The 72,089-nt window shown below is 27.4% G+C and overlaps 2 protein-coding genes across 12 annotated transcripts; both read left to right on the forward strand.

Annotated features, from left to right (window-relative positions):
- The first annotated feature begins 15,844 nt into the window (after window positions 1-15,844).
- On the forward strand, window positions 15,845-38,217 carry lrr-1 (leucine-rich repeat 1). The gene is given in 7 exon segments (NM_001280927.1): window positions 15,845-15,952; window positions 17,530-17,589; window positions 17,763-18,026; window positions 28,183-28,255; window positions 28,360-28,464; window positions 33,147-33,185; window positions 38,045-38,217. Coding segments are annotated over 7 exon segments (822 nt in total).
- A 4,980-nt stretch (window positions 38,218-43,197) lies between these two features.
- On the forward strand, window positions 43,198-51,741 carry LOC136087752 (uncharacterized). Of its 11 annotated transcripts, none has more exons than XM_065811179.1 (13): window positions 43,198-45,485; window positions 45,610-45,687; window positions 45,827-46,025; window positions 46,129-46,817; window positions 47,674-48,616; window positions 48,715-49,007; window positions 49,093-49,302; window positions 49,426-49,669; window positions 49,827-49,928; window positions 50,063-50,232; window positions 50,631-50,789; window positions 51,075-51,267; window positions 51,523-51,741. In XM_065811179.1, the coding sequence occupies exons 5-6, from the start codon at window positions 48,239-48,241 to the stop codon at window positions 48,895-48,897; spliced, it is 561 nt and encodes a 186-aa protein (XP_065667251.1). In that variant the 5' UTR covers window positions 43,198-45,485; window positions 45,610-45,687; window positions 45,827-46,025; window positions 46,129-46,817; window positions 47,674-48,238; the 3' UTR covers window positions 48,898-49,007; window positions 49,093-49,302; window positions 49,426-49,669; window positions 49,827-49,928; window positions 50,063-50,232; window positions 50,631-50,789; window positions 51,075-51,267; window positions 51,523-51,741. The 11 variants fall into 8 exon arrangements, with proteins under 11 accessions (XP_065667251.1, XP_065667256.1, XP_065667249.1 ...); XM_065811185.1 differs by having other exon boundaries at window positions 43,252-45,485; window positions 46,129-46,798; XM_065811177.1 differs by lacking the exon at window positions 51,075-51,267.
- Window positions 51,742-72,089: the final 20,348 nt, after the last annotated feature.

The raw sequence follows: 72,089 nt of genomic DNA on the forward strand, positions 1-72,089 counted from the left end.
TAAAGAAAAACATCCTGAAGCAAAATGTAGCTACAAACTTTTTCTAGGCTACTTTAAGGCCAACTTTACGTTAAGATTTGGCTGTCCCCAGATAGACTCTTGTTGCACCTGAGAGGAGCCTAATTTAAAATTACGAAGCCCTCATCTCAGTGATGCAGCAAAGAGAAATGCTGCTACTGAACTGATGCTGCACAAACGTTGATCGAAAAAGTTTTACAACAAACTCCAAAATGAAAGCAACCCGGAAACAAAACAAAACGAACCGCTTGTCTTAGCGATCGCATTTGACTACATGCAGAATATCCCTTTACCTATGATACCAGTCCAGGAAACTTTTTACCTCAGACAGCTATCTGTTAACCTCTTCTCTATTCACGATATGAAATGCGATAAAGATCATGTTTATGTGTACCATGAAGGCACAGCCAGAAAAAGCCCTGATGAGGTGTGCTCTTTTGTGTACAATTACCTAATGTCTGCTCCTCCACAGTTTACTGAAGTCCATGTCTACCCAGATAACCGTGGAGGCCAAAATAAAAACCATGCAATAAACAGAGTCTTTTTGGCTCTCACAGATACAGGCCGATTTGATCGAATTGAGCAGTACTACCCGATAAGAGGTCACTCGTACCTCCCTTCTGACCGGGACTTCGCGGTAATAAAGAGAAAACTGAAAACAGGGTGTACACTGTTCACCAGATAACTGAACTTATCATTACTTCTAGCACTACTGGTAGGTTTACTGTTAAAAAGTTGCAACAGAAGATATTGTAGATTTTCAAAAGTGGTGTTCAACATTCTACAAAAAATCTTGCATATCGGAAGAAACACGGGGAAAGAAAGTTCCTACTAGGGATAAGATAAGTTTTGGAACAAGTTCTCTAATGCACTTCACTTACGGGACTTCTCCAGGTGTAAATGCCTGTAGACCACTCATTGATGGGCTGATGGTCCAAACATAAAAGATGTCTCAAGTCGTCGATCGCATTGTCGAGTTTCAGCAAAATGTGTGCTACCCATTGGGTAATGTTCCGATAAAAAGAGTAAAACTGCAGGATATTAGGAATGCAATATGTTCCGGATGAGTTGAGTGGTTTTTATAATGAACTCATAAGCTGGTTAACAACCAACGAGGCGAATGACGGGAAGAGGAACACGATATCCAGTGAGGTGTCTGACAAAAGCTTTGTGATCGGTCCTTTTATACATTGTGTGATTTAATGTGTAATAGTTTGACCTTTGATTTTTAATAGTATTTTGCTCAAAAAATCAATAAACGTATAAAAGACAAGCTTTTTGTTAGTATCCTTAACACATGTAAACAAAAAGTCAGACAACTTTAACTATGTATAACACATATACATATATCACAAATTTTGATATATATTTTAACAACTCTAATGTCTAAAGATGTCAAAAAGCATCCAGATTTTTTTGAATTTATTAAAGTAATAATTTTGGATTTAATAAGTTTTTTCTCGTTCCCCGAAAAATTAGTTTTAATGACTTAGAACGTTTTTGTATACGTCGATTTATGTAATATTATTATGAATAAAAATTAAAGTATCATTTATATAAATACTAAATCACACATACATACACATTATTTCTGTATGTGAACACACACAGATATATAAACATTTATATATGTGTATGTGTGTATAAACATAAACACATACACATATATATACATATATTTGTATGTGTTTATGTTTATACACACATATGTGTGTATAAACCTAAACACATACATATATATATATATGTGTGTGTGTGTGTGTGTGTGTGTGTGTGTGTGTGTGTGTGTGTGTGTGTGTGTGTGTGTGTGTGTGTGTTTGTATATTTATATATATTTACACACACACACAAATATATATACACATATATATATATATATATATATACATATATATATATATATATATATATATATATATATATATATATATATATATATATATATATATATATATGTCTGTGTGCGTCAGTGTATCTAAATATTTTTGTTGCAAAACACTAATAAATTTTAAATCTTGTATGACAAATATGTCATATAATATGTGTATGTACATTCAATATTGTGTTGAATTAAGTTTGTTGAAAGTACTGTTATTTATCTTTAAATTTGTTTTTGTTTAGCATTTTATAGCAGTACTATCCCTTGTTCATACGAAATAAAATTGACATAAGACAGTATATAAATTATACTGAGTGCCAGTTTTCAAACTTTATGGTAACAATAAACATTACAAGATGAAAGCATTAGATGTTCATTGAGTGCAAGTTGCCACCTTGTATACTAAAGTTTAAAAGCTTAATCCGAAAACACATGGAAAATCTATAGTATATAAATATACAAAATTCACTTTTTTGACTGGTTTGTTATTGTTTTTTGTCAAATTGTAGGAGTTAAAGGTCTTATTGGTTGTAATCTAAGCAATTTTTACAGTTAAAAGGTACTTGAATTTACTAAAGAAAATAGTATCTTGTTATATAAATGGTAACTCTACCCATTTATTGCAACCTCTTGATGTTACATTGTATGGACCTCTTTAATAGTAATAGAGGAAAATACTTGATCAATCAAAAATCTCTTGTTTCAAAAAAAGCGTCGACAATTAAAAAAAATAAATCTCCTTTTTTCTTTCTTTACTTATGAACATTATATTTTTTTCAAATCAAAAAGTAATCAGCAACTTAGTAGCTTAGTGGTTTTGAAAGACATAAGGGATTTGCTCATTAGATATAAGTATAATCTTCAATCATTTGCCAGATGGTAGTTGTAATTTTAGTAAGCCAAGCAGTAATTAATGTACTTAACAATTGTTTTATGTTGATGTCAAGAAAAAAGCAGGCTCAAAGGAAAGAAAAAATAATTACATTACCCTTTTTGAAAGTTTTTTTTTTTGAGGATTTTTTTGCTAAATGTAAAGATGTTCCACTTGCATTGTCTATCAGTAAAGCTGATGTAAGTGAGACTTTTTTTATGCTACCCATTAAAACAAAATAAAATACTAAATGGGTGTTTGTTATGAAATAATACTATTTTATTTTAGCAAAAATAAATTAATGTGAAACTAGACTATTGTTTTCATTCAAAGTTACCCCATTTGTGGGGTAACTATGAATGACTGTTTAAATTAATATTATACAAAATCCTTTTGTTTAAATATTATTTTGAACTTGAATTATGTAAGAGTCAATCTTAGCCCCTACATTCATTTTGTTAAATTTCAAATATTGTCAATAGTGAAGGAAGAGCAAGTAAAAGTCTCAAAAACGTTCAAAGTTACGGTACGGCTTGCGGTACGACTTACGGTACGGCTTACGGTAACATCATTTGAGATTAATAGTAAATCTATTAAATGTTTACGATTATTATTTTTCGACATACGTAAAATTTGAACTGATGAATTTTCATATCCAATACATTGACACTGATATCTGTATTGTTTTTCTCAAGTTGTGTAATTTGGTTTAATGATACTGGAAATTCTATTTTTTCCCAATTTATTTTTTCAGCATTATTTTTAAGCTCCTTATTTACTCTTTCAGGATGATTATCTGTTGGATGCTCTTGCAATACACTACTTAAAACACTTCTTCATTTTTTCTATCTTCATTTTTAATATTAATTATTACCTTTTTAGTTGCTAAACTTTTATCAAGTGCAATGTATGATTTAGCTTTAATAGGATCATTTTAATTATATTTATATCCATCTTTTTAACAGAAACAAACCTCAAACCTGACCCTGACTGTTAATATGTTGATAAAATTTCTAGAATCCTTCTAGAAATTTTATCAACATATTAACAGTCAGTTTTCTCCTGTTTTAATATCAGTACGCTCCATTTCACAAAAGAGAACTATATAAAACTTTGATTTTCTATTTGAATCTATTGTTCTAATTGCACTATTTTTGGCATAATTCATAAATGATAAAGCATCAAAATCTTCTATACCTTTAGCTGTAAATTGTTTGGTCACATTCTTAACAGATGATGGTACTAATATAAATTCTATTTGCTTTCTTTCTTCAACTTTATTTTAAGATTCCCTACTTTTTTTATCTTCCAATTTGTTGTATAAATTTTTCAATGTGTTAATTTTTTGATTAACTATATTCTTAATTGTATCAGGTACGTATGACGCAATCCAATCTGCGATAGAGCTAAGTTTACTTTTTTCAGTTGATTCTTTTTTTGCTGTCAATTTATTTATTGTATTTTTATTCGTTTCAGGAACATATGACATAAGCCAATTTGCAGTAGATTGCGTTAGTCTTTGTTCAATCGATGTGTTCCCAACTGGTGTAGATTGCGTTTGTGTGTGTTCAACAGGTGTGTGCACTAACGCTTCTAATAGTTAACTTTTTCGCATTCTATAATAATATCTAACTTTTCGCTCTTTTGCGATTTGTTGTAAATCTTTTACGGTTTTATTTTCCATTTTTTATATAGCAAGATTATTTTCTTTATTACCGATTTTCTTTAAATGATTTTTATTCAAAATAAAAAGTCTTGTTTTATTTTTTATTTTTATATAGTTATTCTGATTTATTTTTTATTTTCTTAGAATTTGATATTTCAATCTTAACACCATTATTAACTTTTCCTTTTTTTTTTTTTGACTTATTAAATTTTTCTTTGTGTATTTCATATTCATTTTATTTTATACAGAAAAAAAATTCAACTAATTTTCAAAAAAATTTTAATAAATAATACTCGTTTTATTTCCGTCTGATTGAAATTGTAACAATCTGATATTGCTTGAACAGCTGCATTAAATGTTGCTTTAATTTGTACATCTCTACTACTGATGATTTTAATCTTTCTGATTGTTTACTAACATCAAAAACAATATGTGGGTATAAATCTCTATAGCCAGAAGGAGTTATGTTGCTTTGTGTGATCAATTCATTCCATAAAATTTTTCACTAAATACAGATGCATCTCTGTAAGCTCTTGAGAATTGATGATTTGGAAATGATAAATTATAATCAACAGCATCTTTCCTCATTAAGCATAATGTACATATTTTTCAAGTCACAATGATCGAATATTGAAGGCGTGGCAATTGATCTCCATCTTTACTTGTTTGGAATCCAACAACAATGTACCTTGGTTTTTCAGGAGATCTCTTTACGCTCAATCTTCAAGAAAATGTAGTAGATTGTGGAACAGATATAGTATTATACTGCTACGTGCAAAAATTTACTGGAATTGTCAATTTTGATTCAATAGATTTATAAAGATTAATCCTTTCTATATCTGATGGAGTCACATGTGGTATAAAAAATGATATTTTATCAAGATTAACTTTTAACAAGTCTTAGTGTATGTTTAATCCATAAATAATTTTGTCGTAATCATCACAGAATCCAAAAATGTGCTTTAAAGTTATGCTAAAGGAAAATGTTCCTTTTGTAGTTGGTTTCTGAATTATGTATGGTTGTCTTAATGCAAACCCTATTATGGGGTAAACAGATTCTATCTGTTGACCAGCCTCGCACCCCTTCTTCATCTATAAGAATGACGCAGATGTATTTTTAATACATTGTTTTCATTTTAGGATGCTGAATGCTGGATTTTCTTGACTCAATGCATGAGTTTTGCTTGTGTCTTTTTTTCTTTAGTTGCGTAATCATAAAAAAAACTGTTTTTATGATTACGCAACTCATTCTATTATTTCCTAATGAGGGTACAGCTCTAAAACTCAGTTTTATGGTTCTGAGGCCGGCTGGTAGTCAGGTTTCCCGAACTCTGTGGTAGCTCTCAGAGAGGCTGATTCCATCAACAGCTGAAAAATATCAAAGTATGAACAGTGCCATATTGCGCATGGATGATATCCCTGTTTGTACTTTTGGTGTACATTGCGGAGGCCACATTTGGAGCCCTTTGTTACGGCTTAGGGTTTATTAGTAGTAATGAGGCAATTGATTGGGCTATTAAACAATGTTCTGAGTACTATTTATGCTTTAAGTCAAGTTCTTCAATCTAATTTAAAAGATGAATAAAGTACCGAAAACAATAAAACACAAAAAACAATCATCATCATGAAGTTCTCTAAACCTATCATTAAATAATATTCGTGGTCTTCTTGCAAAATTCACCAGACCTACCTGCTCTTTGTGAGACTAATTTGAGTTCAACTGTCTCATCTTGTGATCTTAGAGTTAATGGTTATCTTCCTTTAATTCGTAAAGACTCCAATAGTCACACTCTTGGCCTGGGTATTTACATTCGTAAGAATTCACCCATTTGTCGTGAAACTAGATTTGAATCCACAGACTATTCTTTAATGTGCTTTCGTTTAGCACCACTTTACTTCATTGCCTTTTTCTTTGTTCTATATCGCTCTCCTTCATCTCAAGGCTGCACTCTTTTTGATGTTATATCTGATCATATTGACTAATATAGTTGATGTGGCTCTGGCTCTAGTGTCAGTAATTCTGCAGGCATTAAAGCTCACAACTTTTTGCCTTTCTCAATCCCTAACTCAAATAGTCAACTTTCCAACTCGCTTTCCTGACAACCCGAATCATCTATCTTCTCTACTCGACTTATGCCTAGTTTCTGATCCTAGTCAGTGCTCAGTTTCTCCACATTCACCGCTAGGTGCTTCTGATCACAGTTTGATCTCTCTAAAACTAATATCTCATTCTTCTTTATCACTTCGTGGATTCAGGCTGGCATGGAATCTTTTGTTCCCTCTTGACGATTCCAGATCAAGCCTCACCTCACCGTTCTACCTGATATAGCCGTCAAACAAGTTGATCCATTGCTTGACATTCGTATTGTTTCAGCTTCTGTATCTAAAGTGATTTCTTGCCTAGACTCTTCTACAGCTTGTGGCCCAGACAACATACCTGTTATTGTCTTGCAGAAGTGTTCTCCGGAGCTATCGTCTATACTCTCAAAACTATTTAAAAAGTGCTTATTGGAGATTTGTTTTCCAGCCTGCTGAAAAGCGGCATCTGTTATCCCTATCTTCGAAAATTCTGCAAAGCGTTCTGATTTGTCTAACTACCGTCCCATTTGTCTTCATAATCGTTTGTAATCATAAGCAATGTTTTTGAGTTTTTAATTAATAAACACTTAATTTTTCATCTTGAATCTAATAACTTACTTTATGACCATCAATATGAATTTCGATCTTCTCGTTCAACAGCTGATTAGTCAATAGTAATAACCGATAGGTTTTATCGTGCATTAGATAAAGGCGGAGAGGTTAAGGCCATCGCTCTTGACATTCCAAAAGCTTTTGATAAAGTTTGGCATGCTGGTCTTCTCCATAAGCTTTCTTTTTATTGTGTATCTGGCAACATCTTTAAGATTATTGAATCCTTCCTTCCTTCCAATCGTAGTATAAAAGTTGTCCTCAATGGACAGCACTCTTCTTCTTATTCTGTAACTTCAGGGGTTCCTCAAGGTTCTATCCTTGGACCTATACTCTTTTTAATTTACATCAACCATCTTCCAGATATTCTCACATCTAAGGTGGCATTGTTTGCTGATGATACTACCATTTATTCTTGTTATGATAAGAAACCAACACTCTCTGATTGCTTGGAGGGGGCATTTGCGCTTGAAAAAGATCTCAGTTCTGCTACAGCATGAGGCTCACAGTGGCTGGTGAACTTCAATACAGATAAAACTCTTTTTTTTTTGAGCCAATTGTTATTACAATAATTTAGATCTTCCTATATTTATGAACGGTGATGTACTCGATAAGTCATCTACTCTTTATCTTCTAGGATTAACTCTTACTTCTAATCTTTCTTGGAAACCATATATCAAATCAGTAGGAAAATTAACATCTGCCAAGTTTGCATCTCTTTATCGAGCTTGACACTTTCTTACTTCGGATTCTATTCTCTATCTCTACAAATCTCAAATCTGGCCTTGTATGGAATACTGTTACCATATCTGGGGCGGAACTTCTAATGATGTCTTTTCTCTTTTAGACAAGTTGCAAAAACGCATTGTAAACATAGTTGGACCTGCTCTTGCAGCCAACCTCCAACCATTATCACATCGTCGTAATGTTGCTTCTCTTTCTCTTTTCTACAAATACTATAATGGGCACTGCTCTAAAGAGCTAGCGTCTCTTGTGCCATCTACTACAATTCATTCTTGTGTTACTCGTCATTCAATTAAGTGTCATCCTTTTTCTGTGACTGTTCCTAAGTGCTCCAAAAACGCTTATTCGTCTAGTTTTTTTCCTCGAACATAAGCTCTTTGAAATTCGCATTACGACGTTGTGATAATGGTTGGAGGTTGGCTGCATCTTGCTTTCCTGATTCACATAACTTGTAATCCTTTAAGTCGTCCGTCAATCGTTATCTTGCTCTACAGGCTTCGTCTTTTCTCTTCCAGTAATTTCCAGCTTTAGTTGGTGGTTGCTTGCAGCCTTGTTGGAAGCGAAGATGTTTAACATGTATATATATATATATATATATATATATATATATATATATATATATATATATATATATATATATATATATATATATATATATATATATATATATATATATATATATATATATATATATAATAGGGTGGAGTGAATTTTAGTTTTTTTTTACAATTCGTTTAGCCTGGGTGTGCAAAAGTTGTCTATTCATTTCAGAAATACTCTGGAAAAATATCAATGCTCTAGGAAATTATCTTGAGGTTCCTCAAGACCTCTAAAATTTTAATGGGTCCCTCATATTATGTAAAAAAAAGTTTTTCAAAAGTATGTCATGTTGGGTCTCAAAAGAAGCAAAATTTTATAAAAATTTCAAAAATAACAATTATTTTTAAAAAAAATTGTTATTTTATAGTTTATTGCAGAAAAAACGACCTTTTAAACTAAAAATGAAAAAAGTTTATTTTTTTTAATTATAATTTTAAAAAAATCTTAAATAATAATTTTTTTATAAAATAATTGTTATTTTTGAAATTTTTATCAAAAGTTCAGAAAAGTTATTTGATTATTTATATCATGGTAATAAAACAGGCAATCTTAACATTTTAACGCGGTGACTTATGAAGGAGTCGGGAGTCGGAGTCGGTTCATGATAAAGTTAAGGAGTCAGAGTCGGAGTCGGAACTGCGGTTTACCGACTCTACTGCTCTGGTATTTAGTGTGTTTAAATACCTTAATAACACGATAGAATAGAGTAAACATAAACTTCAAAATCTGATTGCATTTCTCTGTTTGACCTGAACAACACTGATGCGTAGACAGTTACACGTTGCAAGTTGTAAACGTTTTTTCATACTATTTTATTTATTCTATTTATACCTACTAAAAAATATTTTACAAAATATATTTTATCAACAATTAAAGCTTTTAATAAAAGTTTAAATGTCAAGTGGCAAATAAATATTTTATAACATTTACGCTTTAACACACTTTATAAAGTCTTTATTAAAAACATTTGTTATTTTTAATAAAATATTAAAAAATACATTTTGTTTAAATGGCTGCCAATTTTCTGAAAGTTAAAAAGTCACATCAAAAAGAAACATGAGAGATAATACTTATCTTTTACTTCATTTATAAAAAAAATTCCACAAATGGTCCCTAGTACGTTAGGTCCATATTTAGAGATTTAAAAGATAATTCATTATTTTCGAGATTTAAAAGAAAATTCATTATTAATTTTTTCTTGAAATTTAATGTGATCAAAATTTAATTTTTTTCCACTTAAATTGTTGTTTTTCCACTTAAATTGTGAAAAATATTCAATCAAGGAAATATCCAACGCTTGTAATATAACTCGAAATGCTGTTAGTCGTGTTATAAAAAACTCGAAATGCTGTTACTCGTGTTATAAAAAACTCGAAATGCTGTTAGTCGTGTTATAAAAAACTCGAAATGCTGTTAGTCGTGTTATAAAAAACTCGAAATGCTGTTAGTCGTGTTATAAAAAACTCGAAATGCTGTTAGTCGTGTTATAAAAAACTCGAAATGCTGTTAGTCGTGTTATAAAAAACTCGAAATGCTGTTAGTCGTGTTATAAAAAACTCGAAATGCTGTTAGTCGTGTTATAAAAAACTCGAAATGCTGTTAGTCGTGTTATAAAAAACTCGAAATGCTGTTAGTCGTGTTATAAAAAACTCGAAATGCTGTTAGTCGTGTTATAAAAAACTCGAAATGCTGTTAGTCGTGTTATAAAAAACTCGAAATGCTGTTAGTCGTGTTATAAAAAACTCGAAATGCTGTTAGTCGTGTTATAAAAAACTCGAAATGCTGTTAGTCGTGTTATAAAAAACTCGAAATGCTGTTAGTCGTGTTATAAAAAACTCGAAATGCTGTTAGTCGTGTTATAAAAAACTCCAAATGCTGTTAGTCGTGTTATAAAAAACTCGAAATGCTGTTAGTCGTGTTATAAAAAACTCGAAATGCTGTTAGTCGTGTTATAAAAAACTCGAAATGCTGTTAGTCGTGTTATAAAAAACTCGAAATGCTGTTAGTCGTGTTATAAAAAATAGTGATAATAATATACCCTTCACGTCATCTACAGTAAAATGAAAAGAGACGTATGGAATTAAAAGTTCTATGAATACAAACAATATTTAATTCCGTGGTCTGTAATAGGGTTGAGCTTTTACGGCTAAAACGGTAAATGCACAATAAGCATCGAAATGGTTTTAATAAATAACTTTAACTGTAACTTACACATTAATAGCTTTTTGGTTTTTACTGTTTCTGATATTTTCTTAAATTGAAAGTTTAACTTTAATTAGTGTTATACTGTTTAAGTTACAGACCAATGATGTTTATCATGCATTTACCGTTTTTACCGAAAAGCTTAAACCTAGTCTGTAGCAGTGCTGTTTATTAATAAGTTATTATAATAAATTTACTATATTATATTACACATATATAAAGATTAAAAGCAATGTTGGAAAGCAGTGTGAAAGTTATTTAAAGAATATTTAAAAGCTTTTTCTCTGTTGCCTGTTGTCGGTTATATTTAACGAAGTTTAATATTATTATGAAAGGACTACTTATAAGTGAATAAATAACTTATATATTCACTTATAAGTAATCCTTTATAATAATCTTAGTATATTATAAGGTTTAATTTACATATAAGAAAAACAAAATATAAAATAGAAACTTGAACTTTTCGTGCATTTTCGCTTTTAGGAGTTTTTTAGTCTTCTAAATATAATTATGTTAACATTATTATTAATGCTGTTATATTCCTAAAAATTGAACAGAGTATTATTGAATTAATGTTACACTGGTTATATATTTCATAATTTTATTAAATTAACTCATTAATTATACAAATAACAAATATAAATACTAAACTAACATAATGAAATTCAAGCTTGTTCCATATCCCATTGTTCCATATCCCCTTGCGCCACCCAAACACGGAAATCAGAAAAACAGAAATAAGGTACAAAAATCGCGCACTTTTATAAGCTGCTCGATAATAACTTTTGATGAAATTTAGTTAGTCGATTGAAAATATAAGTAAAAAACTGAGTAGGTTTGAAAATTATATAAGCATTCCTTCGACAATAATTTAACATGTGAACAAAAAACAAGTTTTTAATATAAATAAAGTCAATACATAACTTACCCACCATACATAAATGTTACAAAAAAATCAAGTTTCTTTTTTTTCTATTTTTCAAAAATAAAAGTTTAGCTTTCTAAAAAAAACACCACAAAAAAACGTTCGCCTGAATAATAATCGCTTTTATAAAATAAAAAACTTTTTTAAAAAATTTTTTTAAAAAAGTGTCACAGAATTTTAGCACAAAACACGGATTTCCGCGTACCTACCTCTGGTTAAACTAAATAAGTTTCTTCTGCCGTTGGAACAAACTATTAAAGGGCAAACTTAAAGATCAGAATCAAACAAGTTTGGTCAGATGTATTCTTGAATTTTTTCACGTACTGAAGGTTCTATAAGTGATAACGATTTTGATCTGATACCTTTATTTATCAAGCAAACTGCACAAGTACATAATTTGAAATCTGACGCCATGTTGGAAAGTGATAATAATATCTGGAAAGCAGCCGTAAATAGCCTATTTTGACTACCATAATGGCTGACTTTAATAAAACTTGAGGAAAAAGAAAGAAAAAGTTATGTTTTATTTTTGAAAATAAACATACTTAGTTCAGATTTTTCTGACTTCTTAAACGGTGTTTGCTAATGCATTTGATTAATTAAATGTAAAAAAATCAAAAGTGGGGAGAGTTTCAACCTGGCGGTCAATTTGGAGAACAATGGTTTATTCGAAACTAGTATTTGTTTTTTCAAGTGTCTCTAAATGCCCCGCTCTACCTTAACGAAATTTTTTAAAGTGCTAATCCTCAGCTAGACATCAGTAGTTATATCTATAGTAACATTCTTTTTCGTGTCTATTTTTAAATTGAAAACATTTTGATTGTACGTTAATGTTGTTGTTCTTTGTAAAGTATGACAATGGAGATTTCATTCATGAAAACTTTTTGGAGTAACCTAAACTTCCATAAATCAATGTCAATTTAGTTGATTTAAACAATTGTGACTATGTTTGTTTTAAAATTGAGTTTAAAGGCTATATAATGTCTGGTAATTCTCATTGATGTTTGATTTTTCGGCAACACAAACATTTTCAACAATCGGCATCAAATCTTTATTTTATAAATAAATAATTTTTTTCAATTAAATCAAGATTTTTATAAAATTAACTTTGATATAAACCATAGCAACAAATCGCCGTAAAACTTTTTTTTTTAATAGTCTATGAGTTAATTGCGTTTTACTATTTTTGCAAGAATATTTTTAATCAAGTTAAACGCTTAACATTTAGCCTTTCAGATTTTCATGACTGGAGAGATAATATTTTGCCTGACTTATGTATGTATGTATATATATATATATATATATATATATATATATATATATATATATATATATATATATATATATATATATATATATATATATATATATATATATATATATATATATATATATATATATATATATATATATAGATTTTGACTTTTAGATTTTGACTTTTAGATTTTGAGAGAAATATCCAATAGCGCGATTAGTGTCAAGTAGTTGACACTAAATTTTTAATTTAAAGTGAATATGATAAAATGATTAATAATTTTAGTTTATTTGATTAGTATTAAAATTTTTTTTTTGTTTGCAGGCTAAAAATTGTAATATAACAACAACAGCAAAAAAAGATATTTACGTAGTATGCTTTTATAAAAAAATTGTTTCTAGTGAATAATAATATTTTCACACTTTTTTTTTACCCCCGTTCGTTCAATTCTTTGTATTTTTTGACATTTTACTTTATAACTTCAGACAGATATCATTTAAGAGCTTGAAAGTTTAATAAAAAACTGAGAGGAGAATTATTAATATTCATGTTTGACTATTTATCAACATTTTGAAATCATTTAAAAATCTATTCAAAACTAAATTAGACGTTTTGAATACCTCAAAATAAACTTCGCAGCCAAAACATCAGTTTGTGATGTTGATAAATGAAATATTATTATTTTTATTTCTTAAATAATACTTTTTACTATAATAATGCTTTTGTCAAAAAGTTTTTTGAAAAAAAAAAAAAGGAGAGTAATAATCAACTAGCAAAAAGCGCCTCCACGCTCTTCAGAACAAATCTACTTGAAGCACGATATTAAACAACACATACTTGTAACGACGAGAAACCTGATCTTATTAAAATATTCGTGAAAACATTAATTTGTTTTAACTTAAATCAAAATCAACTCTTTATAACAGTAAATTATTGCGGGATTTTCATTTTCTATTAATATAAATAATTTAAAATGTTTATAAATTTCAACATAGTTTTATCTAATTCATTCAAACCACTTATCTATTTATTTTCTACTTTTTGAGGCTTTCCGATGTTGCGCAACACTTTGTTAAAATAAAATCGTTCAAAAGTTTATTATATTTAGGCGCGCGAAGAAAAATCAATAGTTCCTTTTTGAAATAAAACTTTCATTCAACTTTATAAAAATATCGAAACAATACTAAATGTAAACCTTTATAAATATATTGAATATTTATATATTAATAATTCGAACCAATATTTATTAAATAACGAAATGTTTATAAATTTTTATAATTTAATCAAGGCGTTTACTAGGAAACTTACTTTTTTTTTAAATCGTTATTTTTAATAACAACAAAAAATGTTTTTGTTTTTTTATGTTCTGAGTTACAAATTGTTTTAGCGTGAATGAATCGATGAACATGTGTTAATAACAACTATTTGTTCTAACGCAAATTGTGAATAAACGCGAAGCAGAATAAAGCATTTTTAACGTGCTTTTTGTTATCCGAACGTCTAATATTGCGTCTACGTTTTAAATTAGTCCTCTTTGTGTTAAAAACAAACAATATAAAAGAAATGCACATTCTCGTTATTTCGAATATAAATACTTTAACAGGTGTCAAGGTTTCACTTTTTAATTCAAACTTAAAACACGTGTTTTAAGTTTGAATTAAAAATTTTTTTAAAGACGACTTTTCTCTTAATAACATGAAAAAGCCAGTGTAAATAGAGTTTTTTTATTTATACCATGAAAGATTTACAATAATTTTAAGTATAGTATAATATAGGAATCTTCATTATTCGGCAGTCTTTTCTGCGGTAATTTCTAAACACAAGTTATTATTTTTAATACAAAATATTTTATAAAATATTTAAAATGTAACTCTAAATTTAAAATATCAAGGAAATTACCATCTTTTGTTGGCAACGGATTTTTTTCAACTGTTTCTGTTTTTTTCAGTTTACTTTTATCAAATGTTTCTACTTCTGCTACACTTGGTTTGTCTTCCATTTTTGTTCTTGAAAGCTTTAAATTAAAAAACTAATTTTTTATATAATTTAATTTACATTTATATAAAAATATTTACACGCGTAAAACGTGTGAAAGAAGACAATATACAGACATTTTAGGTAAACAAAACACAAAATGACGCTAATAAAGTTATTGCGGTTAAATATTATTGCTTAGTAAATGCATGACAATTAGTTGTAAATTGTGGTCACAACAAATCATTATTTTTTAAATTAGTTTATTTTTAAATACTCAAAAACCTGGACGAAGTTAATATAACTTAACAAACCACAGAAAAAGTTTAATTTAACATAAGCAAAAACGTTACAAATAAAAAAATAGACTAACCTTACACTAGTTCGTGATCTTAAATAGCGTCGGTAGCTGATATCGATGAACTTTAAGTTGGGTGGCAAGCAGTTTTATAACTCACAAATGAATTAACATTGTTTTCACGCACGGTTTGAGATGTTTGAGAAGAATATAAGCTTTGATCATGTTTAATAAAACAAATTGACACACGTTCTATAAAATTTTTAGAATAAACAGTTTTTATACATTTGACTCTGTGTGACCATGGTTTTAATAAATAAAATAACTTCTTACAAAAGATACTTTTCTGACCACCCTTTTGATTATGAGACAATAAACAAACCAGAATTATTGTTTTGTTATAACTAAAAATGAAATTTGAGATCAGAAATGTCTTTTTCGAATTTTTTTGATCATAAAGTTTCAAATTTAGTCGTACATTTAAAATTTATTTTGTAAAACCCAGTACTGTAAAAAATTGATACCTATAATTCAAATGAAAAATCATATTGTGATATTAAAATTAAGCTATTTACAAAAAAACTTTGTTATCTCTTATTTTTATTAACTTATTAAATTAACAATATTGACGCAGTGTAAACATTCTTTCCTCCCCTTAACTAGGCCTAAACTGAAAGTAGTCTAATAACGGACGCATCAAAGCGCATAATAAAAACGTATCAAAATGGCGGAAGAAAACAAATGGACTAAGGAAAAAATAAAATCTAAAATAATTGATAACGAGCTAGATTTAAGTCTTTGCAGTATTACCAGAATTCCTGTTAATCATTTGGTAAAAGTTTAAGATGTTGAGTAAATAAATACACGAGCTTGCAAAAATTCGTTTAACAACAACAAGATATTTGTTTTCCTTTAATAATCATTACAATAACAGATTTGAACCAATAATAGTAATAATAATAAAAATAATAACAATAATAATAACAATAATAATAATAATAACAATAATGATGATGATGACAACAGTAATAACAATAATAATAACAACAATAATAATAACAATAATAATAATAACAATAATAATAATAGCAGGATAACAAGATTGGCAGTAAAATAAGTTAACATTAGTTAACAGTAACATAATAATAAATTAAAATAATAAAATGTATTATCATATTATGTTATAATAATGAATAAAATACTTATAAAGATAATAATAATGATTGGTAAAGATAATGTTGTTCATATAGAACTCTGATAAAAAAAGTAAAAGCAATTGTTAAATTTAATGGTAATAATATTAAACATAGAAATAAAGCATACATAATCATGCAAACATGAAAAATCAGATTTTTTAGGTATTAATAAAGTAAAAGTGAAAAAACAGCAACAAAAAAGCAACAATAATTGTTATTATTGCAGTAATATTACTACGACTACAACAATATTTGTAGTAGTAGTTGTTATTACTGCAATTTTAACAATTTTTGCAGTAATAGCAACACGTATAAAATTTAAAAAATTTATGTAAAATCTTCTTTACATATTTTAATTTTTGTAATTATACATTTTTCATAGAGTTTTTGCACTACAAAGTCAATACTCTGCATTTCTCTTGTAAGAAACAAATGAAGGAAATCTTCGAATTATTTAAACTACAAAATAAAGCAATTAAAGCTATCCTTAAATATGATTTTATTGCACATGGTATTGATAGCATAATAAACTGAATTGTTTACAATTAAACTAGGTGTTATGATAAAAGTTCTTACAATTATTTATAATAATGTTAACTTAAAAAAAATAGTTATGCTTTAATATACGTGGTGTTTTATACTTTTATAAATATATACTTTATTATATAATTGTCACCAGAATATCAAGTGACTATCACATTCGGCAACAAAATAACTCACAAGGTCTATATTCTGCAAATATATTAAGTAATATAAGAGTTAGCCATCTTAGATCAAGAAATTTAAATTAAAAATTAAATGATGAAAAATGTAAAATAAATTTAACAAGTTAAATACTGGACATTATTATAATCTACCTAGAAACAATTATAAGTTATAATTATCATATGATTTTAAATAACATGTTGTTGCAATCTTATCATTAAAAAAAAAAAAAGTAACAAAAGTTAAGTAATGTAGTATTTTACAAAACCAGAATAGTTCTATAGTTAGTGCATAAAAATAAATAGCCATTTTTAAATATTAGATTAAAACAAGATTATTTTAAAATACAATAATGCAGAGATTTTAATGGTTTATTATAGTTTTCTTTCATAAAAAGAGACTTGCTTTTGTATTCTTTCTTATCTAAAAAATCATATCAGATGATTAAAAAATTTAAATAATTTTTTAATCATTTTGCAAAAGTTTTATAATTTATAATTGATTTTAGATATCATTTACTAAAGTGACAGTGTTAGATTTATCTTGCAATAAAATTAACATCATTCCTGTAAGTTCAGTTATTGTTTGATATTTTACACAAATGATTATATGATGATGATTTGACTGTTTTGTGTTACAATTAGGCAAAGATTTTCTGTTTTCTCATATTACACAATAGCTTAATATTTGTCAGAGTATGCTATAAAAACAATAATATAAATAAACACTTTATTTTATCAGGATAATTTTACAAGTCTTACACATTTGGTTCAACTTGATCTTAGTAAAAATAGTTTATCAGAACTTCCAGAGGATTTTGGAAAACTTTTTAAACTAAAAAAACTTGATCTGCTTAATAACAACATATCAAATTTACCACTAAGTTTTGGAAAATTAAAAAATTTAGTGTGGCTCGATTTAAAAGGGAATCCTATCCAGGAAATTCTACCTGAAGTTGTTGGTGATTGTTTAAAACCAGTGGAATGTCAAACTTGTGCTAAAAGTGTAAGTTTGTTTTACATAAAAGTTTTATATACAATATTAAATATTACATATACATAAAATATACATACCATAAATAAATATATATATATATATATATATATATATATATATATATATATATATATATATATATATATATATATATATATATATATATATATATATATATATATATATATATATTAGTAGAAAATCACTTAACAAAAATTTTTTCCATTTTTCAAAATGGAAAAAATTTTTGTTAAGTGATTTTCTACTAATATATAATTGCTCTGTTCTTTTAAGAACATTGAGCACTCTATTGTGTAGAATACTTTTTAAAGTTGTTTAAATATATATATATATATATATATATATATATATATATATATATATATATATATATATATATATATATATATATATATATATATATATATATATATATATATATATATATATATATATATATATATATATATATATATATATATATATATATATACAGTGGTAGCACAAAGTCATGACCACACTCATATTTTGATCTCTCTAATAGTGTACTAAGGCAATAATAACTAATTTTTGTAGCGATTTTTATTCGAAACCCTTTCTAAATATCTAGTTATCGATGTGGCGCGTTATTAGCAACCAAATATCATTATTTTTGTTATTATAATTACTGTAATTTTTGTTAATTACTGTTCTGTGTTGATTTGATCAGAAATTGTTGATATCAGTTTGGTAAGTTTAAGATTTTTCTAGCATTGTTTTAGTAGATATTTACTTGAAATTAATGTATTATCACTTGAATACATATTGTACGAAACGTGGAGCTAATATTAAGAATAAATTATTTAGATTTAATTATAATTAGCAGTGCTAATTAGGATTAATTAATCTTAATTAGCTATAATTAACAATTTTTTGGAACTTTTTAAGTTTTATTGTATTTCTAAACATTTGTTGTTGTTAAATAATGGTTGAAATCATGTTTTCTTTCATTAAACAAACATTTTATTATTTTTGTATTATAATTTTGCAGAACATTGTGTATGCCATGTATCAGAAGCTATCAACGGATCAACATCTGAAGATCATTGTTATGATTAAACAAGACATTTCTTACAGAGATATTGCTGAGCAAATGAAAATTGGACTGTCAACTGTTACCAGAACAGCCAGAAAAGAGAAAGACACCGGTACAGTGGCAGACTTAAAGTGTGTTGGACGAACTCGTAAAACTACCGCAAAGCAGGATCAGCTTTTGGTTCGGGCAAGTTTGTCCAATTGTTTCGCTACGGCTTCAGATCTTGCAAGTTACATGGGGAAAAATCATGAAGTTCATCTGGCAGCAAGGACAATTAAAAAACGCTTGCAACAAGCTGGTTTGAATGGGAGAATTGCTGCAAGAAAAGCATTCGCTAAGATGCACAAAACCTGGACTGTCGCACAATGGAATAAAGTATTATGGAGTGATGAAAGTACCTTAACTGTTTTCTATGGAGCTAAAAGAGCTTATGTAAGGAGAAAAGTTGGTGAACAATTTAGTCCTCTGTGTGTAGGTCCCACAGTAAAGCATGGAGGAGGCTCTCTTATGGTATGGGGTTGCATGTCAGGATCAGGTGTTGGTCATTTATATCGTTGTACGGGTATGGTAAACCAGGATAAATATTTGGAAATATTAAAAACACAAATGGAACCATCAGCAAACAAACTATTTGGTAAAAACAAACCATTTTTCTTTCAACAGGACAAAGCTCCTTGCCACAAAGCTAGGAATGTAATGGCATATCTCAAACATGCTTGTACCAATGCTATTGAATGGCTTTAACAAAGTCCTGACCTGCACCCATTGAAAATTTGTGGGCGGAGCTCTACAGAAAGGTACAGAAAACCAAACCCAGCAATCTGGATGATTTTTGGCTGCATTTGCAAACTGCATGGCTAGCAACCCCTGTTGACACCATCCAAAAGCTAGTACAGTCTATGCCAAGACGTGTACAGGCCGTGCTCGATGCGCATGGAGGGCATACAAAATACTAGTCTTTTAGTCAGAATTTCTAATGTTTTATTAGTGGCGCTTATTACTGACAATGCAGAGTCATTTTTATTTCAATGTGGTGCTGTTTTATTTTATATTGTGCCAAAAATGAATAAAATTCTCTTGTTTTTCAACTGTGGTCATGACTTTGTGCCACCGCTGTATATATATATATATATATATATATATATATATATATATATATATATATATATATATATATATATATATATATATATATATAAACATATATATGTATTTATAAATATATATATATATATATATATATATATATATTATATGTATATATATGTGTGTACATATATATATATATATATATATATATATATATATGTATATATATATGTATATATATAGTATATATATATATAAACATATATATGTATATATAAATATATATATATATATGTATATATATATATATATGTATATATATGTGTGTACATATATATATATATATATATATATATATATATATATATATATATATATATATTAATATATATATATGTATATATATGTGTGTACATATATATATATATATATGTACACACACATATATATATATGTATATATATATATAGTTATATATTTATGTATGTATGTAAATATATATATATATATATATATATAGTTAGTTAGTTCGTAGGAAACGCTGTAACTGGCAGAGCCAGTAAGTGTGTTATCAGGCACACTTTGACAGCCGAATTGATCGATTGCTGCTCATCCAGCAATCAATTGCTGCTTTAAAGCTGTTGACTGAAGGCGATTAAACAACTTCTTCTGGCAGAGAGTTCCATACATTCGCTACTCGATTAAAAAAGAAGTTTTCTCTGTGCTTATGTTTTGTCATTTCCTTGAAATATTTAAAGCAGTGACCTCTCGTATGATTATTAACTATTGGAAAACGATTGCATTTTTCTAATATGTCAATATTATTCATAATTTTATACATTTGTATTAGATCTCCTCTTTGTCTCCTTTCCACTAGAGTAGTTAGGTTTAAGTCTTTTTGTATAGGAAAGATTTCTGATTGATGATACTAGTTTAGTAGCTTTGTGCTGGATTTTTTCGATATAGTCACAATCAGATTTATAATATGGAGACCATACCGGAACTGCAAACTCTAGTAATGGGCGAATAAAAGTAACATAAAGCAAACGAAGTAATTTATAATCGAAACAGGCAAATGACTTTTTGATACGACCAAGCATTTGATTTGCTTTGTTAGAAGCATTCATCACTTGATTTTTCCATTTTAAATTTGCATTAAAAAGCACTCCAAGATCTCTTTCTGTATCTGACTCTTTCAGTTGAATACTGTTTAAATTATATAAATATTTTTTGTTATTATAACCATAATGCATAACTACACATTTTGGTATGTTAAATAAAAGAAGCCAAGTTTGAGACCATTTGTAGGCAATATCTAGATCATTTTGAAGATTAGTAGCGCATTGTTCTGAAGATAACTGAGAAAGCACTTTTGTATCATCGGCATATAGTTTGGTTACATTATGCAATTTTTTTGGAAGATCATTAATGTATAAAGCAAATAAAAGTGCTGCAATTACAGACCCTTGCGGTACACCACTAAAAATATTAACCCAGTCAGAAATGATTTCACCTTGAACAACTCTTTGTCTTCTGTTTTCTAAAAAGGCTTTGATCCATTTAAGTATCAGACCATCAAAGCCGTATGCTTTTAGTTTGGCTAACAGTCTTTTGTGTGGAACGGTGTCAAAGGCTTTAGCAAAATCTAACAAAATTACATCAACTGGAATACCAACATCTAAGCTTGATGAAATGTAGTCTATGCTTTCTAAAAGGTTGGTGGTACATGATTTGTTTCTAACGAAACCATGTTGCGCTTTTGCTAGTAGATTATTTTTATACAGGTACTCTTCCATTTTAGCTCTAATTATACTTTCCATAATTTTACATGGAATAGAAGTCAATGAAACTGGACGATAGTTGCTGGGAAGAGTCTTATCACCTTTTTTGAATAGAGGTGTTACATTCGCTGATTTAAATTGAACTGGAAGCTGGCTATTAGTTAAAGATGCCCTAATAATTAATGTTAGAGGAATAGCAAATGCTTCTGCACAGTTTTTTATTTGCTTTTTTATTCGAGATACATCAAGCACTGGAATGAATTGATTACATGATACATTTGAAAAGTGAATTAGATTGTCATACATTTCCTGAACAGATAAAGTTTCAAACATCATTACCCAATCAATATTTGTAATAAAGTCAGAAATTTTATTGGTGTTAGCCTTTTTGTAATTAAATTTTAAGTAACTGTGCGATAAGTTATTAACCATACTTTTAATAATAAAATCAAAAAAGATGACCATATATATATATATATATATATATATATATATATATATATATATATATATATATATATATATATATATATATATATATATATATAGTATATATATATATATATATATTTATATATATTATATATATGTATATATAAATATATATATATATATGTATATATATAAATATATATATATGTATACATAAATATATATATATATATATATATGTATATATATATATATATGTGTACATATATATATATATATATATATATATGTATATGTGAATATATATATATATATATATGTATATGTGAATATATATATATATATATATATGTATATGTGAATATATATATATATATGTATATATACATATGCATATATATACATATATGTATATATATATATGTATGTACACATATGTATATATATTTATATGTATATACGCATATGTATATATATACATATATATATATATATATATAAATATATATATATATATATACATACATATACATATACATCATATATATATATATATATATATACATGGTATGTATTAAAATATAATATATATGACCCCTTCTAAATGTGGGATTTTGTCCTGGCATCATATATATATATATATATATATATTTATATATATATATATATATATATATATATATATATATATATATATATATATGTATACATCATATATATATATGTATACATCATATATATATATATATGTATACATATATATACATGGTATGTATTAAAATATAATATATATGACCCCTTCTAAATGTGGGATTTTGTCCTGGCATCATATATATATGTATACATCATATATATGTATACATACATGTGTGTACATATATATATATATGTATACATATATATATATATATATATATATATATATATATATATATATATATATATATATATATATATATATTTATATATATAGTGTGTATTAAAATATAATATATATGACCCCTTCTAAATGTGGAACATTGTCCCGGCAAAATTATAAGATTTAGCAGGAGTTGATAGTGGGGACTAGGACAAAATTTATTTATTAAATACTGGCATATAATGTGGATATATATGGGTATAAACATATATGTTTGCTATTTATTAATATGCTGGCTTACAATATCCTTATAAATTTATACAAACTTTAGCAGGGAAGAGTTGCCACTATTGGAACACTAGTTCAGTTAAAAAATATTTAAAGATTAAATATTTTTTAACTGAAGACAATTCTAATATAATAACATTTTTGATTTAATTAATACAAACAGACAGTTCTTCTATAGTTTTAACCTTTGTTTTCTATAAATGATATATATTAATATAATGGTGCACATGCATTTTTCATATGATAACTTTTATAATCTCTTAAAATGTAGAAAATAAAAAGTTTTTTATTTTTCAAAGTATAGCCATGCAAATGTTCTAATTAAGGCACTTTTCCAATTTCATCATTCTCCTATTTATATGTTGTAGTATTTGCCAAGAGAGAAGATTATGATCATTGGATGTTTGGTGTCACTCTAACAATACAAGGAAAGAAGTCATGAGATTAGTTAACGAATAGAGATATAAAGAATAGTGTATTTGATGAGGTTCGTAAGAAAAGATTAAGGTAGTTTGGGTATGTTGAACAATAAGGATGCAGATGATTAAAGTATCAACATCTAGAGAGGTAGCAGCTTCAGAAAGAAGAGATATGAGTATGAAAACTTGGAGCGAGTGTGTTTACATATGGTATGAACAAACTTCGGTTTGAGAAAGTAGAGAAAATGTGATAATAGTTGATCTCTATAAAATTTTATTGTTACTTTTATCAAATTCTTGTCATTATATTATTCAAGATAATTGAGGGTCAAATCATTATATTTCAACCAATTTGAAGAAAACTTTGTGGGTCACCATCTCTGATTTTCCTGATTTATACATATTGTTATGTGCATTATACAGATAGGTTAAATTTGAAATTTCAGACTTCCAAGTACAACGGTTCAGAAATTATAGCCTTAGAAACATGACATAGTGCCTCCCCCCCTCGATTTACAAATGGTCAAAACAGACTACTTTAAAGCTGTATAACTTTTTTCTCACTGTCAACAAGTATTTCATTTCTTCTAGAACTATTTTCTGGATAGTTCTCTCTTTAAAAAAGTGGTTTTTATTACCTTGTGTTAAATTAGAAAAAAATTATGACCTCCTCAACTCAAAAAATCCTAAAATTGCTAAAATATGCCTAAATGAAACTAACTATAGCATAATTATATTCATCCATAAGTCTTTACAGACAAGTTTTCTGATTAGCTACTACTGTCTGCAATAAATGGGCAAAATATAGGCAGCTTGTTACAGTTTAGAACTTAAATATATCTAAAAGCAAAATGTCCACTCGCCTAAAAAGTCTAGTTTTCAGCCATTTTGAGATGCTTGTAAATTTTTCTAACACTTTATTTTGATCTAAGATTAACAGCATATAAGACCATTAGACCCAACTATCTGAAAATGGAAATATTATAAGCTTGTCAAACCCACACCAAAAATGCCAGCATTTTTAAATAACCCTATTTTTCAATTATTAACAGTTGAATGTGTTACTAGAAACCAGTGCCCCTCTAATTTGCCAACTGGCCTATGTGAAGGGTGCAACTAGTTATATGTCATTTCTTAATAAAAAGAAAGATATGGTTGGTTGTCCTCTGACTGATCTGGTCTTTATAGTAGATAGGGACACAAATAAAGGGGGCAGTAACTTTTTAGAGACCTCATTATGTTTCAAATGAAGGTCTTTAAGTTAATTTAGATATTTAGATACCTAATATCTAAATTAATTTCAAAATGAAACCATTATTTCTTTAAATATAATTTTATTATAGGTAATTAGTGGTCTGTATGTGGTTTTGACCCCCTCCCCACTCACTAAGGTGAGGATGAGGAGGGGGGGAAGGGATTTGGGGTGACACCAATCAAAGAGGGAAGGGGGCAACTAACTTACAAAGATACAAGCATTCATTTTCTAACATGAAACATACATAATTCATTTTCTAATGAATATACAGTTAAGGCGATTTGATCTTTATTACAATTTTTTCATGCTTTTGGTTGAAATGTAATTATTTGACCCTTGTGTAGTTTATTAGTCAAGTCATAAGCTATTTTTGTATATAATTATGCCCTCAAGAATTTTTGTTTCTGTATAAAAGTTGTAAGTAAAATTTAATAAGCAGAGTTAAAAATAAAAGTAAACAAAGTTGTTGTATTTACATAGGTGCAGGCTTGGACAGGAATGGCATGCAATGGAGTGCTATTGCTGACCATGCAAATGATTTTTTTTTTAACAACTTGACCACAACTGTTTAGATGTTTAGAAATGCGCTGAAAAAAGAAATGCTAAGTTAAACTTAAACTAAGAAGAAAATAAAAAAAAAAAACTAAAGAAAAAAGAAAACGATTCCTTACGAAAAAGTAAATATATGATACTGAAATAAAACTCAAAAAACTGAAACTTGAGGTGAAAATTTCTTTTTATTATGTCTTTAATTGCGTATGAAATAAATTACTTTAAAACTTTTCTTTTGAAGTGTTTTGTTAAAGTTACTCAAAACGCTTTTACAAATTACTTCATATGATTGTTTAATGAATGAACAAAATTTATTTAAATTGTTAAAAAGTGTTATATATTATTTTTAAGTTGTATAAAATTTGTTTTTTCTGAAGAGTTAAAAAAAAAAATTGTTTAAAAAAACAATGTATTCTAAAAAGTTTTAATCATTTCATGGTCTGGTTAGTAAGTCAGTATAAAAAAAAAAGTTTTTAAACAATTCTTTGTAAAAATAGAAACAAAAAAAATAAAGCAGTTAAATCATTTCATGGCAACAGGAAGATTTAGTTTAACTTATTCATATTTTAAGGTAACTTAAAAAAATAATCTTTTAAAAGATATTTAGAAAGTGAAAAAATAGTTTCAAAGCGTTTAAATTTATCATAAAAAACGTGCTTGCATAAAAAAAATTTTTTGTTACATTTGTTACAATGTTACATTTTTTGTTAATTTACACAAAATGCATTTATTTTAAGCAATTATTATAATTAATTTTTATTGTATTCAATGCCTTTGCATAAAATAAAAGTTTTAGAAAAGATCTTTGATTGAAAGTTATTCATAATGTAACAATTTTATTATTGTATTTAAATTGTTAAAACATAAAAACTGTCGTGGTCATGTTGTATAGAAAAAAAAATTGTGTGATGAGACACATCCTGTAGATGCTATATTTTATATTAGAGAAACAGCATAAAAGGGAAGGCTAAATCAATGATGATGATGATAATGATGATGATGATGATGATGATGATGATGATGATGATGATGATGATGATGATGATGATGATGATGATGATGATGATGATGATGATGATGATGATGATGATGATGATGACGATGATGATGATGATGATGATGATGATGATGATGATGATGATGATGATGATGATGATGATGATGATGATGGTGGTGGTGGTGATGCAGCCCCAGTCCCAAGCCCGGCCACGGCTATATTTTATCAAACCTGGTCCTGATCAAATTTCAACTCGCTTACTATCTGTATGTGTATTTGTCCTTTCCGCATATATATTTTATACACTTGTCTGTAAAACATAAAGTTTTACACACTTGTTTATAAAATATATAATAATACTATGAAACATTTAACATATATTTATTATTTAAATTTTGAACAAATTTGAAAATAAAAAAAAAACAGTATACTGTTTTTTTTTTCATTTTTAAATTTGTTCAAAATTAAAATAATATATATATGTTAAATGTTTCATAGTATTATTATGTATTTTATAAATAAGTGTGTAAAACTTTATGTTTTACCTAAAATATATACATACATTTTATACATTACCAGAATATCAGCATATATAAAATTTCCTCACCTCTACTGCAAATATGGAAGATATTTGCAGTAGAGGTAAGGAAATTTTATATATGCTGTCCTCCAAACTAATTTTTTTCACTGATATGGTAAAAAAAATAATACTTTTAAGACTTCAATACACAAAGGAAGCTTTGAAGCTTGAAATTTTTCAGCTTTACTACCAATCAGACAGGTTGAATGGGAGGCTCAGGTGGTTTTTATGTCCATAACAGCTTCCATCCGCATAAAATATTAGATTATTTAAAACTTCACAGTTCACTTAGTTTGAGATCAGCATAACATCAAAAGCTATACAAACATTCTAAGAAAAAAATAATATGAAACAAATCATACACATATATATATATATATATATATATATATATATATATATATATATATATATATATATATATATATATATATATATATATATATATATATAAAAGTAACCTCTCGTCCTTGGGGAGGTGAATAATTAAAAAAAAAAAATTAAAAAATATGTATATATTTATATAATTCTAATTTAAAATGGAAATTATGTCAATAAAATGCTTTTCTTTTTAAAACAAAACTTTTCATCTTTCAAATATTATTAAAAATAAAATAAATTTACTTTCATTGATATTTAACTTTTTTTCTCCACATAAATGCAGAATTGATGATAATCATAAATAATTTTTAATAGTTTAGACAAACAAAAAATTCAAATGACAATGGGTGGCAATTTGCAGTTAGTGATCATAAAAACTATACAGCACTATATTAAGAAATTTAACAAATGTTGCTTGTGTCAAATTTAAAACACAAGCAGTTGTTTTTTTTATCAGGTTGTAGAATACTACGAAAACCTACAGTTTAACAAAGAGCAAAATGATCTAAAAAAGAAGAGAAAGGAGGAAGGTATCCCTTATTAATTTTAATGCTGGTTAGCCTAATATTTGTTAAATTCAGGTTTCCAATGTTTAGTCTTTTAAATAAACAAAGGTTTTAGAATTATTTATTAGAGCGTTTAGCAAAGCAACTTAAAGAAGAAGCTAGCTTGCGTCAAAGGAAACGAGAGGAGAGAAAAAATAAGCAGGAAAAAGCTTTAAAAGAAGAAGATTTGACAGGTAAGAAGAATGCCAAAGCAAGACAAATTAGTTTTTAATGTTTGAATTTGTATAATAAATCAACAACAACAAGAAATATTGCTGAAAAACTAAAAGTTATTAGGATTTCAAAAATTCTTCAGTTTCGTTAATTAAAATAAAATAAAAATGACAGTGTTCATTTAATGTTCCCAGAATTCAGAATATTCTTTACTTTTATTTTATAAACATATAATATAAGTTAAATAATAAGTAAAAAACTAAACTTGCTCTGTAATATGAACTATAACTAAATTTTATCTAATTTATTGGTTAGTTTTTTAACATTTTTGAATCATCAAAGAATCTTGGTGATATCTGTACTTGATAGCTGGTAGTTGCCATCCACATTATTTCCTAAAATTTCCTAATTAGGCATAGGACATCACTTCTTGAATTGTCTTGTTTTTTTAAGTTTCCATTGCTTTATTAATAACTTTAATTCAGTCAACCAGTTTGACTGGTTACTTGCCTTTAACTTTTGGTATTTTAAAATTATCTCTACTAATCGATTCTTCCTACTCTGCTAATCCATTTTGTAAATGGTTTAACTAAATTACTTTTTGTCAGATTAAATGCTCGGTTTGTAAAGATTTTGTTGCATAGCTATAATAAAGTCTGAAGATGCTAGCAGAAAAGTATGCATAAAAATTAGAAAAGTTATAAAATGTTAAAAGATTAGAAAAAACTAAGAAGAAGAAACACTAAGCTAGAAACTAGAAAAAAACTAGAAACTAGAAAAAAGAAAATAGAAAAAAACTAAAAAAAAAAAAAATCTAAAGAAAAAGAAAACAATTCATTATAAAAAAGATGTTTCATAAACACTAAAATAAAACTCAAACTCGAAGCGAATATTACTTTTTGTTGTTTTTAATTGCTTTTGGAATTAGTTACTTTAAAACTTATCTTTTGACACGTTTTATTAAACGTATGCAAAATACTTTTACAAATTACTACTAATAATTGTTTAATAAATTAGCAAATTTTATTTAAATTATTAAAAAATATATAGAATACTTTTTAATTGTATAATCTTTTTTTTTTTCACTAAAAGCTGTAAACTTATTAATAACTTAAAGCAGCTTAAAGAAACTTTCAAGAGATTTTTAAAAAGACATGGAAAAATAATTTCAAACGTTTAAATTTATTATAAAAAATAAAAACCTACATAAAAAAAGTTTTAATAACATTTTTTGTTAATTTACACTTATTTTAACTAATCATAATAATAATTTTGTTCTTTTATTCCTTCGCATAAAATAAAAAACTTTAGAAAAAGATCAACAAAAGTAATTTATAAAGTAACAATTTTTTTGTTGCATTTAAATTGTTAAACATCAAAACAACCGTGGTCAAATTGTAGAGAGAAATATACTACAGGCATGGTTAATTAAATTGTGTGATTGCATGCCATTCATGCCCAAGTCTGATATACATATATTCAGTGTCTCAAAAAATTATCCGACCAAAGAATTTTTCAAATATTTTTCCTAAAAAAGTGCTATATTTTCGTAACTTTAGACTTTTTTAGTTAACTCAAGATAAATAATAATAAAAGAACATGTTTTTAAATAGATTTTATTTATTTTGGTGTAAAATATGAATCACAAAGTTTTGAATGTTGAAATAAAGGAACTTAAGTCGTTTTTTTGTCAAAAAAATATTCAACCAAACACATTTTTTGTTTCATAATAAATTATTAAATAACAAAACAATTTTTTAATACTTTGTAGAGCTTTTGCTTCTCATTTTCCTTATTTTGCTTGGGTTACATCTTCTAGACATCTAGGTGTTGATTAGACTAAAGATTTTGTTTCTTCTGGTTGAATCTTTCCCCAGGCTTCTTCAATTGCCATCTAAGGATCTCTTTTTTGGAAAATGATTGATCTCCGATATTTTGGTCCAAAGCTTCCCACAAATATTCAATGGGATTATGGTCCGGTAATTGCACAGGCCATTCCAAGACCTTGACATTATTTTCAGATTCCATTCAGCAGATCATTATCACGTTGAAATATGAAATCAGATTCTAGCTGAAGTTTTGAGTAGATGATATCAAACTTTGCTTTAATATGTTTGTGTATTGCACCTTATCCATTGTAGTATCAATAAATTGGAGTTTTCTGACTCCTTTTCAAGTCATTGAACCCCATACCATCACCTTACCGACACCATGCTTGATAGTTCCTCTCACGCAGCTTAATTTGTAGGCTTCTCCTAGCTTTTCTCCAACCTTTTTTGGTTTAGTCTATGATTTCAATTTGAATTTCGATTCATCACTCCACAAGATCTTTCTCCAGAAGCTTAACAGCATTTTTTAGAACTTTTCAGCAAACTCCAATCTTCTTTTCATGCGTTTCTTACTCAAATATGGTTTATAACACACAAGTTGTCCTTGAAATCCGTGGTCTCAGATACGATTTCTGATCGTCTGATGGGATAATTTGATTCCATAATCCTCTTCAGCTTTCTCAGTCAATTTTCTAGCAGAAATGAGGTGATTTTCATTGACTTCTATAATTAAGTTTCTTAATCAAAACTCTTGGAAGTCTTCTTTTTGCAACCCTGCCTGTCTATTGTTGCTCTTGTTCAGATCAAGTTATACTTTCTTATTATGGTGGATACTGTATTATGTGAAATTCCAGTCTTTTACCACACCTGGCAATAACTATTACCCTTATTGACTAGAAAGACAGTTAAATTTCTCTGAGCAATAGTCCAGTGATGTTTACCTTCAGCAATATTATTAAAAAAAACATAATTCGATTTTTTTTATGCAATTTCATTATTTGTATAAAAATTTGTTAAAAAATTTCACATAAAATTAATTAAACTTAACTAGATATTGTTTGGTCAGATAATTTTTTTACAAGCCTATTCAATACTAAATTTCTTTTAGGACAAATAATAAACCAACTGAAGCATGTGTGTGCATGTGTGACATGACCTAAAACTGTTCAAGGTCAGCATCAGTTCGATACAAAATTTAGAAACAGGGTTTGATAAATCGAAGAATGTAGGAAAGTCCAGCATAAAATTGACAGAAAAACAAAACATCCAATGTTTTAAAAACTTGGAAAAATGAATGCATCATTTTACCATTGTATTCGGAATTCAAATAAAACAATAAATCGGCCAATTTTATTACAATTCTTTTATTTAGAATCTAATAATGAAACGTTCGTGTTTTCATTTTCATTTTAATTATTTTTTTACTATTTAATTAAAAGGTTCATAATTAAACTTTAATTAAAACATTTGTTTTGTTTTTTTTATTTTTTTTTATTAGAGACTTGAATAAAAAATAACATGTTCTATATTCTTTTTAAAATAAAAATAACATGTTCTATATTCTGTTTTTATTATCTTATTATATTATATATTGAGCAACTTAATGTTAATACTCATTCGTGAGTGATTGACACGGTACTCATGGCAGCCATTACACCTGAGTTAATGAGAATAAGTTGCCACACTTTTTTTAATAAGACGATTTGCATGAAAGTGTATGCAAATAATTAACTTATATAAACTTTAAATTATGTTAAAACATGTATCAAGTTTACAGTTTACTTGAAAACCGCATTGCCACAACATCTCCTTAATTTTGATTTATAGAATGTATTTGGCATTTTTTGTTTATTAAATAGTGTTAAAACGTTTATTTTAAATATTACGCCTTTGTGGCCAAAGTTGGTAGTTTTAATAGTGAAAAAATTCTAAAAACATCAAAACACGGGTCATTTGTTTCACACATGTCCTGATAGAGACTCATGTTATTAATGTGTTCAGGTAATTAGTCCTTATAAGCTGCAGATGGTCTGAAAAAAATTATGGTCTGAAACTTAATAAAGAAAAAAATTAATAAGCCCGTCCTGCTACTCCAGAAGGTGCTGCTGTGGAGGCAAAAAAAAAAAAAACTTGCAAACTTTAAAATCTTATTTTAACAATTAAAATTCTTTTTTGCCATATTTATTTTTTTGCTATTAGTATATATGGCCAGATTTAAATAATTGAAAATGTATTGTGTTAAGGGATGGATTTGAACCCTTGCCACTAAACCACTGAATTATCAAAATTATGCATATAAGAGAAAAACAAACCATTTTATAAATCTCTTATAAGCTCCGTGTATGTGGAAAAAGTGTGTATGTTAATTTTTTTTCTTTTAAAGTAATTTTTTTTTAATGTTCTTCTAACATTGAGTAAAAAAAGGCTGGTGTGGAATAAATTACATAGACCCGTATTTTTACAGGTCTGGTCAGCTAGTTTAGAGTTTAAATAAAATGTTTGTTTTGCTGTTTTTATTTTAATTATTTTATTTGAATTTAAATAAAACATTCCTTTTGCTGTTTTTTATTTATTTGAAAAAGCAAATAAAATCAAGTTTTAAAGTTCTGAGGTTGGCAAAAAACTGCCAATCTCAGACGCAGTCAATTCGTCAGTTAGGTCAGCATTGCCAAATGCTGACCCTAATTCCTAAGGCTAAAAATATGACAAATTAACTTATATATATATATATATATATATATATATATATATATATATATATATATATATATATATATATATATATATATATATATATGTTAATATGTCTATTATATATGACAGTATGACATATTAACTTATACATATATGTTAACTTTTTTTTTTAATTTTAGTTATAAAACAAGTGGATAAAAAGATTGAAGATCCAAAAGGTAAACTTTGTATTTTGTTATGGAGCAATTGGCTAAAGATTTTGAAAATAACTATATTGTTAGTCAATTATGGGTTTGATGTGTCTAAAATCTTTATAGATGTCAACACCATAGTTTAGTACTTACACCATAGTTAAGTACTTTACACCATAGTTTAGTACTTACACCATAGTTTAGTACTTACACCTTAGTTTAGTACTTACACCATAATTTAGTATTTTACACCATAGTTTAGTACTTACACTATAGTTTAGTACTTACACCATAGTTTAGAACTTTACACCATAGTTTAGTTAAAAACAGAACTCCTTTTCTTTCATTAACATGATGAAGAAAAACTTCTTTATCCTTTTTTTTTATTATTTAACTATAAAACCTAAAATAACTTTCGTATGAAATATTTTAGGAGTATAAATTTTAATCAGAAAAGTAGAATGAATATCAAAGCTTCAAAATACTTTGTAAGCAAGAAGTGTTTGACTTTGGGGAGGTGAATAATATTATTTTAAAAAAAGGAGGAAGGGGGAATGGGGTTAAAAGATACAGAAATGAAATAATATAAGTCTTATTTAAATTATAAATAAATTTTTATATTTCCATATAAATATAATCCAGTCCATGGTTAAGAGCTTTGATGTACCAAAAGTTGCAAGGTTTTGATAAATTAGAGTAGCAGTTTTACTGTCCCGATCATTTTAATGGTATGGGTGTTAGTAACATAAAGACTAAATCTATCAACACACTTTTATAAAGTTTCTAAAGAACTGCATGGTTCTATCTGCTGAGCTGATGATTGGTCTAAAAAAATATTGGCAGCTCTAATAGTGTACCTATCACACAACTTCTACATTCAAAGCATGCACAGTGGGCCAGGTGGTGGATAAAACCTAAAAAATAAATATTTATTATATTCAAAACCATATAAAACATATTTGTAATACTCTCATTTAAAATTTTGAAAAATTGTTTTGAGTATAATTGTATCTTTTAAAACCACAAAAATCAGTTGCAGTTTCATTTATAATGAAATTTTTTTTTTCAAAAAAAAGTGTGAAAATTTTATTTTTTATGCATAGCTATAGTAAACAGTAACTTTTAAAATTTTATGAGCTTATGGGATTAGTATATATATTTAAACTATTTAACAGTAAAGCTTTACGAAAAAAATATAAAGTAAAGATCAGTCTTTATAATACATATATAATCTAGCTTTAAAATAACGAGGTGAATTTTTAACATTTAATACTATTATTTTGTCACATAATTTAGGGAACCTACAAGAACCTATATTAAATACTTGAACTAGTAAATGTATTATGTATACAACTTATATATGTATACAAATTTGAACTATACATATACGTATACATTGCCCCTAACTTCCCTTTTTGGGTTTCTTTAACATTTTAAAATAATGACTTTGTAACTTGTGTTATTTGCTTAAAATCAACTTTTGTTTCTCATAAACAAAAATACATGTTATTTTGTTTGTTATTCAATTCAATTCAAATTGCACTGTTTACCTAAGAGTTTTTATTTTTTTATTTTATTTTATTAGTAATAATATAAAAATTGGTGACATCTACGGACTTATACGACAAAATAAACTAGTTCCTAATGATCTACCATTCTTTTTGTCAAAATTAACTGTTCTAGTTTCTGCAGATATTAAACTAGAGGATTCTTAGTGAAAAACTTTATAAAATTATAATGTAAAAAGTTGATTGCTGCAAAACAATGATAATACTCATTTTGAAAGAAGTAATGAAAATTGGCTTGCTCAAGATTTTCAACACATCTACGGTACATTAAATGCTACACCATTAATTAATGAAGCTGGGAAACCATGGAAACCATGTTGCTCTTTTGAAAAAGCTTGAAGTAGAACAAAAAGCTTAATGATTTTTTTAATATTTTATTTAGCCATAAATTACTTCATGCAACAAAGTTGAAACTAAGAAGTGAGTTTAAGTACAAAACTGGCACAGAAATTTCTGAAATTTGAAATAAAAACCCCATTAAACCTGCTTAGATATATTTACCTGATGAAGCTTTACCTGATGAAGCTTTAGCATTAATTATTAATGGTGATATATCAAAATCAACACACCAACTTTTAAGAAATGGTGCTGAAAAAAACGGCTGTCACACATATCCTTTATATAATGGTATAAGATCTTAAAAAGCTAAATGCTATCTTAAAAGCTAAATAAGAACATTCAAATAGATGGCTATTCAATACAAATACCGCTAAAAGATCTTCTAAAACACTCTCTTAAAAAGCTATGTGGTGTACAAACTACTGTGCTGATCAAAATGCTAAGGAATTAACTATATTGACAAGACATTGATCACAATGCTAAGGAATTAACTATATATTCAAAGCTGGTTTTGATGGTGCTACAGGATATAGTGTTTACAAACAGGTAGGTTGTAAAATGAAAATAGTGACGAATGAAGAGTGTCCGTTAATTATTTGCATAGTACCTTTAGAACTCAGTAGGCTTTATATTAAAAAAAACGTTGTAATATTATTCATTCAGAATGTGTGGCCAATAGATTAAAGTATAAAAAAAATTCATTATTATATATAGAGATGATAAATAATCTACAGACTTATTCAAAACGCCGTGGACATATAAAAATATCAATATTAGACTTTCAAATTTATATATTTATTTATGTTTCTATATATTTATCTATATATTCAAATCTGTTATATAATAATATCGATAATAGAGTTTCAAATCTAGTGATAATTTTTCATTTTTTCTGAAGTGCGCGTTTTTATTTTTAAAGTTTGTTGCATCAATTTTTTTTAAGTTAATTTCACCAGATGAGTTTGTTATTCAGTTCCGCGATTTTAAGAAGTTATAGGATTTATAAGTTATAAATATGCTTTTTTAAAATTTTATAAAGTTTGTTAAATAATTTTTAGTATTAGCAACTACTTAACTAAAATTTATAATAAAAGTAAATATATCTTAATAAAAAGTGATTCTTAGGACCTATAAAAGGGTTTTAGTAAAAAAAAAAGATCAAAATAATTTTGTCCACTATATGTCTACTATCCTGCCCACTGTGCATGAAAGGAAAAAAATATCTAAGTGACGAAAAATTATGTTCATGTCTTAAATATTCCAAAGAAAATAAGTTTAGTTTAGAGTTAATTAAACTTATAAAAACAAAATCTTTATCAAAATATTAACAAAAAAAACCCTCATTTTTAACTTCATATTGTTTTTTCCAAAAGAAATTTCCGAATTGTTAACTTTTTATTAAAAAAAAAAAAGTTTTTCTCTGAAGTTAATATTAATAGTTATTGTTATAAAAATTAAATTTATTGCAGCTTTGGCTGAAATGTATATATATATATATATATATATATATATATATATATATATATATATATATATATATATATATATATATATATATATATATATATATATATATATATATTTATATATATATATATATATATATATATATATATATATATATATATATATATATATATATATATATATGTATATATATAAAATATATAAATATATATATATATATATAAAATTTTGAAATACGTATGAAAATTTTGTTTCTCGTTTTTTACTTTTCATGTTACAAGTCATGATTATCATGTGAAATGTAAATTTCACATATATGTCTTCTTTGGGGAAAAACTTTTCAAAGATTCTCGTATTTAAATTAAGAAAATATTTAAATTGTTTAAAATATGAGAACTTACAATCAAATTATATTTTCTTTTAATTATATAGACTACTTAGTTAATAATATAATACTAAAATATTATCCTTGGTGCATAATTATATATAATACTAAAATATTATTTTTGGTACATGATGGATATTAATTTACTACTAAATGGTGTGTGACAGATTTAAAAGATTTTTCCATTTTTGTTTATTATTGCTCTCATCCATGGCTGTCTTTACATAAAGTTTTAAATTTTTATATTTTTCAAAATGATGCCTAATTTTAGGCGTTAGCTCAAAAAGCGCCGGAAATACTAACTAAATTTTTTTGAAAATATATTTGACCAATTATTATTCAAATTATCCTATAAAACAGGGAATTGTGCACCTTAAAAGTTTCCATTACAGTCCGAAAAACATTTAACCTTCCAAACTTATTAAAAAAATTAAACTTTCTAGAAGTAAATATTACTTATGTTAATTTTATTACTTGTGTTATATTTATTAACTGTGTTATTTTTATTACTTCTTAAGTTATGCTATGTTAAGTTATTTGATAAGTTTTTTTATTTACGATAGAGAAAAGAAGAGAAATAAAACAACTTTATTTTAATAAAAAAAAATTTTAGTTTTATAATTAAAAAAAAAGAGGTTCAAAATATTACTAAAAAAAAAAGAAAAAGCTGAAAAATTACTCATTAAAAAAATTGCAGTTTATTTCATTTCAAATCTCTTTATAAACTAAACTTTTATTCTTGACAAAAAAAAATCTTTATTTTATAAAATTGGAAACAATAGGGAGGCTTAACAGATAGGTATAGAGTAAACAGTATGGAGAAAGCAAATAGATAAGAAAATAAAAAGCATGTACATAGCTAATTATAGAATTAAAGCAACCCTAAATTTTTTTGATTAGAGTTTTCGTTTCATATGTTTTAAAAATCGGATTGCTAACATAACAATGGTTAACTGGATTACACTAAGGTTATTTAGTCTCCAGTTGTTATTGCGTCCTTTAGTTTTAGTCATAAAATAAACGTGGTTTTTTTATTTATATTTTTTGCTCTAAACTCTTGAGGCTCTTGGCATCAGTTTTTTATTTAAATTTATTTTACTTTAAAAAAAAATATTTTTATTTTTCAGAACATAAGGAAAATATTTCATCAGCTCGGTCTCTATGGTTGATTAGCTTTATCACGTTCGCAGTTATCGCTTCACTATTTTTATTTAAAACAGACTTCTATAAAGTTCATGTCGTTCAGTACGTAAATCGCTGGTCGAAAGTATTGGTAGATTCTTCAAAGAACATTATTTAAATAATTTTAAATAGAATTTTCAGATATTTAAAATATTTGAGTTCTTTAGAAAATGAATTTTAAATTGAAGTTATTAAAGATATTTGTAGAAAATTTATGAATCTTGTCAATAAGATTATTTATTAAACGTCGTTTTTTTAATTAAAATTATAGTTTTAAAAGTGTTAAAATTATACCGTCTTCTTCGCGTTCGATATTTTGGCGGTTTTTAATAGCAAACATAAGTAAACTTACTAAAAGTTACTTACTAACTTTCTTACTAAACTGCTTACTACTTACTACGAATTACTATTAACTAAACTACGAGTTAATCTGAAAATAAATAGACCTATTTTTATTAACTCCTGGGAATTTAGTGATTTATATATTTTATTGACTTTTAAAACAGTGATTTTAATCCTATTACTTTTCCGTATAAAGTAAAATTTTATTTTATTATTATTGCTATAATAAATATAATATTCTTTATTCGTTTGTCTATATATACAGTGAAGCCGCCCCTACAGATGGTTTATTTTAGTATTTTAGTAATAGTTCTTAATCTATAAGGGAAAAAAAACGGAATTTAACTCCCTCATCTATTTTTTATTACTTCCTAATTTTGAAAAATAGAATTAGATGTGGCACAGAGGTTAGAGGTCTGCCTTTGAACCAAAAGGTTCAGCTCTGAACAGATAAGCGACAGGAAGGAGGCGTCAGAACTAAGGACACTAGGGGGCGAATAGACAGGGGTATTGTGTTCCCCCTCATCCCCCGTGTCGTCGAAAGGAACTTTTCTTTTTTTTTTTTTGATAGATATAGGGGACTTTTTTTTAGATATTTACAATTGTGCACCTCCACTTTGAAACCCGTGTTGTCGGCCCTGAGCGTATGGTCTTCGCAGAGCTCCTTAAAAACTAAAAAAAAAAGAAAAGAATAACCCGCGCAAAATGCTTAAAACGTTTATATAACTAGTAAGAGTGTATGGTGGAAAAAGAATTTAATTAATATATAACTTTGGTAACTTTCCAATAGTTTTTTAATTTGTTTTTGGAGATTTTTCCAATTCAGGAAGAAAAAAATTGTTTCGAAAAAATATAGATTAATAAATTGAAAAAATAAAAAATAATAAAAACAATGCGGCAAAACTTTATACGTTTACAAAAACGTAAAACTAAACTTATATTATGTTTCGTAAAAAAAGTACACAAACTCGTGAAAAGCGGATTAAATTATAACATTAATAAAGCTTTATTTACAAAACGAACTGAAAAATATACGCAAAGTATCTATCAATCATTGGTCATTGTTGATGTCACTACAAGGTTGATGTCACTAGAGCGCAGTTAAAAAAAAAACTTTGCAAACGCTAAAATACAATATTTCTAGGGGTTATATATACTCTCGTTATTCAAGTCACTTGACTTCAAGTTAAGTGACTTGAATAACGAGGGTATATATAACCCCAAGAAATATTGTATTTTAATATAAAGATATTTATAAGGATAAGTTTACATACTATAACAGATGTTTCAACTTAATTAAATTATATAAAAACCTATCTAAGATGTTAACTTTTAAAAATTTGCAAATATTAGTTTTAAACGATCCGATCGGAACAGGACTAATTACACCATCCATCATTGCCTCAAATGAATGATCATTGATCATCCTGTGATAAATACTGCGTATATTAGGCGGTGACGGATCCAGGAAGGAAGGGGGGATGGGGCTATGTATTTGTATTTATTCATTCTTATATGCGTTTTAAAAAAGCACTGTTTTTTCAAAACAAATGTTTTCTGGTAAACGAGGTTAAAAATATTTAAAACATAAGCGTTTTACTTTCGATGATGGTTTATTTAAGATACAAACTACCCTCTTTTTCCTACTTAATTAAGTATCAGTATCTTTGTTTAAGTATCTTTGTTTAATTTTATTATTAAATTTATTGGCTGATTAAATTATTATTTATCCAATTATTCACTTATCTAGATTTAAATTTAATTATTTACAATTATTATTAATACACAAATGTTTACCCTAAAGATGGAAAAGAAAAAGGCAATGTCAATTTAAAAACAAGGAAAAATCTTACAAAAGAGCACATTAAAATGCTTAAACATTTAGTACAAAGAAATGAATTTACAACAAGTATTTCCACTTCTCTTGATTTATCTAAGCTTATCTACTACGCTTTCAATTTAATATATTTTAAACCTTTAATTTTAAAAGTTTTTAAACCTTTTCAATTTGCAAATATATCTTTTCAAAGGGTATATTGTAACGGGGTCCGGCTATGTTTAAGGACACGTAAGAAAAAAGAGGGAGCAAAAAAAAACAAACTATTTGAGCAAATTCGGCATTACATGGTGCGTATTTTCAGCCAAAGTACGGCCCGCAAAAAAATTTGCCCCGGGGCCTGTCTTAGCTCTCTACAGCCCTGCCCATGCCCCATACTTTTGATCTACCATGGCCCCCCGTCACCCATGTGTAATTTTATTTGTAGAATAACTATTTATTTTTTGGAGTATTTATTTTTTATAAAAAAGTTAAATGTTGCTAACTGAGTCGGATTCTAACAGTGGGAAAAACAAGTGACGCATTTAAAAATAATTGCCTGAAGACGTTGGAATGTTTTAATTGAAGAAATTTCTCAAAAGCAGAGCCTTTACTAGGCTTCCGTTACGCCCCCTTAATCCGGTGAGAGAGGTGGGGGTTAAAGGCAGCAAAATTAGGGACTCTTTTTCAAATTTTAGAGGGCCCTTCATTAAATTTGAGGATTTTTTTTAGTAATAACTAATAATCGAAGGTTTTTAAAATTTTGGGGCCGTAATGACAGGTTTGAGGGAGTGCTGTTCCTCCTATGCTACGTCACTTATTAAAAGAAGAGGGATGTTTTGAAGGAAAAATTTCATTATATTTCTATGATAAAAAAGTTTTGACATAAAATAAATTTTTTTTTAAAACAATTCTATACTTTGTTATAGAAAGGAATATAAAATCAGAGATAGCAATCTAAGTTGTTCCACTTTTTGTTGTCAAGTTTCACGTTGCTAAAAAAACGCGCCTAAATTTTAAAATCGACCAATGAAAATTATAAAAGAGTTTAAGTTGCCATACCCCTAGTATCAATGTTTTCGTGTAATTGTAAATACTTTAGAAGTTCGTAGTGTGATGAAGTTAGTGGTTTGATGTAGGTTTGATCATCAAAGCTACATACATAAATATCAACTTCATCAAAGTTTGATGTAGTTGATACTTGATGTACTTTATTTAACTTATTTATATTTCCTTAACTTTTTGTCATATAACATTAAGTATTTGAATCCTGCATTTACTTTTCTTTTCCTGTATTTGTATTTTACCTAGCTATGTAAATTAAAATAGCTATGTAAGATTAAAGGCTGTTTCTTAAAAGTAACATTTTAAACATGTAAGTTATGAGAGTCTTAATGAAGTTAGTTAAAGTTGATTTTTAAGATCCATTAAAACTGAGTCACGGTTTTTGAAGAAATTAAAAATTTAAGACCAGAATTTTTCATTCGCGATCACTTAATTCGCCCCTTGAGTAGGGGAACCTGTTGTACCTTTGACCACTTTTGGTTTAAGGCGTTTTTTGCGTAGTTTATTAAGTAAATTTAAACCATTCAAACTATATAATATTCTCTCATATTTTGCCCAAAAATTATACTTAGGACTTTTTTTTCATTCGACCAAGAAGTATCTTTTTCCTGCGTTTTAAAAAAAGAAGTCAATTGTCAAAGGTACAACAACTTCTGGCATACCTTATATTAATAAAAAAACAAATCTAACTATTATGTAATCAATCCTAATTGTCTAAAAAAAAACTAGAAAAATCAATCCTTGCAATCTTGGGAAGACTTGTGTATAGAAGTTACAATACTCAGTATTACTAATAGTATTACTAACTTTTTAAAATAAAATCAACTTTTATGACTATTTAGAAAAAGTCACATATTTTCTTTAGTTTTTGTTGGTCAAAGGTACAAAATCCTAGTCTGGTCAAAGGTACACAAGATGGGTTTCTTTAACAATTATCGTCTTAATCCCCATTTACGTTCAGACATTATCATCCAAACTTTTCCATAACAATAAAAATGATGTTGGGTAATGTTTATAATGTCGTAGATGAATCAAACAACAATTTATCACATTTTTAAAATCAGAATAAGATAAACATAAATATTTACAGTTAGGAGGCAGAAGCCAATGGTTGCCGTCACCAGAAGAATTTTTGGAGGCAAAGCCATTTGGAGGCCGCCTCAATGGCTTCTGCCTCCTAACTGGCTGCAGCCGTCAAATTGGAGGCGGAATTACGTGCCTCCCGCCGGCGAATGTAATGAAAAATAATTGCTCGTTTGCTTTAAAGCAATTAAATATTAACAAGAAACTATTGTTAAATACACTCAAACCTCTTTTTGTGCGGTATATAGGCAGAGCCGTATTCAGCTTTTTTTGGTCTTTGAGATAGCTAACTTCCAGACATGGAGCAAACGCCAAACATTTATATGTTTATACTTATGTCAAATAAGGATGCTTTGCAAAAAATTGCGATGATTGGAGGCTGGGAACAAAAAAGCCCCCAAATTTTGTACCCCCCTGCCCCAAAACGTGAGAGCAACAAGTTGATGAAATATTTTTTGTACTGTTCTCAACTAGACTTATATTCATTCATAAATTATAAGTTTCATAGTACTATCTTTCAGCGTTCAAAAATAATGACCATATAAAACTTAAATAATGACCAAATAAAGTTTAAACCCCCTCAAATTGAGGGGGGTTTAAACTTTATATGGTCATAATTTTTGAAATCTAAATTATTTTACTATGAAATTTAAAATTTATTGATGAATATTAGTAAAAGACATTGTAAAAGTTATTAATAAAATATCTGCGAATGTTTATTAAAAACTTGCGACCACGCTGAATTTCGCTAGCAGTTTTGCCAAATTACAACAACCAAATAATTTATAATCTGACTCTAATAAAATTCATAAATTGACTCTATACTTTTAAAACGTTTAAAAATTTAAAACGTTTAATTTTTTAAAAAGTAGAATTGAAAATTGAGTTTATAAAGTTTTAAAATATTTAAATTAAGTTTATTAAATATTTTAATTGCTTCAGCGATGTTCTTGTTGTACTTTTAAACTATAAAATGTCTGGAAGCATTGTTTGTATATTTGCGCGTTCGAATAATTTTTTCTTATTTGTATGCGCTTATTTGTACATAAATTATAACCATTTATTTAGACTATTTATATTATAGTCATTTTTTTATTAAATTTGCATAAGGATGTATGTATCTAATTTACTTTTGTGTATTTTTTATGTAAATAAATTACTTAATTTTAAAAATAAAAGCTTCCCAACGAACTTACCCACAAGTAACCGGTTATTAATACCAATAATGGGCATTTGTGGTGTTGCACAATCCAATTTAGAATAAATGTTTTAAACACAAGTTTCTTAAACTACTATTGTTATTTATTCAAAATATGGTTGAATTCTAATTTCATAAAACTTGACATTTTTTTTTACTTAGTTATAATGATAATAAAGTGTAGTAAATTGTGCTTAGCTTAAATGGCATAATAATTAATAAATCAATAATAATATAATTGAAATAGCTGTCTTATTTATCGTAGATTAGTTGCTAATCTACGATAAATAAGATTTATTTAAAAATTAATACTTAGTAGTTTTTCTTTGTTTTTATTAAGTTACCTTGTTAATTACTAAATATATAAATCCCTTTTTTTTTATTTTTACAATAACTTGTTTTTGTGACATGGAGAAAATAATTAAAAAGGCAAAAGACTTTGAAGATCTTCTTGGTTCCCACAAGTGTAAACTACTTTCAATTGGTTTTGTGTACAATGTTTTTTTACAACAGAACAGAAATGCTACAGAAACAGCTAAATATTTAATTCAGCAATTTAATAAAAATGAGTGTTAAGTTTCATCATTAATACTATCAATTCTGAGAGTTAACGAAATAATCCAGTTTTTTAAAAGACACATACATTATAGCTGGGATGGGATAGCTGTTTTTTTAAGTGAAGACTTCAAGTTTCCACTAGCCAGGGCATCACTTCTACCTGTTCAGCCAAAGACACCTCTTTCTATGTCTCTATTAAAGACAAGGATTAACAGAGAATTTCATTCCTGTGAAAAAAGGAAACTTTATAATAAAGCCTTACTTGCTCAAAACAAAAAGCTTAAGACAGTGATCAAAACAGTAAAAAAAGAGAAAACAACAATCAAGACTTTTCAAGTTAAGAGAGTGAACCAACTCATTAAAAGAACCTCAAGCCGGATCTCGAAATATCAGTTGAAGGCCCAAAAATATGAAGCTGATGTTATATCTTTAACAAAATCTTTGAAAAAGTTGAACCCCAAATGCAAAAGTTTAGTTAAAGAAATTAAAAGTTGTAGGAAGAAGATCCTGACATTAGAATTTACTATTTTAGATTTAGAAAAAAAACTTAGAGCTCAAGACTTAGCATTGAAAGAAAATGATATTACCATAGACCAGCTAAACTGTGACATCAATCAAATTGAAAAGGGTTCAATTTTTACAAAAGAGAAGAAAAGTTTCAATGCCTCATTGCGTCTGGTTGTTTACCATTGTTTTGAAAGCAACGTGCCTGTAGATGCCATACCTAAAGTGATCATGTCATGTGCAAGTCTTGGTAACCTGAATTTGAAGCCTCAAGATCTCCCTAATCTTTCAACGATTGCGCAAATGTCCAGAGAAATGGGAGTAATTGCTCTGCTATAAGTGGCATAAATAATAATAAATGCTGATGTTGTGACATTAGCATTTGATGCAACAACAAATAAGGGCAGTCACATAAATCAAATTCATTTTGCTACTAAGCAACAAATCCTTACAGCCAGAATTACCAGGAGGCAAGACAGAGGACTATGTAAAACACATTACTGATACCATTGAGGATTTAGCCAACACATATGCAGCATATTATAAATTAGAGATTGCTGATGTAAGGAAAAAACTAATGGGCAAAATAATGTCAACGTTGACAGACAGACAGGGCCTCGGTTAACCATACAGCAGTTGTGAAGCTAAACAGCATACTTGAAAAGGAGCTGTTAGAGTTAAACTGTCATCTGCATCCACTTGATGGAATAGCCAGTGAGACCAGGAAAGCACTTGTAAAGCTGAATGATACAATACCCAGTACCACTTATGGGTCAGATTGCAGAGCTGCAAATCTTTTGTACAGCATTTCAAAGTTAAGGTCAATGTTTGAATTATGTATTTGACCCAAATAATGTAAACAAACTGCATATTGTTACTTTTTTTTTTATAAAATCAGAGTTTAATTGCTTGCTATATTTTAAGTCTGCATTATTGTATTTCAGATACAAGGCCAAAGGAGATCCGCATGGATTTAAATCCTTTCTCAAGCAAAGTAGATTATCTTGCAGTACTTTTCCAAGGTATGTTGGCAACCGATTGCACATACTGTTTTGTTCAGCTAGCATTGTATACAGCTACTGACAATTGGTATTCAACTATCTAGTCCATGCATTTGATTTTCCAATAGGAAATGCATAATTTGTTTTATTCTGTTTTTAGGCACAGACAAATACTAGTCAACTATCTGGAGAAGTACTGCAACAACACGACTTTACTGAGGACATCTCTTCTAAGAGATTTCAAGAATGAGAAGATAATGATCCATCTACAAGCCCTTGGACTCTGTGGCAAATTCTTAACTGGACCTTAGATGGCCCTTTTTTATGCAGAGGAAAAAAAAAGAAACCATTTTGAATTGGTATGCAATTTTTTTTATTCTTACAATGTAATTTAAACATTTAATGCATGTATTAATTTATGATTTAAAGAATAACTTCTAATAAAAAATAACTTATTTTTAGGCTGAGTATCTCAAGTCTGCAATTAAGGTTGTGGAAATACTTTGTGATGAGGCGGAATTTCTATTGTCGTCACAGTTAGATGCAATTGGTCGCCACTGATTTCTGATGAGACATTGGTTACATTACGCATTATTGAAGTGAAGTATTTGGAGCAATTGCTTTCTGTTTTAAAAATGATAGCTAATGCTACAGTGACAGTTTTAAAAAGGCAGCTGTCAAGGTACTTGACTGGTGAACTCTCTACACCGACCCAGTTCATGCAAGATAAGGCAGTTAGTGCCCCTGTTAATAATATTTGGGCTGAGAAAATCCTTGGCATGATAGACTTTTTTACTCGCAGGGCGCCCAATGCTTTAGATATTGTACATAATTCCATTTTCTCTTCGCTCTCAGAATACCAAAGAGTCAAAGTATTAGAAATGTTAAATGAGGATCCAGTTGAAATTGAAGGAGCTAGAGTTCAACATTTATGGAATGAGAAGGGAAATGAAGTAGCTTATAAGGGAAGAATAGTTATGAAGTTACCACCTGTTACTGGAAAAGTTGTTAGTTTTAGAATTGCATATTGGAAAGAGGATGAAGAAGAAGATGATGCAGAAGACTTTAAAATACCAGTAGATAGCCTCTTGGCTGACGTTGCTCTTGGTGATTTAGTTTTCTATTGATTCAGGTTCTACATTTAGTTACCGGTATTTAAATATTAGACAAATGTTTACAATAGTATTTTATTTTAGTTATGCATTTTAATTTTTTTGTTCTTTTGAACGTATCATTTTTTATGATTAATTGTGTTTAACTTTATGTTGTTGTCAATTTTACTCCATTTTAAAAGATTTTCAATATTATATTAATAATTAATATTTATATGAACCTCCTTTCAGCAGACTAGTAATTTGTACCTTAAACATGAAGTTTATGTAATGAGTCATATACCTTAGAAAAATTAGTCTTCTTTGCACTTAGTTTGTGAACTATTAATTTTTAAATTGCATCCTCGTCAAAATTCACCCCCACTCCACTTTATTTTTTGTATTTGATAAGATGAAAATAAGCTATTTGATCCATAAAATATGTAATAAATTAAAGATCTAATAATGATGAATCACTGTTTTAAATTTTATTACATTATCTCAGTTGGTTTTTTACTTATGCAGGTTTAGTGCCAGTAACGCAAAATATTGGTCACGGTTTTTCTTAATTTTCTAAAGCAGAAATTACCACTTTTACACGCAGAAAAAAAATCATAACTTCCGTCATAATTAACATAAACAGACAAATTAGGCGTCATTGGATAGCTCTTATTAAGCTCTATGTAACAGCATAAGTTTTGTAATTGTATTATTATATTGAATTTTTTATCAAAGTACCTATATATATATATATATATATATATATATATATATATATATATATATATATATATATATATATATATATATATATATATATAATATTGCTAGATATAAATTTGTAAAAAAGTGATTGAAAGAAAGATTTACTGATTTAAATTCTGGGCACATAAATATTTTATGTTTTTATTTTTAGATGGAAAAGCATAACAACAATTTGAATTAATTCTGCAGAATTTGTTCAAAATGGGTAGGAAGAAGGCAGTATATAATGAATGATATCCCTAAAATCAAAATAGAGAATATTTTTTTGATTAAAATTGCAGATATAGATAATGTTCATCCAAAAAAAATGTGTCATAAATGCTATTGTACAATTAATGCAAACAGCAGTAAAACAACAACATCACTTGCTATATTTGTGAACTGGTTGCCACATGAAAAAAGTTGTATAACATGTCAAATGGCTGAAGAAGTACAAAATGGGACAGTTAGTACACGTTTAATTAAAAAGAAGGCTAAAACACCAAAGAATAAATTACTTGTAAATTTAATAAGTGTTGGACAATAGCTATGTTTAATTCGATAAAAGAAAACTTATTTCCTATCCATAATATAGATATTAACATATTAGAGCTAAAAAATGATATAAATCTTTTCTTAGAGCTGTGTTTATGCTCTATATGTTATAAAATACCACAAACACCTGTTACATTGAAAAGATACGAGCACTTGTTCTGTTTTTTTGTCTTGCTAAAGAAATGAAATTAAGTTATATTGATGAAACTTTTTGCCCAAAATGTAAAGTAAAAATATATTACAATGATTTGTTGAATAGTAAGCAAACTGATGCTCTTTTCAAAATGTTAACACTAGTATGTGTTTTATGCAATACTAAATTCAATGCATTAAAAGAATATGAGTTCTATCTTGTTCATAAAAGTAAATGTGATAAAGAAAATACATCATTACAGTCATCACCTGCAACATCACCTAAAAGTATCAGTATTAGTGATGTATTTAAAATAAATAAAGATAATATTCCACTAGAACTAGAAGAAGCAGCGCTTCATATTATTACACTAAAAATGGAAAAATCTGGAAAGAATGTAGCTGAGTTTAAAAGTGGTGGTCCTAGAGTAAGCTTTTTATGTGTTAAGTAATAATCAGTAATAGTACTTGTAAATTTAAAATTAAATAATCTATAAAATAAATTATTGCACTTTGTACTTTTCAGCCGATAGTATTTACACAGACACCAAAAGCTTATGTCAAAAGCGACCAGGCATCAATATCTGCAATACGACTTTGCAATAACAATATTACAAATCATTTAGAAATTGTAGCAGACAATTTAGGTGATTCAGTTGTAAAGCAAACAAATAAATTAATAAAATCCTTTACACCAGAGACCAGATAATCCATATTAAAAAGTGCTAAGATTACCCACACTGAAATAAATGCAAGTGTAATGGTAGCTATGAAAACAGACATGGGTCTTCCATGGGAAAAACTTAAAATAATGTCCAGGTAAGTTGATAAATATGATAATTTTTATATTGAAATAACTTAGTATGTGCATTTTTTGTACTTTGTAGTTTGATTTTTTTTCCAGATGGCTTAAAACATTTGGTATAAACACTGCATCAAATGATTCACAAAGAATGGTTGCAGAAAGTTGGTCTGGAAATGACATAGTTGTTGAAAATGCACCTTTCACATTTCAAAAAGAAAAGAAAGGAAAGTTTGAAATTAAAGAAGCTCTTTGGGGTTATATAACTGATTTACGTAATCATATTTTGAGATATCTTGAAAATTTGGAAAGGTATGTTAATTACTTCAAGAAAATTTTATGTGTTATTAATCTTAGAAAAATACGTCAAATGTCAGTTTTTTGCTTAAAACAATTATTTTCGTTGTTTATCCACAGCTTTACATATTGTTTTAGTTGTAATGATCTGGTGCATCATAAGTTCATTCCAGATAAAGAAATTCAAATAAAAATAGGAGGAGATTATGGTGGGGGTAGTTTCAAGATGAGCTATCAGATTGTCAATACCCTAAACCCAAACAGTACCGAAAATACGATTGTTTTTTAACATGTTTGAAGCAAAGGACTACAGAGTAAATATTAAAGTAGCCATGACAAGATTTCAAAAACAAATAGAAGACCTCCAAATAATTAAATATAAGTATGTTCTGAAGTATCAATATATATATATATATATATATATACGTATATATATATATATTTATATATAAATATATATATATATATTAATATATATATATATATATATATATATATATATATATATATATATATATATATATTTACACATTTTATAGGGATTATAACAGAGTATTTATCTTTGGAGATTATGCCTTTCTTTGTGCGTTGTACGGCATCTCAGGAGCCTCAAGTATACTTATAAACTGATAATACCTCAGGTATACTGAATATATATATATATATATATATATATATATATATATATATATATATATATATATATATATATATTTATATATACTAATTTTGGTATTCATTTAATTATAATGTTGTTTGTTCTGTAATGCAACAGCAGACGAAATGATAATTTGCAGAAACTAAAGACCAGTAATTGATATCCGCACAATTGAAAGCCTTCAAATTGACTTTAAAAAATTCATGGAAAGTGGTAGTCTCAAGAAAAATGCTAAGTATACCAATAATGTTATAACAGAGCCAATCTTGAGAATACCTCTAGATCAGGTAAGTTTTTTATATTTTTTTAATTTTGATTTACAGTTGCTTTTAGCATATTTAATATATATATATATATATATATATATATATATATATATATATATATATATATATATATATATCTATATATATATATATGTATACATGGTGTTGACATTATGATGGCAGCATCATTAAAAAGCAAAAATGGTTTATCTGAACCTTATAATAACTTTGAAACAAAAAAAAATTTCTGTTTTGAAAAATTGTATCTCAGGTCTTGATGATCAAATTGAGTTAATTAGTGATGATTTTGCTACATCTATATTAACTAATCCAGATGAAGTAGAAAATATTATGTCAATTTTCATCTGTAAATATGACTTTTTTAAATTTTTTAAAGTAAAATTATGTTTATTTTATAGATACAAGAGTGTAATACTTTAGAAAAAGAATCTATTTTAAAGAAAAGTGAGGGACCATGTACTCAACAGATTGAGATTATTTTGCAACAACTTGAAGTTCAACGTCAGGCATATCACGGAAAAAGTTTCATAGGAAACCATGTACATAAAATGCTTAAAGTATGGTGCTATATTAATATATCTTTATAATTAAAGAGAGAGAGAGTAAGAGATATACATATACATATTTTTAATTTTCATAAATATTGTGCCTTTAGACTAGGTAAATAAAATAAGTGCCTAGTAAAAAAAAATAAGTGCCTTTAGACTAGCTAGGTGCCAGTCGTGGCTTCTAACTCAAGGGGGCTTGAAGGTTTTTTGGCGTCCCTGGAGTTTTATTAGGGGCCCAGTTACTAAAATTAAAAAAATTAACAAAATAAATATAGACCATGTTTTTTTTTTAAGAAAAAATGTTTACTACAGCTATGTAATTCTGTTCCAATCTGTGTTTAAAATAACGGCTTTGCTGGAACAAGTCTACATGAAAGATCAGTTGAAGTTGGAAACAAATATAAACAACTTTTTCATAAATTTGCTAATTGCTATAATGTCTTCTCTTCTAAAAGTTCAATAACAGCAGTTCAATTAACACAACTTGGTATGTTTTTTTAGACACGAGGGGATTAAATGGTTAATGAAAACTCTTTCCAACCCATCGATAAATAAATTAATCTTTAATTACTTTTATTATTGAAAAAATTATAATCCGTTTTTGCAATAAGTAGTTTAAAGGGTATTATGGAAGTGAAATTATAAGTAAATATATAAACGTGTTTATAGTATGTTTGAGAACAAAATAAAATTTATATTAAATTAAAAATTTGCTTTACTATTGCTTTCTATTTATCTTTAGATACACATATTACTGATTTAATGCAGTTTTATCACGCTAATTGGTCGGATGATTCAGTGCCACCGAAGTTACATATGTTGGAAGAACATGCTATTCCGTTTTTGAAAAAATGGGGTGCTGGGTTTGGATATTACGGCGAACAAGGAGGCGAAATATCCCGCCCCCTCACTCTTGTTTAATAATGTAATGTAATTGATTAATATTGGCTTATTTTCCTAATATTTTGTAGTGTTGATCAGTATATAGCTTGTTTTCTTGTTTCTGAGGTTAGCGCGCTTGCCTCAGAAACAAGAGATCCTTGGTTCAAAACCATCTCTGAGCAAGTATTGCAACTACGGTAAGGAAGGAAGTGTGTCATCTTTCTGTTAAATGCTATTCTGCGGTGTTCTGTGATAAGACCGTAAGGACTTCTTGGGACACCTAAAATAAGTGACGACACGTGCAATGGGACGGGTTCTAAAACAGTGGTTTTGCTGCGTATATATTTTATGGACGTCACTGATACAACGGATACTGCAACTTTTACTTAAGGGTGTCCATATTATATATACGCACAAAACTACGGACTAGTCGTTGAAAAGATACAGATGTGTTTTTTGTGATATTAAACGATTCTTAGGGGTCGTCAACAAATTACGTCACGCATTTTTTGACCGTTTTGGACTTACTCCTCCTCCCCCCTACCTTTTTTAAACATCGTAACTCTTTAGTAACAAGTTCGTCGCAAAACCACTGACCCCTCCCCTTTAAGCTCCCCACCACCTAAAAAAAACCCCATAATCCTTTGTATCCGCCCTTGACGTACGCATTATTAATTACAAAATCAAGACCCCTCATGCATATTTTTAAAACATTAAAAATAAAGGGCGTCAAAACTTTTTGTTAGTTCAACATTTTTATGTAATTAATTAAAAGACAGGTAGTTTAAAATTGCAAACCATTAAAATAAATAAACAAGATCAAAACTTTGTGTTAATTTTTTCTGCATTTATTTGAAAAAATGGGTATTAAAGACAGTCAGATGAGTTAAACTCATCATACGTATAATATTATTAGTTTAATTGAAGAACTAAAACTATATTAGAGTATAATTTTAATATATTATTATATACTCTATAAATCTCTCTAAGCTTAAAGTTAATAGAGGGAAATAAGTTTATAAAATAACTTTTAATTATATTTTCATGGCATCCAAATTTATTACAATTATACATACAGTATTTCTTTATACAATCATAGTTTTTAAATCTAGAAGCTTTTAAACATTAAAAAATTAAAATCGAGTTTCAGCTTCTGACACATAAGAACATGACACTGCTTTGAATGATCAAATCATTTACTTGAATAGTTTTTAAAGATGTTGTCTAAAAAAAAAATTAACAAAATAATAGTAATTTAGGAATGAACTTGCTTCAAAGTTATCATTAAATCTTAAAACAAAAAACCTTTTACACAATGAAAACAAAAAAAAGTCTTATTCAGAAGGCCTAATGAAAAAAGAAGAAAAATAGTACTAACAAAATTAGCTATAAAATTATTCTTTGCTTCAATACTGTCTAAAGTTGAAATAGATAAAAAATTAAATTAATAAAGGCATTATATTATTCTATATGACATTATTAAAGTCTATAAATTAACATAAATATAAAAACAATACTACTAAATCATAATCTTAATAACCATGATATATATCAATATTGTCTAACTGTACATTACCAGCTAATAATGCAATTTGATATCTAAAAAGTAAAATCCAACCATATTTAACTTGAACATAAAATTATTTTAATTAAATCAACTTAAATTTTTTTATTTTTTTAAATTTTAATTAAATTAACTTATATGTGACTTAAATATTATATAAATACTACAATTATGACGACAAGTAAAGTCCTGTAAAAAATACTTAAATTTTAAGTATTTTTTACAAGACCATAATTGACATCATAATTGTTGATCCAATATTTCAACCCTATATATAAAAAACCGAGTAACTTGTTTAACTTTTACTTTAATATGAATTCAAATTAACTTAAAAATTAAATTAAAAGTTTTTAAATCTTAAAGTATTTAAACTTTAAAAATATGTAAAATTTGGTTTCAACTTCTGTCACTTAAGAAAATGATACTGTGCTTTTAATGATCAAATTGTTTTCTTGAAGTGTTTTATAAAATCATCTAGGGAAAAAAATGTAAACAAAATAATAAATTTGAATCAAGAAAATTTAGGAATGAACTTCTTTCACTGTTTTCATTAAATGTCAAATTATATAATAAAAATTAATACTAAAAAAAGGCACCTTTTAGACAATGAAAACTAAAAAAAGTCTACTGAAGAAATTTTAATGAAAGAAGAAGAGAAAATAGCACTAACAAAGTCAGCTATTAAATTAACCTCCACTTTAATGTCATTAAAGTTAAAGTAGATAAAATTATGTAAATTCAAAAAATTAAGAATCTTGAACAATATATGTTATAAAAACACAAACTAACATAAATATAAAATCATATATAATACTAATAAATATCAATAAGCATTGTCTAACTGTACATTACCAGCTACTAATGCAATTTGGTATTTAAATTAGTAAACCGAACCATATTTAAGTATTTTTTACAAGACTATAACTGTCGTCATAATAGTTGTTCCAATATTTCCAATATTATAGGGTTGAAATATTGGAACAACTAATATGATGATAATTATATAGTCTTCTAAAAATAGTCCATATAAAAAAATAGATGTATTTTAGATTTAGTACATGTAAAAAAACCAAGTAACATTTTAACTTGATTAATTTTTAGTTTAATATGAATTAATAAAATTAACTTAAATTTCATGTAAGCTATGTATATTAATGTGTTTCTAAGAAATGCTTGTCTTGTATGCTCTTTTTAGTTCCTGAAAAATAATAAAACTTTACATAGCTTATACTTATGTAAATTGCTTATGTAATATGCACATTGGTCTCTCTCTTTCTCTCTATATATATACATATAATATATATATATATATATATATATATATATATATATATATATATATATATATATATATATATATATATATATATATATATATATATATATATATATATTTGTTTTAATTTTATTACATTTTTATATCTCTAATTTTATAACATAGTTGATTAAAATGCACCAGAACAAAATTCAAGAAAAAACTAAGCTCTTAACAAGCTAAACGAGTTAAAATACATTTTTACAGAAAAATTATATTTAAGCAACAACCAAAAGAAGATCAAAGTATAAAGAAAGTAATAATAATAATGAAGAAAATTTTTTTTTTAATTTGTACAGTTAGAAATTCTCAAAATTTATTTAAAAAAAATAAACAAACCACTCAATGTTACAAATAAAAGTTTTAGCCAAAATACAAATTAAAACTTTAAAAATAATTGGTTAGCGTATTTATTTATTTACTAATACAAAAAAGGCATTTACTTATTGATTTAGATCAGTAATATGGTTGCAACATTAACTTTTACAAAAATAAACTAAAAATAACAGTTGCTATATAAAAAAGATTATGTAGCTAGGAACCGCAGCCATTTTAAAAACTCTGAAATTTATATAAACTTCTGGCACATGCGCACCTAAACTTAACGCTCGTATTGCTTTCAAAGCTTGAGCATTGAGCAACTTCAAAAGTCGTGTGACACTTGCAACACGCAAGTGTAGTTATTAAAGCTTTTTTTTAACGTGATTTTGACAAATTTCTGCTTTTTTATGAAAGATCCACATATTTAGCAATATTTACGTTGTAAGATATATATAAAATTTTTAAATTTTTGCTACAGATCTGAATTTTTTTTGTGGTTATCCTCCTTAAATTCTTATTTTTAATCATTTAGTATTGTTAAAATAATTGAAAAATACTACCATTCATAAAAACTAATTTGTGCTTGAATTATATTTTTTTCCAATAATAAAAACTTTTACGAAAGTTAAATTTTTTTTCGAAAATCATTTTTTTTTGCAACCGAATTTTTAGCTTGTGTTCATGTGAAGAGTTTTTACCCCGCCCTATCGGAAATCCGGTGATTCATAGGCGAGACCTCACCTAGGCTGGATAATAATTTTTTATACGAATGCAATATTAAGATTGTATAAGTTTTAAAGGAGAGGCTAGATCTCAGTGAATTTTTTTTATCTCAGTTAGGCGGGATGATTTTTATACGTATGCACAGTCCCTAAAGCGCGTTTTTCATTTTTAATTCTGTAGCAAAAAATTTTACAATCTATAAAAATTTTTTTTTTGTTAAAGCCTAGATTATTGGAAAAAGTTCATTTCAAACCGACATCGAAATAAATTAACTTTATTAATTTCAAACAATATTAAAAGGTGTTGTGTTTTTCAAATATTTTTGCAATATATAATGACTAAAATTAATAGTTTAATGTTATCGTCCAAAAATTAAAGTTGTAGCGTGACGTAAGAGCGACAAAATATCAAACATTTATCAAAAACAATTATTTGTCATAAACTTTTTTTTGTGACTTTTTTTGCTTAAATGCATGTAATGTTAAAGGCATGTAAACAAAATTTTTAATTTTTAACAACTGTTTTGAAATAAAAATTACTAATTTATTCAATAGCCTTGAAAAACAACCGCTCTGACAAAATTATAACTTTTTTTTCAAAATTTTTTTTAAATAGTCAATAAATTATATAAAATAAAACTTTGATGTCAAGTATTTGGCAGAAGAGTTTTGAAAAGGAAAAAGGGGAATAAGTAAAGAAAAAACTAAGATAGCTAGAAGATAGACTCAGAAGGAATAATCTTCACATCAACGGGGTTTCCGAAAATGATTAAGAAACTTGGGATAAAACGGAAAAAAAGTTACTAATTTTATTGTAAAACAAATTAAATATTAACAAAGTTGATATCGAGAGGGCTCACAGAGTTGGAATAAAAAAAAAAAAAATTTTTTTTTTTCTTATCATTAGTTTTTTTTTTCAGAAAAATAATAATTTAACAGTTTATAAAAAATACCCTATTTATGAACATTGATAATGTTACACTTAACTCAGAATTTAATTCATGACAAAATAAAAATAGGGTACTCCTAGATAAACATTCTGACCAGGATATTATTTTTTTTAGTAATAAAAAAGTATTTTAAAATATTAATACTTTATATTATGACCCTAAAACTGAAAACATAATGCAAGGACTAGATGCAAATTCATTTTCAATTTTTTGAGGTTAAATTTTATATTAAAATTATTAGTCTCAGCGAGACATGGAGTACTGATAAATATATCGAGACAAATACAAATTTTCAGCTACCAAAATATAAAGTGATTCATCAATTTAGAGGATCTGGGAAGAAAGGAAGGGGTTTGTGTGTATTTAATAATTTCTTTATCATACAAGCTAAAAAAAGATTTGTGCTCAACCACTAATGATTGTGAATCACTATGTGTGGAAATAATAAATAAAACCACAAAACATTATCATCCACGTTTTATACAGACCACCGTCCGGCTCAATAAAACAATTCGAAAATCATATTAAAAACATAGTTAAAGATAAATTAAGCAAAAATAAAAGCATTTATTTTGAGGGTGATTTTAACCTTAACCTGAGCCTGAGTCATTTAAATACAATTATAAGTAATTTCTATAACGTCTTATATCAGAAAGGCTATATTCCACTAATTAATAAAACCACAAAAATAACTAAAGAAAGAGCAACTGTTATAGATGAAATAGCCACCAACTGAATTCAAATCAAAAATCAAAACAAGAATATTTAAATGCGACATTTCAGAACACTTACCTGTATTTCTTATCTCACAAAAATGTGATAACATCTATGCACAAAAAGTTAAAAAAAATACGCGTAATATAAATGAAAAATCCATGAAGAATTTTAATACTCTTTTATCAGATTTAAATTGGGATGACCTCCTTGATATTGAACACACAGATAAGACATACGATAAGTCTACAGATAAATTACAACAACTTTACAGTACGGCTTTTCCTGTTGTTACAAAATGTGTGAAAAAAAACACATCAAATTCATGGATAACGCCTGGAGTTATAAAGTCGTCAAAAAAAAGCAACGAATATATAAGTTTCTAAAAAAAAAAAACTTTTAATAATGAAACTAATTACAAAAATTGTAAACGTGTTTTTGAGGTTATTACAAAGTTAAAGAAATATTACTATACCGAGCATTTAATAAAACATAAAAATGATCCAAAAAATAATTGGAACATATTTAAGGAAGTAATTTGCACAAAACAAACTGACGGAAATAGGCTTTATATAAATCTAAACATTGAAAATGAAACTATTACAAACAATTCTTTAACTGCTGTAACACTTAATCAATATTTTATCAGTGTAGGTTCCACTTTAGTGTCAAAAATAGAAACTACTGAAGTAAATTTTGAGTCATATTTGACTCCTGATAAGACCTCTAAGATGGATAATTATGAAACTACTGAAAAGGAACTCTTAGATGCAGTATATTTTTTAAAACTAAACGAAAGTGTGGGGTATGATAATATTAGTAGTAATGTAATTAAAAAATCGATAAAAGAATTAACAATTGCGAGGGTCATACTTATTTTCAAATCAGGAGACATTTCTAATTCTGAAAATTACAGACCAATTTCAATTCTTCCTTGCTTCTCGAAAGACTTAGAGTGAATTATGTATAACCGAATTTTAACTTTTCTAAATATAAATATTATTCTATATAATAAACAATTTGGATTTCACCCAGGGTATTCAACTGAACATGCCATTATTATTATTGTTCACGATGTATTTAAAGCATTTGACGAAAGTAAGTTTACCCTCGGAGTTTTTACAGTTCTCAGCAAAGCCTTTGATATAGTAGACCATAGCATTCTTATAAAAAGTTTTGAAAGTTATGGAATTAAAAGCACATATTTAGAATGGCTCAAAAGTATTCTAAGCAATAGAAAACAATACATAGCACACGAAAAAGGAAAAACTGATTACGATAAAGAAAATATTCCAATAAAACTTCCTGATCTTTATATTGACAACTCTAAAGTAATTAGAGAGTCATATTTAAAGTATTTAGGAGTGATACTTGACGAAAACTTGACATGGAGAGAACACATAAGAACGTTAGAAGATAAAATTTCAAAAAATATTGGCATTCTAAACAAAGCTAAGCAAATATTGCATGGTGCAGCTCTAATGTAAGTAAAGTTAAAAAATTGCTTAGTAGACAAAAACACGCTGTCAGAATTATTTCAGGTGCAGGTCGTTTTACACATTCTAAAGAACTATTTAAAAATCATCGCATAATTAATGTTTTTCAGTTGAACCTTTATCAAATTCTTATATTTATGTACAAATTTCATAATAAAGTAACTTCTATAATATTTAATACTCTTTTCAATAAAATTAATCACGAGTACCCTACAAGATTTTCAAATTACAATTATTAGCAACCTAAAATGCACTATTTCGTTACTAAATTTTCTATTGCCATCAGAGGTCCTAAATTATGGAACACTTTATTAAATAATCAGCTGAAAAATAGTTCTTCGTTTTCTATATTCAAACAAAAACTCAAACAAAACCTTCTTAACAATGTTAATGAATTAAATTTTTTCTTTTTCACTTTCTTTTTTTTAAATTTTTTTTTAAATTTCAAATTTTTTTTTCTTTTTTAACAACTGTCTTATTAACTGGTCTTTAATTTAAATTTTCCTTAAATCATTGCATTAACTTATTTTTAGTTTTTAGATGTAATTATAAATAAGTAACTGATCTTAACATTCTTTTAAAATTTCTATTTATTTTTTATATGGTACAAAGAAATTTTATGTTTACATTTTAATGATTGTACACGCTTGCTGATGAAAGCACGTCGGGGCGTAGTAATGAAGCAAATATTGTCTTCTTTTAGCCCCGGTCATGTAGGTTTTATTTATATAAAACGGCATTGTATTCTTTTTTTAATGACGAAATAAATAAATAAAAAATAAATATGTATTTAACATTTGTTTCTAGTTAATATTTAATTGCTTTAAAGCAAGCGAGCAATTACTTTTAATTACACCTGCCAGCGGGAGGCAATATTTCCGCTTTTAATTTGACGGCCGCAGCCAGTTAGGAGACAGAAGCCATTGGAGGGGGGGGGGGGATGGCCTCCAAATTGCTTTGCCTCCAAAATTTCTTCTCAAAGCAGCAACCATTGGCTTCCGTCTCTCTATTGGCGTCGGCCTCCAAAAAATTTTGCCTCCAAAAAAGAACTCTGGCTGCGGCTGCCAATAGAATGGCAGAAACCACTGGAGAAGGAAGAAAAAATATCTTGCCGCTAAAAAATGATCGGGAGGCCACCGCCAACAGCTTCTGTATCCCTAAAGAGTGAGCCTTTCGGCAGAGAGTTACTTTGCCGCCGGTCAGCTTTAACAACTCTGGGCCTAATGAAGTAAAAAATTTAATAAAACGGCCGTGGCGCAGTGGTTAGAGCACTAGTTTTAGAAGCAAGAGATCCACGGTTCGAAACAAGATTAAGACATATTTCGCGTCATTGATAAGGAAGGAGGCGTGCTTGATAGTTTTACGCGCTAAATGGAATAAATTAAAATTTGACAAATAACCAACGTTATGAGATTGTTACTGAGATACTAAGTAAAATACGCTAAAAAATGTAAATAAATTGGATTTCAAATTCAGATTCTTTTGAATCCATTTTAATTATTTTTAAAGAAAAAAATTTTGTTTGCGTTTTGCTTTTAATAACACTTTTTTTAATAACGCCAAAATTTTACCAATTTATTTGAGAAAACTTCCTTCTTATCTAACTAATAAAAATCCCTTTTGTGTTAAAACTCTTTGAACAAATAATCTCCTATCGCTTTTATAAATAACTAAGCACAAATTAAATCCTGAATAAAAACCAATATGGTTTTCATACCAACATATCACGCTTTCTCAGATCTCACTAATAAGATAAGTGAATTGTTTAGTGAAAAGGTTTTGTTGTAAAGGATTGTCTGTAAATTACGCAACGCTTAATTACACAAATAAACAAAACAAAAAATATTAAAAGTTTTCCCTCGGAGTCTTAAATTAAATGAAAAATCAAAGAAATGATGAAAACTGCCGCGTAAAAGAGCTTAAGAACTCCGACTTTTGTTTTTCAAATAAATTTAGCGTTGCGTAATTTTTGGACAATTCTTAAGTGCTTTTATAGGCTTGTCTAAAGTACTGATGTAGTACCGAACTGGTGAGATGTTTATATTTTGTCCATAAAGAGTCGTCCATAAATTACGTCACGCAATCTTTGACCTTGACCCTACTCCCTTGTCACACCATCGTAACACTTTAGTAACAAGTTCCGTATGAGTTGTCACATAAACACTAACCACCCCCCTAAAGTGTGACGTAATTTGTGGACTATCCCTAGTTCTATTAATTTTATACCACGTAAATTTTATACTCGGTGATAGTGAAACGATTGTTAGTCTTCGAGCATTGATTTTAATAAATAACATAATTGTTAATGCTGTTTACAGAGAACCAGCGGGTAATTTAAAAAACTTTAAAACTTGTTTACGCACTTATTTAACAATGGTTAATATGACACAAAATTTTACTTTGTCGGTGACCTAAATATTAATCTTTTGAACCATGCATCAAATAATAGTGTTAAATATTTGTAAATCCAACTTTACAAATTAATCTCATTTCGAGAAAAATTAAACCAAAATATATTCCCCGACTTCTCTAACGCTTTGAATCTTATTTAAGAACTTCTAATATAAAAAAACAATGAACCAAAACTAAGAGTTGCGGACTACATTATTAACCTTAAAAAATAATAATAGGGCAGGAGGGTTAGAGTTAGGGCAGAATTTTTTGGGTAACAGCAGGATAGCCTTAAAATATTAAAATTAGTCTATGATATAATTGAACTTATTTCTTATTTTTATTCATTTAAACCAGTAATGTTCCAGATAATTTAAGTATTTTTAGAAGACTTTTTTACATAAAGAGTTTTAATTGAACAATTCAAAGCTATTTACACCGTAAATTCTATTTTGTTAATAACTTTATAATATTTTAACTTATAAATAATATTATAAGTTCTGGAATTCCATTGGATTTTATAGTAAGACATTTTCTTTTCTTACTATATATAGATGGTTTGAAACACGAAAACTACTAAACTTTACTATATTTGCAGATAACTCTTTTTTATTTTTTTAATATTAAAACACTTTTTAAAATAGTAAAAATGAAGAATTAGATAAATTGAATGAATAGATCATATGCATCTAACTTTTTTTGAATCATCAAATAAAGAAATTTCATTTTCTCCAAGCAAAGTAAAATGCCTCTTATCCTACCCAATCCTAATAAAATTAAATAAAATCAAACAAAATTAAATAAAATTAAATAAAATTAAATAAAATTAAATAAAATTAAATAAAATTAAATAAAATCAAATAAAATTAAATAAAATTAAATAAAATTAAATAAAATTAAATGAAATTAAATGAAATTAAATAAAATTAAATAAAAATAAATAAAATCAATATCAAAAAGCAATCTCATAACACTGGTCAACAACAACAAAAAAATACTTTTTGAATGCACCATAAATCTAAATAGCTTTTTCTAATCCAGTTTTTTGCGCTGATTTCAAATCTGCTTTCAGTTTTCTTCCAGTACGTCTAGTTCTTTAGATATTTGGAATTTTAATTTTCGGACATTCTGTACTTTATCCCTATACATAAACATAGTTAAACATTCAATATTTCAAGCACCACTTATGTTTCCATACAAATAAGTCAAAGTCTCTGTGACTAGGTTTATTCGTAAACATTTATAAACATTTAACAGTTTAAAGACTGTTGACTAAAGAATGTAAATCACTTGAAATCTCTGTGAATATGACTTCCTTTTGTAGACTTTTTCTGGTTTATCACGATAAAGTATCCAACAGTAGTCAGCTAACATGCTTTCATTTCAGAATCCTTGGTAACGTTTTTCCATCACTTAAATATCTTGGTGGTATCGTTCACCTTGTTCATCACTCTCAACGCCCAAATTTTAAGGAAAAAATTCCAAATGCGAATGCAGAAAATGCATTTTCAATGACCTACGACAGCCCACTTTTTGGAACAAATCGAGTAGCTTTTGAATACAATTTTCATATTCACATAATTTGTGATTCCCCATGAAGTTCTTACAAACCCATACAAACGCTTCCCACGCTTCTTTTTTGTCGGAAGTAAGTGACTCTTTAAATCCATGGTCTTTCAAAACCTCTTGAATTTGGTGTTCAACAAAAACGCCTTCTTTAAGTTTCGCTGCACTAATTTTGGGAAATTTTTCAACCACGTATTGAAAACCCGCTGATTCAGTTTTACCTAATGCTTTTACAAAGTTTTTCAGCAAACCAAGCTTGATGTGAAGCGGTGGCAAAAATATTTTGTCTGGATCAACCAGCGGAATATGGTGAACGCTGCTTACACCGGGTTCGTATTCAGTTCTCAACATCCAATCACGTTTTACGTAATGTTCATTCACAGCACGACTATTCCATAAACAAAGAAAGCAGCAGAACTTGGTAAACCCTGTTTGCATACCCATTAACATACCAATCACTTTCAAATCACCACAAATGTTCCACTGATGAGTTTTGTAATCAATAGCGTCTAGTAATATTTTCATATTTTCGTAAGTTTCATTCAAGTGTACGGAATGAGCGATTGGAATACACGGCTTCTGATTGCCAATATGCAACAACACAGCCTTTAAACTCCTCTTGGATGAATCAATGAAGAGACGTAAATTACAAGGTGAATGCACTTCAGATAAATTTTTGAAAAGTCCATTGACATTATTGCAGTAGCACAAGGGTCCATCAATGGTGAAAACCCAGATAAATCGTTGTTGCGCTTTCAAAAGTGTAGGATACTTTGACACAAACTGCTAACAAATTATTTTCTTTCAGTCTTGACGCCAAAAGTTCAGTTTTTTCCTTGGAAAGAGACAAATCTCTAACCAAATCATTCAGTTTACCTTGAGTGAAAACTTTGGGCTCTTCGCCGTCAATATCTGAATCAAAGTCAACATCAGCCGCATCTTAACGTTCAACATCAAGAACACATTCGTCTGTAACAGAGTCTAATCCAGCTGATGATTGGATTAGACTCTGTTGCAGACGAACAACACATTTGTCTGTTTGTCTTCAACAGAGTCTAATCAAATCATCAGCTGGATAAGATGTACTGGAATGAGCAGGTGCTGTCATGAGGAACAGGCCTCATGGTCTAATCCAAATTCGGATACACAATTTGGTGCTTATTTTTCGACAAAAATCTAACAGTATTTACAGCGCAAAAATAGCAGTCATTGTAATGATCTTTTGGTTCCCTCCAAATCGTCGGTATAGCAAATTGAAAAGAAGACCATCGTTTGTTGATCCAATTTCGTAATAAGCTGCAACAACTATAACAAGCCATATGTGGTGCCCAAGTTTTATCTTGATCTCCCAAAGGACAACCGAAATACAGCTTGTAAATTTTCGAGATTTCTAGAGTGATTATCTTTCGCTGCCCTGACAATGTAAATTGCTCACAAATGTAGCAAAAGGCGTCTGGTAAATTTTTGCAATTTCTAGGCATTATATAAGTTAATTTTATTGAAATAATTACCCTGAAAATAAAGAAACATTAGTATATTTCACTTTGAAACTATATATTAGTGCAAAAAATACACAGACATTATCTCAAGATTCAGACGTGGTGGAGAAAAACTAAACACAGATTTGGAATCAGCATGAAAAACTACATCTAGGACCAGTGTAGTTAATAAAATTTACAAAAGGTATTAGCTTAGTTTTTAACATTTTAAAAGCAAATTCAAATTCCGAAAAAAAAAATACATCGAATCTTTTTAAACTAGAGGTTAATGGAAAAACGTAATCATTTATTAGATTAATCATTTGCTAGCTGTCATGACCCGTAAAAAACAGGTCTTGGTAAATCAATTCTTCACCGACTTTTTCTTTACTTATTCCTAACTTCAATATATTTTAGTAAGCGGTAGAAAAATAATTATATACTTATATAAAAACGAAACTTATTGTTTACATTTAAAAGCTATAAAATAAATTTTCTCTTATAAGTAACTTTAAAATTAGAATACCCGCTTGAAATGTGTTAATTAATTACCATTGGTATAAAAAGTTTCAAAAAATATGAGATGACTTAAATATGTGGAATAATGGACTTACCATGACCCGTATAATGATTACTGAATATTAATATTACTGGTCATGGTAAGTCTATTCCACACCTACCATTTTAATAATTTCGCTTTATTTCAATAATTTTTAAAAAAGAGCAAAATAAAATAATCTTTGTTTTGAGTTAACGATTAACTTTCAATACTTTTCAACTGTAAACTTTTATTAAAAAGAAAAAACAAACAAACAACTGGGATTACCTTACTATTTTTTTCTTTAATAAGTTTTTATTAATTTTTTTTTCAGGCAATCTGCAGCTTATTAGGACTCTTGCCCTGTTAATTTTAAAGAAAATTAAAGTTTTCATGTAAAATCTTTTATCTATAAGAAAGTTGTCTGAATCTATTCGTACACTTAATCTATTACTAAGCACTTTAAAACCTTAAACTCACTCATGACATATCGCGAGGTTAGAATCATTTTGTTCTATCTCCATTTTTTCCGAACCGAGAAAATCAAGTTCAAAGTTTTAAATGGACCTGCAGATTAAATAACATAAAAAACGCAAACAAAACTGATTTGTATTAATTTCCTATACATGCTACACAGTTTCAAAGAAATTGTATTAAAATATTTAAAGTGCAGGTGACTGAATTACTAGACCCTGATTTGGAGATAGAACAATGTAGTATACACTTATTTTATAAAATACAGTGTTATTTTGTTCTCCATTTTCTGTTAAAAAATATAATACAAGCTACTATTTTTTATATATATCGTGGCAAAATGATTGTATATTTTGGCAATTAAAGTACTGTAAAGTACATATCTGTTTTATTAGAAAAAATCTTATTTTACACTAGTGAACAAATAATATAAACACGCTATTTCGTCTAAAATTTAGTTCTTCAGAGAAGATAAGTATTATATTATCTAAAGTATGTACCAAGATATTCACAACAAAATAAAACTTTAAATATAAGTTCTAAAAGCATAACATCTAAAATACATTTTAATTTTTTAATTAAAACATAGAAAATATAGAAAAAGAAAAAAAAAAAATTACGTTAATTTAAACATTTATTTTTAACTTAAACAGAGACCGCTAATTAAAGCGGTGTAAAAAAGCTGCTCATGAGTTTAGCACACTTGCACTTCTATTGTCTTTTAACTGCCACTTTTTACTTTTTGACGTCAAATTTTCACTAAAAAGTAAATTTAACTATCCATTTTTACATTTTAACTGAACAAAAGCTTCTAAGATATACATAGTATGTATTATCTTATTTGAAATAAACTTATTTAGGTATTTTTCGATTAAATTTTGTCCATAATTTGACCAATAAGATGGGGAAAAAATCAATTAGCTCTGAAATAAAACAGCGTATTGTAGGACTACACCTTGGTGGTTTCAACAGTTCTGAAATTGCTCGAACTCTCAAGTCTGTATCTCGTTCATGTGTACTCAGAACAATTCAAAAATTTGTAAAAACTGGCACTACTGCAGACAAAAACCGATCTGGACGACCAAGAATAACAAGTATCACCGATGATAATAGTATCTATAGAATTGCAAGCAAAAACCCTAAATACTCAGCCAAAGAGATTGCTCAAGAAGTAAATTTGGCTCTAAAAAATCATATTTCAAGACAAACTGTAAATAGAAGATTGATTAATCGAAAACTTTGTTGCTACGTTGCTGCTAAAAAACCACTGCTTAAACCAATTGATCGGTTAAAACGTATCAAATTTTGTAGAGCTATTTTAAAAACGACTAATTATGAACTAAAAAGAATAATATTTAGTGACGAATCAAACTTTACAGTTATTAACCGAAAGAACAGAATGATTAACATAAATATATAGAAACGCTTGAAAATTATTTAATCCCGACTAGAGACATCTTTTTTAGCAATGAGTCGGAGTGGCAGTTTTAACAAGACAACGCTCCTTGTCACAAGGTGAAAACGGTGACTATTTGATTTCAAGAAAACAACATTAAGGTACTTCAGTGGCCAGCTAGATCACCTGACCTTAATCCAATCGAAAATATTTGGACTGTACTGGACCGCAAACTCACTAAAGCTCCGGTAACATCAGCTGAACATCTTAGGGAAAGTTTGAAAGAGTCGTTCGACAGCTTATCAACTGATTAATGCCGAAAACTTTTTGATTCAATTAAAAGAAGATGTGAACTATGCATAAAGAACAAAGGTGGACATATTCCTTATTGATCTTGCTATTAAAGTAAACTTAAATCCAGGTGTGCTAAACTTATGAGCAGCTTTTTTTCAACTTTTTTTTTATATACTAACTTTGATTAAAGATATTTAGTGGCAGACATTTGTTTTTTTTAGTTGTTTTTCTCTTAATGCAATTAAAAAACTCAAATAAATGTTTCGTTTTTTAAAAAACCCTGAATTTCTTATTTTTTACTTTTATTTTATTTTTAAAGAAAAAAACGCTACTTAAATCTATGGTGCGCTAAATTTTTGAGCAGTATTGTATCTTGTGTGTATTCAGTTATTGTGTATATTCATGCAAGATTTTTAATCTTTTTTTTTTTGGTTACAGACTTGAATGAAACATTTTCTCCCTTTCTATTTTTATACAGCAGAATAGTCTTAGTTGCTTTCTCACAATCTGCATCCAAGTTTTAGGTGCATGTTTTTCCTTTAAAGTTTTGTTGTTATTTTTCTGTAATAAAAACTTCCGCATCTACCATTTTGACGCAAATAACTTTTTATTGGATAAAACGCACATAGCACATAATAATTTTAATTGCTACTTGCGGTAGTGATATAGTGGTATAGCGCTCGCTTCATAAGCAAGAGGTTCCGAGTTCGATCCCCACCACGTAAGTCCTGTCTGCGGATCAAACTCATCTATCTAACCCTGTCATGAGTGTCTCCACTGACAAACTAGCCACTCTCATATCCTCCACCACTGCATCCATAAATCTCCTCTTAGGTTATTATTCACCTCCTCAAGGCTTTCTCGGCCTTGAGGAGGTGAATAAAAAAAAAATAATAATAATAAAAATTTTTAATTAGGATTAAGAGATAGAACAAAATGCAATGTCAGGTATAGTAAGTTAATTTTTTTTTTTTACTGATTTATTTATAAAAAATAAATATTTTATCTATAAAAAGAAAAAAAAAATTAACCTTACTCAATTTTTTTGATTTGTGAAAATAGAACAAAATAATTCTAACCTCGCGATATGCGCAACAAATTTTTAACGGCGTTTTCATGTTTTTAGAATTTTTAAAAAGCTTTTTAAAAATGCTCTCCCTTTCGTTTGTTATAGTATTTAATATCTTTATATATCTTATATAATATAGATATATATTATATAAGATATATATTATAGATATATAATATATATTTAATGATTTTTTGCTTTGTATTTTAAAATATTTGAAAAGATTTAAAGAAAAATTAAGTGTGAAATAATTTAAACCCACGCGAAGCACTTTGGTATGCTACAATATTATCTTTTAACACTGTTTAATAAACAAGACTTATTAAACTTTATAAAACGGCATATCAAGATGAGGCGAGTGCTTTTTATTACTTAATTTGAAGTTTACGTCAGATATTTGCATAGACTTTAGTTCACACAGATAAAATACAAATCATGACGGATTGTGGTTTCAAAAAATTGCCAAATAAAAAAACGCTTTGTAAAGTTTAATTTTAAAACTAATTAAAACTAAAAAAAATGATAAACTAATAAAAAAATGCTTTGTAAAGTTTAACTTTAGAAAGCATTTTTTTATTTGGCAATTTTTTATTACACATTTATTTACAAAACATAACAATTTTTAATAGTTTTTAATTGTATGTCTATATCGAACAAACACGTCACCTAATTAATCTAAAAAAGTTTATTTATAGATAATAACAAAACAAAATATATAAAGAAAAGCATATTTTACGAAAAAAAAATTTAACTAAATTTGCATTATCAACCAAACCTTATCTGCCTAATGAGATCTGGGCCCTCTGTTTGATCTGCAATAAGCCGAAAAAGCATTGTAAGATATGTCTAAAATAAAAAAAAATCAGGACATGATAAAGGAAGTAAAAACATTGAAAATTAACACTACAAACCAGTTTACCTGTTGCTGATGCTTTTTCAAGAGCATTGTTAAAAATAGTCAAAATGGGTCAGGGTAACAACATCAGTTTTTGCCATGTTTAATAATATCTCTCCAACAACATCTGTAAATATAAGGAGATATAATAACATCTGTCCAACAACACCTGAAATTTCATTAGTGTCTAATAACATCTTTTCAAAAACCAAATATTACAGATGTAGCTACATTTTTTAAATTATCAAAGTGTAATAACAAGGTGTAAATACATCTACAGATGTATTTACGTCTTTTACAGGTGTAGTTAGATCTGTTGATTTTAAGATAAAGTTATTTTTAAGATGAATTAACTAATAATGCATTATTTTAACCAGATGTAGTTACATGTTAAATTTTTTATAGATGTAACTACATCTGGGGAAAATTCTTCGAGATGTTATTGAGTTTGGAGAAAAATTGCCAGATGTATTGACATCTTTCTAAAAGATGTTGTTAGGGGTCGTTGAATTTTCAGATCATATTGGACAGATGTTATTAGAGTAAAAGAAAAATACAGATGATCTTGGAAAAAAGTGTGAGGATGATCTTGGACTACTCCACAGATGTAGTAATCTTTTACTATTAAAATCTGTAAGAAAAGATATTTATTGCAAAGACAATTAGCTATTACACAAAATAACAAAAACATAATAGTTATACCTATTGAGTTCTCGCACAGCCTGATATCTTTCATTTTGAATACAATTTATTTCAGCTTGCCTAGGCTCATCTCTTTCATTTCGACAACGGTTTATCTCAGTTCACCTAAACTGATTTCTTTTATTTTGAGGAAGTCTATTAATTGCACTTCTTAAATTATCAGACATAATTACGAATCAAAGGAGTGTTTGAAAATGATACTTAAAATAAAAAAAGTTTTTTAATCTTTTATTTTTAGATTGAACTTTAAGTTTTCTTTCTTAAACTTATCTAAAAATATAGTCCAACTATATGCAAATAAAACAGTGCATAATATAATAATCTAATAATATTATAATAATATTATATATTTATAACTATATTCGACCTCTACTATTAGTCATATTTAAATAAGATGTTTTAAAATAATTTAGTCATGTGTAAAGATAACATATTTCTATCAAGAACTTAAACTAAAGTTATTGTAAGTATTAAATCAAAAAGACAATAAAAAGAAATTGAAAAAATTATATATTTTTTACGGATAAAAACTTATAAATAAAGCAAATAAAAAAAATTATAAGTCCTGTCTGCTCAGCAAGTACTGCTAGCATTGAATGTTGAAATGCAATGCCTCATCATAAAATCCCTTTCATCACTTTGAAATGTATTTAATGCAAGATTTGTAATAATTAAGTAAATACAAAACTGATAATAAAAAACCCCTATAAACGATCATATTTGCTTCAAGTGAAGAAACTTAAAAATATTGAAACTTCTTGAACTATTTTTTTAAATATATATGTTTATTATTTTAAAGAAAAAAGGTCAATAATACAATGCAGAAAAATTAAAATGTGTGTATGTATATGTGTGTGTGTGTGTATATATATATATATATATATATATATATATATATATATATATATATATATATATATATATATATATATATATATATATATATATATATATATATATATATGTATATATAACATTAAAATATAATTATGGAGAAAACATTCTCTATACAAAAAATCCTATAAGTTTAATGAAAGTTACTAAAATTTATGTTTTGGATTTTTATACTTACCTTTATAAAATAAAAATAATATATTTAAGTTAAACATATTTAATGTAGGAAATAGAAACTCTTAAATGTTTAAATGGGGGGGGGGGGAGCTTTTAGTAAAAAGGAAGCCCGTTTTTTAACAAAATTTATTTATCCTCAAAGTATAAATCGTTAACAAATAAGAACAGAGTATATATCTTCTAAACAATTTTTTTTAAAAATCAATAAATTACAAATTGTTAATGAAAATAGAACAGAGTATATATCTTATCAACAAAATTTACTTAAAATTATAAATACTAAAAAAATTATAGGTATTGAAAAACTTTATATCTTTTCAACATTTCTTTTAAACACATTCTTGCAACAATATTTTTTTAACACATTTTATGATTATACTAACTAAAAACAGATTTAATTTATGGGTTTCGTCATGACAGTACACCACTTTACTGGCACGGATAACATTCTTGCTCTCAACAAAGCCGAGTCACATTATAGGAAGGTACACCACTTGGCTAGCAAGGTCAACACTCTTGCTGTAAACTAAGCCAAGTCACAATTTGAAACCATGCAAACAACATAATAACCACTTATAAACTATATACACATAACATTATAACACATCACAAACATAGAAACACTTCATATATAAAAGATATATACAAACTTACAAAATATAAACCCATATAACCTTAACACATATAACCATATAATAAATAACATATAAATATAATTAAATACATAAATTAAAAAAAATATATAAATTAAAAACATTTATAAAATAAAAACTTATATTTGTAATATTTGTTCAATGACATATCTCGTAATGAATGTTTAACAACTTTAAAAAAACAAACGATCACTGATCTCCTTCTTGAATCCAAAGAAAACCACTGGAACCAATAGCATTCCTTCAAAAATAATGACCTTAGCAAGAATTAAGTTTACCCTTGAGTATTATATTAAATCAATCTTTTCAATTAGGGATATTCCCTGACTTATTTAAAGTTGCAGAAGCTGTTCCAATTTATAAAAGCGGCTGTAAACAAGATTTTTGTAACTATCGGTCTATATCCTTACTCTCACATGTAGGTAAAGTAATTGAAAAGTTTATGTAAAACAGGCTACTCGGTTTTCTAAATCTATCAGGTAGCTTATATGGTCTGCAATTTGGATTCCGAAAGAAACACTCTACTAGCCAAGCACTCATAGATATAACTGTTACCATACGCTAGGCTTTGGATTAAAAACAATTTGCTGGTAGAGTGTTCATTGATCTGCAAAAGGCTTTCGATGCTGTCAACTGTGAAATTCTATTATCAAATCTGTATCATTATGGTGTAAGGGGAATTGATCTGAATTGGTTTAATTCATATCTAAACCATCATTCACAAGGTGTTATTGTTGGTAATATCTCATCCAGTACTAAGTTTACGTCTATAGGTGTTCCTCAGGGTTCAACTCTGGGTCCCCTTCTTTTCCTTATCT

The sequence above is a fragment of the Hydra vulgaris genome, chromosome 12 (genome assembly GCF_038396675.1).
Source record: "Hydra vulgaris chromosome 12, alternate assembly HydraT2T_AEP".
NCBI lineage: Eukaryota > Metazoa > Cnidaria > Hydrozoa > Anthoathecata > Hydridae > Hydra > Hydra vulgaris.

Bases quoted from the DNA above. Each gene is read 5' to 3' on its own strand.
- LOC136087752 (XM_065811179.1), top strand. From the start codon at position 48,239: ATGAAATTAAGTTATATTGATGAAACTTTTTGCCCAAAATGTAAAGTA. The intron at 48,617-48,714 runs GTAAGCTTTTTA...TGTACTTTTCAG, and splicing joins TTAAAAGTGGTGGTCCTAGA to CCGATAGTATTTACACAGAC.